Source organism: Tympanuchus pallidicinctus, unplaced genomic scaffold (assembly GCF_026119805.1).
Source record: "Tympanuchus pallidicinctus isolate F22 unplaced genomic scaffold, pur_lepc_1.0 scaffold13, whole genome shotgun sequence".
NCBI lineage: Eukaryota > Metazoa > Chordata > Aves > Galliformes > Phasianidae > Tympanuchus > Tympanuchus pallidicinctus.
The window spans coordinates 11275135-11347223 of NW_026294648.1; the positions used below are offsets into that span (position 1 = coordinate 11275135).

General features: G+C 34.6%; 1 long non-coding RNA gene across 2 annotated transcripts; it reads right to left on the minus strand.

Annotated features, from left to right (window-relative positions):
• Positions 1 to 28914: 28914 nt before the first annotated feature.
• LOC128076067 (uncharacterized) lies at positions 28915 to 36993 on the minus strand. Of its 2 annotated transcripts, none has more exons than XR_008204235.1 (3): positions 36934 to 36993; positions 32942 to 33036; positions 28915 to 29031 (listed from the first exon to the last, which is right to left on the minus strand). It is a non-coding gene; the product is annotated as an uncharacterized LOC128076067 (long non-coding RNA). The 2 variants fall into 2 exon arrangements; XR_008204234.1 differs by lacking the exon at positions 28915 to 29031 and adding an exon at positions 30553 to 30693.
• Between the last annotated feature and the right edge of the window lie 35096 nt (positions 36994 to 72089).

The window sequence follows — 72089 nt, forward strand, 5'->3', positions numbered from 1 at the left end:
ATGTACTTCTGGATTACGTTAAGTGTCATAAAAGGTTAACATGAGGGATCACTTCATCTTCCTTACATTGCTGTTACAGCTTTGACTTCAGTACAGTGATACCTGTCTCATATTATGCCAATGACATGGTTACTGAGGCTAGAATTTAATGCAATTAATGAAACTTGACAAGTTAAAAAAATTAAATGACAAAAAAAGTCCCTCTGATTTGATAACTGTGATCAGTTTGACACCAAGTTAGTAGTCTAAATTTCTAGCAAATGTAAGAATGTGAGAGTGGTAAATGCTGATAAGTCAGGAAGATGTCCAAATTTTTGAAAAACTAACAGTTTCATTCCAACATATTTCACTCATAAAACAACCAGTGAAAAGACACTGTTGGCAAAACTATTTCCCACTTGTGTCACAGTAGATTATTCATTTTATTACACTATCTAGTCCAAAGAATCTTATGTCAAATAAGATGAAGACATTCATGTGTATTTTCAATTACAACAGCTCAGTGAATGTTTTGTTTTCTTTAAGTCTTTTATTAATATATTTTCTCAACTAATGTAGAGATTCATTTTTAATTTCAGTTCAAATCATTGCTGAATAAAGCCTCTGACTAGAACTAGTAGCAGTTAACTACAAAAGTACTGTGCTGGGCTTTAACTAAATGTACAACTGTGAACTAAGTATTATAACCTCCCATCCTAGGCTGTAGCTGCCTTTGAGCAGAAGGGTTGATAAATACCACCAACTTGAGCTCAATCTAACAAAATATAGGGTTTCTCTTACCAAAGGACAAAGATGATTCCATCCCGCTAGCTGCTACTGCTGCTGCAAACATTTAACAACTTTCAGAAATACCCTTGTATACCTTCTTTCATAAAACATGCTTGTTCTGCAGAGCCCTGATTTCCTCAAGATCAGTTATCAAAGCATCCAATTCCATCTTTATATACTCCAGATCTTATGATGCAAGTAATTTCTTAGGACAGTTGTTTTTGTTTTTCTGGGGGAAACCATTAATTTCCCAGCATTCAGGTAAACAGTCATAGATCTAAAAAAAGATGATTGAACTTCTATGTCTTAAAAGACTTATCTGAAAGAAGAATACTGTTTTTCAATCTTCAGAACCAGACATAAACTTGTTTTCAAATGTTAAATTTTTATATAGTTCACAATTTATGCTTGTAAATGATATAGCTCCTTTCAAAAGGTGACAGAATTCCCTAATGTAAAACATGAGTTTCAGTTTAATGAACACTACTGTCTATCTAAGATTTATATAACATACAGATAAAAAAATCTTCATTTTATGTTACCATGTAAAAGTATGGAAATATATTAGAAATGAAATCAGAAGGTTAACTTTAACCACCTTTGAACCATCTAAAGATGCAGTATATTAAGAAAGCCAGAAATGTTAAATAAAAATAATAGAGAAGCATACAATACATAATTAAATCTTCATCAGTAAGATTTTACACTAAAGATTTTAAGGTTTCCATTTCTATTCAAAAATTCTTTCCAATACAAATTTGATTATTTTTTTCTCCATTTCTGATGATCAAAAATGTACACTTCCATTCATCTGGAAAGTTCTTTAAATAAAAAGCAACCAAATTGTTAGCAATATACAGCTACATATGCAACTACACAGAAATGAATTCAAAAGAAAATTGGAATATTATTAAATTATGAAAATATCATATGTCAGTAGCACAACTCATCTTTTTTTAAAGAATCGCGTGATAGTACTAAAGCGCAGCGTCACAGCAATAAGCATAAGACTGCGTCCAAAATGGAAGTTAGATTTAATCTCCTGTTTCTTGCAACTCGCAGTATTAGTCTGAAGGCAAGATCCTTACTCCTTTCCCTTCAAGATGAATAAACAGAAAAGGTATGGTTGTATCATTAGAAAATGATGCAGCTCTAAGATCACCCTCTGGTGTCTACTGGTCGTTAGTTTTTCTGAAAGCAGACTTCTGCTGTACACCATCACCACAATTCTCTTTGCAAAATAAATACCATAATACATAGTTTGGAACTGCTATTTCTCAGATTTCTCATAGAGAAGCTTGCTCAGTATTGCTATTACTGGCTGACCAGGGATTGAAAAAATATTTATTCCTTTATTTTCCATGAGACTATTCTTGTTCTGAAAAGCATCATGTTACTACACTGGAGAATGTGCAGTGTTCTCTTTTTTTCTTTCTTCCTTTTTACTTTTTATCATAATGCCAAAATGTTTTTATGTATAAAAGAGAATTTATACAGGAGAAATTTACACTAGACATAAAAAAAAAATCTTCCCACCACCACCCCAAGCCCTCACTCTGTCTCCCCCACAATTACAAATCTATTTTTAGAGATTTTTTTCTAGAGATTTAGAATATTAACAAATATGTTAAAGCAATTAACACTGTGATGAGATAAACTGAATCAAATGCTCCTAGATCCTATCTTCCTGTTCACCTTAATCTGACAACTCAGTTCATGCTGTCTGACCCTACCAAACTTCTAAGAACAGGAATGACCAGATTCACTGCAAAAGCAGAATCCTCATACAAAATACACCATCAATACAGATGTACTATTCCCTCCTCTCCTACTTTCTGCTCAGTGAGTAAATCAGAAGGTACTACAGTTCATAAAAGGAATCCTACCTGTAAGATCAGCTGTATACATCCTGAGTAAAAGCTTGCTCCAAATTAAATCCCAATAAATTTTTTATTTAGCAAGTTCAAAGCTGTGAGCTCTATTTCCAGTTTCACTTCCAATATTATTATTGTCTAACTCTCACTTTCATTTTCAAGATACGTACTTACATTCATATTTGCCGTGAGTTTAAATACGTAAGTGCTTATGTATTTCAAAGCTCATCAGCAGCGTACAGAAACCTCATTCTTCCAATTGGAAAACAGACATTTTGAATCAGATTTTCTTCATTCTTCTGTTTGTAATGGATTTACTGCATCACTAAATATATTCATGATTTGGAGGAATTGTCTACAGATGCAATTTGAACACTTCTATGATTGCAATACTAAATATCTTAATAACTGCAATTTCATATTTGTTTTTATTAGTCAAAATCTAGATTATACATAAGTAGCTTGCCAATGATGAGGATACAAACAGGGTTTGTTGAAAGCTCTTGCAAAAGCAGGTAGTATTTTAATACTTTAGTGGGCAACTCCTGTATAATTCTTCCTAACCTCATATACTTCTTTGTAAACTTTATGCTGACCTTCGAAAGTAAAGATGGATCAATACTGTTTTATAAAAGACTATAAGACTGTATGAAACCCCAAGTCAATACTGTATTTTTATCATGCTTGTAATGTAATGCAATTCTGTACAATACCAAACAGTACTGAAAATACCAGTGAAGTCTACAGATTTTGTTTAGAGACATTAATTCACCAAGCACTGGCCAACACTAAAGTCACTAGTTTCCTAAAGTTGTCATCAGTCCAAAGATACCCTACTGGCCTTATAAAACCTAAACTTCCAAAGCCCATATCAAAAGGTTAAGCTAATGCAAACTTAAATTGCCCAAATCAGAAAATTGAAGTTTAGGAGCCATGGATCTTGTATCTGTGCATGTATAATCTTGCAATTAATAAGAGAAGGGTTGGAGGACAAATTTTGTGCAGGGAAGCTCTTCACAAAATGTCCTTCTTATTAGTGTGAGCAGGATGAGGAGGTACTCTGAGGCTCTGATATTCTTAATTTTTCTAAAGGAAAAATACCATTTATTTCATAACCTATATATCATAAAAAAAACATTAACAGAGACATAGTTCCAGAGAATTAGAACAAGTTATCTTTCATATACCTTCAGTTCACACTCAAATCAAATAGCGTGGAAGAAAACACAAACTCGTGTAATAGAAAACATTGTTACAGCAAACTTTCATACAAATCTTTTTAAGTGTTATGATCACCTATTATTGTAGAATCTTAAACAAAGCAAGAACAATAAACTGTAGCCACGATTCATTTGGGGTCTTTGCTTTAATGCTTGTCTCTACCCTAACTGAAAGAATTTTCACATGAGTAGCTAGTACCTTAATTCTTAGTATTACATCTTTTACAAAACACATTTACTATAAATAGTGTTTGTTCTTGTATCACAGGCAATTTTTAGTTCTCAGAAGCTCATTTTATATACTATGTACATAAAATGTACACACATATAAACATAAAAAGTTACATAACTTGATAATATAACAGTGAATAGGCAGTCTGATCTAGTGGTTGGCAACTCTGTACATGGAGGGGGATTGAAACTAGATTATCTATGATTCCATTCTATGATTCCATGAAGCAGAGGAAATGAAAAATATCAAAATTAGATTATTTGCTTTACAGTGAAATGGAAAATACAAAGAATTGTGGTGAGGTGAATAGGTGTACTTAGCACTGCTAATTATTCTAATTATGCTAATTATTTCCGAAAAACTCTTCCATTTCAGGAGCAAGCACTAAAATGAAGACCTTTGGGTAAGAACATCTATGTGACCTTCAGGTCAGCAAGCTAACTACTACACAATTGGGTCAAGTCCTATCACCTCTCATAAGGAAAGGTCTCCATATTTATTGTAGACTGTTTCCTTGGGCTCAGGATCCAAGCCTCCCAGTTCAGAGTTCTTCCCCACATCATATAATGGATCAATAAAGAACACTTGCAAATCCAATCACCCCTCCCCTTGCTTTACAGGCAGGATAAGACACATAGGCTTACTCACAGGGCATCCGATCCAGAAACAGGGTAGCTTGGATGACATATCTTTAATATTTTCCTTTGGCAGACAAGACACTCATCTTTCCAATAATGAGCTGCTTACCATTTTCTTTCTTTCTTTCTTTCTTTTTTTTTAAGTAACACATACATAAACTTATCAACTTGTAGGTATAATACTCTGCATTGAGGGCAAAAATTCTTTATTGCCCTCAGCATAAGAAATCCGTATGCATGAAATGCATCCCTTGTAAGTGAAATCCCTACACTCCCTCTCTCTGAAAAGTATTTCTTCTGTTCAAACAAAACTGCAAAGGAAATCTCCAAACAAGCATTCTGTTGGATCGATAGCTAGAAATTGAATAGAACAATGTCTCATGCTGCTTTATAGAATTTTCAGAAGATTTGAACCACACAAACACAATTTTTCAAGTTCCACCACTGGGATTTACAGTCTTGTTTTCTGACTCTACAAGAACAACAACAAACATATTCAGAGACTAAAAATAAAAAAGAACTATATGGTCAAAATAATAACAAGGATCTAACGTAAAACCAGAAAAGCAAGGGCATTCAAAGTTAGGCTCAGGTTTTTTAGTTACACCATGGGGATCTTCTGAGCCGAAAAGAAGTTTCATATGCCTAGTGCAATAAATGTAGTCCAAATTTAATAAGATCTGATAACACATCCTTCAAGATGAAGATTAACATAGACATTTACATGAAAATAGTCTTTCCCTGATTTTTTTGAGTAACGTTGTTAATTTATTCGATGATTTCACTTTGCACTTGCATATAAAGGTACTATAATCTTTCTTGATAGATATGGTATCAAGTACTTAAATTTCTACAGCCCAAGAATAGAAAATATATCTTACGTATTAACTCCTGACTTGGAAGATGTACCTTAGTTCTGGCTTTACTATTTGTGGATAAAATTAAGTTTGCACAATTAAATGAAAAGGAACATTATGAAGAAAAAGATGTTCAAATTGTAATTTACAATTTTGATTTTTTTTTTTCCAGTGAAAAATTATTTCAGGCCTGAAATTTTTTATTATCATTTTTTTTTTTTAATTTGATTTGCTTTGGTTAAAAGTACTATTGCCATGTGATCTAGGAGAGTTATTCAATTTCTATGATGAGATGACAACAGAATTTGAAAGAGCAATTTCACACATACCCAGGAGTCCACAGTTCCTCCCAGGTCTGATTCCTTTTTGGTGTAATCTGTCTGGTTATGCAAAGTATCGTGCTGTTTTCCATAGCAAAACCAGATGTTCCAGAGAGTACATAATTCCCACAACATACCATTTCTGCTGGAAAATGATTTTCAGAAGAATAGGTTGAAATACGTGGTTAGCAGACTTGAATCCAACCACATATAGAACTGCATACCTGTCTAGCATTTTGCTACAAATGTCTCTTTCATCTTCCTATGCATTGTATTTTGACATCAACTGTTTTGACTCAGAAGAACTCTGACCCTAAATATTACTAGATTCAAAGAGAGAATATAAAGAATAGCAATTTCTAAAATAAATGGATATAAAGCATTTATGTATCTTAAGCTAATCTCATCAACATCAGACAACATCAGCCCTAAAGGGTGACAGAAATTTTACCTCCTTTGAAAGAATAGGGAAAGTTTTTCTAGCAGATGATGAGGAAAACAAATCAAAGACTTAATATTTTGAATAAATCTAAGACAAACTATGCAATTCAGATACCAAGTTGTCCACAGAATTATTCATCACGTAGATCAGGTTTGAGATCTCAGTATGTGGTACAAGAAGTGTACATACCAATCATGGCGTGGAAATTCTTGGTGAGAACAAATGGTTGTAATCCATTCCTTCACAACATTTCAGGTTTGGGGTTTTTTTTTTCTTTTTTTCTTTTTTTTTTTTTTTTTTTTTTCCATGTTGAAGCGAAAATGCAAACAGCAGATTATTTTGATGGCAGTAATATAGTAGGTTTAGAATTTCCTTTTTTGTTTGTTTGTTTTTTTCCCTGTTGGTTTAAGTTATGCTATGTTTGTAGAATATATCCCTGAGCAAAGATGCACAGAAAAACAACAATTTCTTGGCATCAATTCTGTCTTTAATGGCTCAAGGGAAATTCTAAGTTTTGTAGAATATATGAACAAATAAGTTATTGCAAACATATCAAAATTGAAAGTCTCTGACTCTAGCAGTAGAAATAAGTATAACCTGCCCTTGTCTCTTATAATTAGATCTCTTGATTCATATATGAAATGCAGTAAAACAAAACACAAGTAAACACAGATACAAAAGTAGTAAGGGAAAACAAAAATATTTTGAGTTAATTCAGTGATAGGTATCAGTTATTCTGAGATTTTTACCAACTTATCAAATATTTCTCAGTATAATAGATTTTTGTAACTTATGCAAGAAAAAAGTTACAAAGCTGTTCAGATGGTCATCACTATTTTGTTGTCAATGAGTTTTTAAAATTAAGTGCAACTTAACTGTTGATTTTGCAAAATACATTAGAAATGTTTGTAAGTTGAATGACAGATGGCTAGAATAGAATTGACTTCTACAACCAGAGTTCCCCTCCCTTGGTATGTACATATGAAAATGTAGTGCAATTATGAATGCCAAACTCTGCTTTCCACCAGAAGTAGAATTATTTTTTTCTGGAAGTAAAATCAATACTGCAAATCAATACCTTTGCAAAGTACGCAGCTGCGAGACTAAGGCATCAATGTCTTCAAGCTGCAATGCAATGACTTGAAAATATTTCTTAACCTTCCTTTCTAGACTAAAATACAATATAAAAAGGTTTTTTTTCCTACTGTTTTCAGAGTGGTAAGAGAGAATATACATAAGCCCTACTCCAAAACATCAAATCTAAGAGTACTTTTGGAGTACAACATACAAATTTTCATTCTCAAATTTCCATTTTTTCTACAAAAAAGTGTCTTACATTTTAGTCTGAAGATGTAGCACAGTATTTCATGCTTAATTCACTGATTTAGGACTGGAATTTTCCCTTTTTGTCTCATTCATACATCAGATTCTTTGAACACAGCCCCTAAGTAAATGTTCCACTGTGACAGACGCTGAAATTTTTCAGTTATTTCTGCTATAAGTTTCCAGTCACAGCAGCTGCCTAGAGCATATATTTCCTTATTTAATCAGTGGTGATACAACTAATGTTTAATTGTGTTAATGTGTAACTCATTATGAGTACAGGTTTAGTTATCTGGCTAAAGTCTCATGAATACATATAAAGAGCCTAAAAAAATATCTTGCAAGTTTCTAATGTAAATGTGTATGTGTGGAATTAGTTGGGATAATATGAAATAGGGCTTGCTCCCTTGAGAGGCACAGTTACTCTTTGATAAATTGTTTCAGAACTGTGTTTATTATCACTCTTTTGAGAAAGGTTGGATAATAGTTGGTTCTCTATCAAATCTCATCTAACATTCATTACAGTTGCACCTATCACCACCAGCAAAAACATACATATTTCTAAATGACACTGACAATCCAGGAGTTCACTACATAAAACTAGAACTCCTTATTTCAGCAAAGCAGGCGAGCTAAGTCTAAATCCCTCATCTTTTAATGTTCATAAAGCAGCTTCCATAGAATATACCAGAATCAAAATTTAACTCAATCTTGAAAATATTAATTTTATTACATTTAAAACTAAATGTATAAATAATTATTTATACTTTATAGTATGAATGGATTTTGTCTGGGAAGTGTGAGACCTGGCTGAAACATTAGGCTCAACCTAGAATGGAGTTTAGAGAATGAACTCATGGTAATTGATCAAGTGTATGAGCTCATGGACAACACAAGATAAACATGAGTAAAATAACCTTTGCCAAAATACAACCACCTAAGACTATAGTTGCCCTAAATAGATCAAAAGTGTATTAAGATTATCAGCATTTATTCTGTGCAGTTCAGTAAGAAAAAAAAAAAAGACAGGTTTTTCTTTTTTTTTTTTTTTTTTTTTTACACAGATACAGCAACACCAGGTTAAAAAATTAGACATACATAGTATTTTTTACTTTCATAGTGATGTACACTTTAACAGTAATGTTTCAAGACGTCTCAAGCTGGTAGAACTGCCCGCTGTTCAAATTACATATAAATTACTCCTTCCAAATATTTGACAGGAATATACCGTTGAAATGTTTCTGAAGCAAATGTTTCAACAACAATTTGAGGCACGACTATAGTTGAATGAAATTCTCTCACTGTTTTAAATGAGATTGGACAGCAAGTGACTTCTCTGGTCTCTTAGTCAATGTCTTCTCTTGGGATTCATGGGATTACACTTACATATATTTTCCCTAGAATGTGTGTGTGTGTGTGTGTGTGTGTGTGTGTGTGTGTGTGTGTGTGTGTGTGTGTGTGTGACAGCAATATAAATATGTATGTAAAAGATTAGAAGTGCTTTTCAAGGTTACTGCAGAAATTACGGCTTGTCAGAAGATGGTGCTGTTAGGCTATTTATATCTAAGAAAATTATGTGTAATTATAAAAAGTGAAAACTTCTCTTGCAAACAGAAAATTGTTGATAGTCCACTATTTTCTAAAATGCAGGTTCTTTCACATTCTGTTAAGACACAGTTAGGACCTTGAACTGCTTCCTTAAGTGTGTACTGATACTGATGCAATTTCTGTAATTTGCTCTCAGAATCATAAGACCAAGTTCTGTTTCTGACAAATGAAATAAAACTGACAGATGCAAAAGTATTCTGCTAAAATCCAAGGTAATTTGTATAGCTTCACACATTATATTTTCATTTCGCTTATTGAATATGTCATAGGCAGGCCCATTAACAATTGCATATTAGCAGAATATGTATAGTTTCAAGTGCTTGATTAGAAGAGGAAACATTTTCATTTACCTTGCTGAACTAAAGCACTATCTTTAACCTCAACCTCCCACAGACCAAGTAAAGTATCAATATTAGCTATTTGATATTTTATGGCAAGTGAAAGTTAGTAAAGATGAATTTAAAACCAAACGGGAGGAAAGATGTGTTTAAGAGACTCTTACCTTGGAGAGTGGGAAGTGAGCACTTAGGGAAGGGAGCATAAGAACAGAGCAAATAAAGTCTGTTCCTTCCCATGACTCCCTGAAGTCTGCAGTTTGCAGGCTAAACTGAACACTTGACTCACTTGTCCTTTTGGCTCAGCTGCTTTAAAAATTGTTCAGTATTGGAAGAAATAAAATGGCGATGGAGATGACTTATAGAAATAAGCAGTCTGCTCTCCTCCCCGTTAGGATAAGATGCCTTGAAAATTAGATTTAAGAAACTACAGCATATTAGCAAACAGCAAGGTAAATTCACAATATTCATAGATTTTTCTCTCAAAACTGTATTTTGTTCAGTGTCATTCTCATTTGTGCTTACCTCACTGGAATCTGATCTGAATGGAAATAAAGGCATATACATATGGAGCTATTTTAGGATTGGTCAGTAAGCCTTTCTGTGAAAGGCCCTTAGTTTTGAAAGAAAAGAAAAGGCAGCCAGAAAGTCCAATGCTAAATGACCAGGCAAAGAAAGAAGACTATGGGGACCACTGAATGTGTTACCTACCCTTCAACACAAAGAAGGACTGTGACATGATATAGAAAGCACAGACAGAGCTTCACTCATGTACTTCAGCAAAAAGCCTTACTATCAGCATCATCCTACAGCCTCTTTATACAAACTCTTAATCCATCTTCCTTCAAAAGAATGACATTTGTCAGTTACTTGTTTCACTTGTCCATTCTGAACTATTTAAATGGAAAACTTTCCTGGCTACTCATTTGCAGAATGCTTGAGAAAACTGCATTGACCTTGGCTGCTCCCAAGGAAATGCTGTGGAGTGTACAATTAATAATATCTCCTCCAGAGGTTTTCTTGACTTGGAAATCACACCAAGTTAAACCACAACCTTGAGAAGTCACTTAGGGGTGTTTTCTAATTGAATGTAATTGTCAAGTGAAACCAAATCCTATGAGAGATTTCAACATTAACAGAGAACCTCCAACTGCTTAGTCACTCTGACAAAGTGTTGATTTTCCTTCCCATGGCATTACAAGCCATGAAATATAACAGTATAACAGAACAGCGGGATATTATTTCTGCTTCTGTCATAAATTCATCACACATTATTGAGGAAAATAATGTGTATCTTCCTAACTATCTTCACTTGTTTTAAAGGAAATAATAACTGACTTACAACACAGTGGAGCTGAAGGACACAATTCAAGCTTTAAAAATATATATATATATCACTGAGATAAGAAAGGCTAGAGGAGCTCGAGTGTTCATTACAAGAGCTTGCAGCTAACACCAGTTTTTCAGAATTGCAAAAGTTCCTTATTGGTAGAAATGGCTGGTAGACATAAATGTTTTATATAAATTTGTTTTGTATATACGTAACACATTATCCATATTCTTTCTTGTCGAGTTATCAACCTAATAGTTAGTGTTCAGAGATTTTTAATTGCTTCATCTTCATGCGGAAAAATATTAAAGGCCCATCCTTTTGTATGACAGTATGAAAAAAAATGCAAAAAAAAAAAAAAAAAATCACATCTTGCAGTCTTTCTGGTCTGCTTGTGGTCCAACCCATGTTCTTGATCTACTGCAAGCAAATGGCTATTAGGACTTAATACTTCAACAGTCATGTAGGTGACCTGTGAGACTGAAAGGATGAATTCCATAATAAAAAAAAGTGGGAAGGGGAAATAGAAAAAGCTGATAACACACACAGCTTGTTATATTAACTTCGGTCAAATTAAAAAAATGAAAGTGAACTAAAGTAAAAATTAGTGGCCCAGGGCATAGGGAATTTAAGTAACTCGAAAGAAGGCAAGGCTCTCCACACTTAATGAAAAAGCCACTGACCTTGAAGAGTGATCCAAGGGACTTAATTTAGAACTACTAGAAAAACTGAGAGGTTATGAGGCAAATGACCTATTCCTTCCATAACAAGACTTCTGAATGATGGCCTAGCTGCATGTAGCCATTTGTAACATGAAAAAAAGCACACACACACACACATACACACACACACACACACACACACACAAAAAAAAAAAAAAAAAAAAAAAAAAAAGGGATGAAGAAAAGAAGGGAGAAAAGAATGGAAAGAAAAGGCAAGAAAAAAAGTGAAATAATCCTATGCTCTATGACTTCACATTTAGTTCCCTTTGTCTATTGAGTATGTTGACATTATCAGAGAACTGATCACTCTTAAAACTTCTCAAATTTATATCTATGCTAAAACAAGTCACTTCCCCCTCTGCAGCGTGATAGAAAGCACAGCAATGACAGCAGAGCAGCAACGTCCTAGGCTGCAGCAAGTGAGGATTTGCTCACATTCAACAACTGTGGGCACAGAAATAAAGGAAAGAAGCTGCGTACTTTCAGAAGACCTCAAGTACACAGGGATGAATCTGAAGCAAAATACCCTTACCTCCACTTTCAGCCCTTAAATGAGGTCTGGAAAGAGGTGGATACTACTTCCACTCCTTCCAGTCACTCAGGTATATTGCATGTACTTGAGCTCCCCTGGGTTGGCCTTGCCTTCCCCCAGGGTGCTCAGTCACTGGATCAAGCCATGAGCAAGCATTTCTACTACATCATCCCACTAACTAGATTACAGCTATCACGTGAGAAAATTATTATGTACTTGTACTTACAAAACTCAACAGATCAACAGAGATTAACAGAACTACACATGATAATACAAGTTAAAACTAGCATATCCTTTGTAGGTTTCATTATGTCTGTTTCAATATATTTAAATATTGAATTATTTAATATATATTTATTAGCGATCAAGAACACTTTGCTTTCACATATTACTGCAACCAAATCCATTTATTTAGTGTACACCTCCCCATGTTTGTGCCTTCATATGATGTTACATAGGTCAGCTGTATGTCAAAAAAATCAAAAATTCAGCTCAAATAGTACATAACATCTTCAAGATACTCCTTATGGTATGAGCAAAAAAAAAAATCATGCTTGTATATCAATAAGATTTCTGTTCTTGTTCCTTCTTTCCTTTCCCTTAAGCGTTTACCAACTCTATCTGTATATTAGCTCTCTGATATAAAGCAGAGAGTGAAATTAAAGTGCAACTGCAATAATGGAGAAAGGACACAAGCCAAGAATCACTTTTTTCTTTGTGGGAGGACCTTTTCATGACTGATAGGACAGATGAAGGAGGATGGCTCCTTTGCCTTCCTCTTTTCTTGCTGATTGTTTTTCATCGTTATTTCTGGTAATTATTGAAACTAATGAAGCACATTTCCCTGGCTGATAGGTTTGAAATGAACAGACTCCTGCATATCTATTGCAATCTGTGTTTAAATACAGTAACCTTAACTAACTGCTCCGGTAGGGAATGAAGAAAAAAAAAAATTCCTGTCCATGATACAGAAGAGAGCTCTGCTTTGGAGATGTCCTACCCCTGGGTGAATGGATTTCACCAAACTCCCCAGTTCTCTCAGCCAGGTCTGAATTGGATCAGTTGTAACCAACTAAGGGCTGGGAAGCTAAAGGAGACAACTGTCAACTGACAACAAATAATGCCTTTATTATACCCTACAGCTCTGAGGTATGTGGAAGTGCAGGAAGAAGAAATACTGAAATGAAAATCACTACACATTTTTCATTATAAGTCAACTGGCAGCTGCAAATTTCCAGGAATAAGTATGAGTGAATATGTACTGGCTATTCACTTTAATATCTCATATTTGCTCCTGAGTTTCATCTTAGCTGGAGCTTAATGTTTTTTGAGAAGCTTCTCTTTTGTGCTGAAAGTACTTTCTGGATCAGATAATTTACCAAGGTACGCAGAGTATCTTTATGTTAGCCTCAATCATAAGAATACTGATTTCATTTGGAACAGTGAAACTTCTTTAAAAATTAAAACCAGATCATTAAAAACTGTTTCATCTCTTCTTCAACCAAATTCCTTCCATTCAAAGAGCACACAGAAAAGCTCACACACTGTGAGTAAAAAGCACTGCTTTAATATGGCTGGCCTAAAAGCTCTATTTTAAATACAAATACATATTTCAAGAATAAGTAGAATGTTATGACACACTGCAATTAGGTATTTCTTTTTTCAGTGTGGTTCTTTCAACAAGTTTCTCCTTAGTTTTCTCATAAGAAAGAGCTAGGCTTTCAGAAGGAAAATACAGTGAATGATTTGGCCGTACCACCAGCCAAAGAACAAAAACCATCTCTAATCTGGGCAGGCAGAAGACTATGCCCCTCATTCTGAAGGACAAGCTTCCAGGTCTTGCAAACTTTATAGATATATGTGTATGCGTATGCCTGGCAACAAAATCCTGTGGGGAAAAAAAAACACAAAACACATTCTCAGCCTGAACTCTCTGATCTAATAACTAAACAATTTAGGCTGAGAGTGTGTTTTAGGAAGGGATGCTTCAGATGAGACTAGTCCACTGCACAAACATTAGTTGACTTCATCTGAAAATGCCACTGGTGCCGGCTTTGAACTTCATGACTTTTCAAATCTCCATTGTTGTGAGTCAAAAACCATGATGTAACCTGAACAGCTGGGCTATTCGCACCAAAACACACTGCTATGTGAACCACATTGCCAAATTTTTGCCAAAAGTTTTGCCAAATTTTAGAAGACATTCATGTATTCAAATCCATCAGACATCATATATGCTTAAAATGACATAAATAATTCTTTCAATATGAATAAAAAAATAGCAAATAAAAAATACCAAATACAACGTCATACAAGATCATACATGCCACAGTTTTGATGGCATAACATACTATTTACTTGAGAAACATTTCTATTTTGCCTTTCAAGCAACTGTCATGAAATACTCATGGCAAAACTGTTAGGTTTTTTGCTGTTTAGAGATACGTGGAGTTTTAAAATTGGTGAAGTACAGTCTTACATTATCACATAGCAGACCTGTTGCTTAAGTCAGTGAGACACATCAGTGGGGTAGAAAAGCACCTAACATGTCTCCCAGCTGGTAAGAATCAAGTTAAGGAGAAAGGTATTCAGAGAATGGGGAATGGGGTAGCTCAGGTTCAAGCATACGTTAATTATTGCCAGGAAAGAAAAAAATCACATTTCACATTTACTAAGACAGGAATCCCCATACTATGCAAATTTGGTTGCAGTTCAATAGACAAGGCCAAAGACCATGATGAACCTACATAGATAAAGATGGAAAACTTTTATCCCCCCCAAAAAACATTTATCTTTCCAAGCATGTCAAGTAGGCCATAATATAAAATTTGACTTTGCTTGTGCTATAGTATTTCTTCCCATTACAAGGAAGTCACCTCTTTCTTGATAATACATAGTATATTGAGTGCCAATGCATTCTACTCTTTCTGAGCAAAAGTATCCCAAAAAATTGATACATTGCTTACAAACAGATTGTCAAGAAAATAACTTGCAAAAAAAAAATCTATAATACAACAAGAAAAAGAAAATCTGAATAGCATGACCTTCATACATTTTTTTGAGCAGTGGCTGATACCTGTACTATGTACAAAATGATCAGATGGAACATCTGATTACTTCTTTTCATATGTACTTCTGTATGTTATTTCTGCTATTGTTTTATATGTATGTATGTTATTTATGCCATTTTGCTGTTTGGTTTTTTTTTTCCCTCAGCATAATTAATTCATAAAAAAAAAACCACATGGACAACCATCCTTCAGTAGTATTTGGGACACTGGAGGAGTATGATAATTCTGATGAAAATTAATTGAAGTTGAAGCTATTAGCACACATTTGGATTGACTTTTCTTATCTTAGACCACAGCTTCTTGAGCACATTAATTACATAGTTGATTTTTCTGAGTACAGGAGGGAACACTGTTGTTTATTCTACACTATATACCTTGTACGCTGTCCATTCAGGAATCATCAAAAGTTAATTATCAAGAAAGGAAAAGCCAACTATGCTCAAGTGAGGTCATACTTTCAAATGCAATATATGTTCCATTTATTCAACCGAGAGAAATTACTTCAGAAATACGAAGGCAACCAAATGCAAGACTGACAAGGATTAGGAAACATAACAATTAATAATTGAGTTACACTGCAACAACAAATTCTTCTATAAAATATAGAATCAATTACAACACACACAAATCATTAGTAGACTAGATTTATGAGGGAAACTGCATCTCAATGGGAAAAAGCATGCAAGCCGCACAATAACCTAAAAAGCAGGTTCCCAAATGTTGTTTAGAGAGTTTGAGAACACTGACTGAAAAAAAAAACAATCACAAATCTTGGAAATCCTAGTGGAAGTAATCTCTTTGATTTCAGCTGTTTATGTGTGACCAACACACGTTTCATGGCTGTACAGTAGAACTTAAAAATTACCTTGTTGGAAAAAACAACAAACAACAACTAACCATAAAAGAGTGGCCTGGCAAAACAGGCTAACATTAAAGAATATCAGTATAGAAGTAGAACATAATACTGATAAAAGTATTAAGTATAAAATATGACAAAGTATCTACTTTTTAAAAACAGAATATCATTACTTACACTTCTATTTGATTACTCTTACTAGAAAATAGGAAGTAACAGTCAATCTTACTAAAATTGCTGTCAGTGTCTCCAAATTATTGATTTCATATTTCTCCCTGATTGCCCTAAAGTGCTTTTAAATGTTTGTGTTGTAGATGCATTTCTCCGGTACATCTAGAGATACTTCTCACCTACTTCCTAAAATCCAGTTTAATTGATACTCATGATAAAACATTCCACAGACAGTAACGCATAAAGCAAAGCAATAAAATAAATGTATTTGTGTTCTGTTAATCAAAGTGGGTAGGAATCCTAAAAATTCTATCAATTCATGTTATTGTCTCCCACTGTATTTAGATTATGTTGAAACATTTTAGAGATTTCATTTATTGTCTTTTATCTTTGTTACACGTTACTACTTTTATGTAATCTACAATTAGTTGTAAGTTGTTATGTTTACTGATATTCCTTTTTAATTTCATTCATACTAGAATTACAGATAAATAGGAATGTAGATTCAAAGAAGGAACCTAACACAGAAACAGCTCTCTTCAGCTTTCGAATTAAGAAATATATCCCAAGAGAAGAAAAGTAATGATTTTTACTACATTTTCCATCAAGAGCACTTGTTTTACACACATTAAACACAGTGTAACTACCAAGCCCTTTATCCTTTAAAACATAAAACAGAAAATGTTACATTTATCAACTCCCTATTCCTTGTTGTTCTTCAGTCTACTTTGAGTATCTCCAAATGAGAAAGCATCTTTTAAGGTATAAGGTAAATTGAATAGAAGAGGTTTACGCGAGTCTGAACTTAGTACAAATAGTTTATATAACTGAAGAAACTATTTTCTGCTCCTGAAACCCACTTTTTCATCTGAAAGAGAATACAATGAATTTTTCTTTCAAACATCATGTTTCCAGAGGTTTCTTAGAAGATAGAATGGTTTAATTAAAGATCCTGGCCAGCAGCAAGTGACCTCGCACTGCTAGGATCATCATTGGTGTGACATTATGCTCAGTTCAATTCCCACAAGCTACTCATGAATCTAAACATCCCAGGGATGGTAGCAAACATCTATCATACATGTGGTCATTTTTTCTCTACAGAAAAATGCTCTGAAAGCATTTGCCACCTAAATTACATGAAAATAATAATTGAAAAAAGAACTAAACAGTTGATTTTCAGTTAGGTTTAAAACCAATTTTAAAACCAATTTACTATATATCAACCTCTGAATGGGGGCTGTCACATGCTACTAAAGCATAGCTTCTTGCCTCCATTTTATTTCCAGCATAGTAAACCTTTTTGTGTGTGTGTGTGTGTGTGTGTGTGTGTGTGTGTGATATTGCAGGGAACTCTGGGCCACACATTCAGGTCCATTCATCAGCTTTCTTTTTGTAAGTTTAATGTGCTGTAAAAAGAGAAATGTAGCAAGCTTCTAAAGCACACAGGCCAACTGATTATTTACCACAGAGAACAAATGCATTGCAGTAGCTCTCCACTGTATTAAGAGGACTATTTAATCAGAAATACTAACAGAAACATAGAGCAAGAAGAATGAGGATAAAATCCTACCCAAGTAAATTCTTGATTAACTGCAGCTGTTAAATAAATAGTCAAAATTAGGAATACAGGGGAAAAAAGCCTTCTTGGCAAATGAATGATTACCAAAATTCTTTTGTGTGCAGGTTAACTTGTTTTAAAAAAGTGCATAAATAACATTAGTAACTAATATGGGCTGTATGGCTTCACTGAAACTGAAATGTTAAGAAGTTCTGCCATAACAGCTATACAGACAGGTGAATACAAAGAAAAAAAAAAAAACAACAACAACAACAAAAAAGTCGTTTAGAATAGTTTAGAACATTCCAGTATTATGTTCTTAAAATAGAAGTCCAAAACATAATGGTATCAAATGCAATACAGCACTCTCCTGGAAAGGCACAGGTGTATCTTGAAGTAATTAACTGCTGGAGAAAACTGGATACTGAACATAAAAATGCCTTAGGAAGCAATGGACTTGGTAAAAGATAAAACCAAAAAGCGTACCAACAACAAAAGGAAATTCTGAAAGTCTGATCTTCACAGCTAGATAACTAGAAGTCCAGAAAAATAACACAAACACGAGAAATCTTTGTGGAAGCCCTTAAAAAAAAATGCTTTCCCAGCACTTCTGAATGTGAAGCAGCACAGTCCTGAGATTACATACAAAAAATACTGTAACAAAGCACAAGAATAAAGCAAGGTATGCTTTTACTGTGCAAAGAGTTGCTAATGATTGCATGGAAACAAGGAGAAGTGGCAGAAATGCACCATGAAAAATAAGCAGGGAGAGCATTTTTGTGATACTGTGCTGTACATTTAATGCCAAAAAATATCAATTACCAAAATATAATACCTGAAAAATAGCTACATTCAAATTAATCTAAGCTTTTCAATCCCATACATGATTTCAGGAAAGAAGAGATTAGGCTAGATTACTAAAGAAGGAAATGAATAATATGAAGCATGGTTTGATTATTATCAAAGGACTTGCTAATTAATAACATGAAGAAGCCCTTGGAAGCAGCTGGTGGCACACCAGAACCTCCCCTTGAGCAGGGACACTTCTCAAGGTGTGCAGAGATTCACCTGGGACATGGCGATGCCTTGCCAACAGACCCTCAATAAGGGATTTATTGTTTCTAAGCTATACTAGCTTCATTAAGATTTGATCTTAGAGTCATTATGCACCCTCTATATAGCAAATAGTCAAGGATTTCTAGCCATTTCAAAACTTGTTAAGCCACAATGTTCAAATTACCGATTTCTGTTTCTTTGTATCCATAAATATATCTTTCTGTCTTCCCCTTATGAAGGAAGTGTACAATGCTTTATTCTCCTTCTGTAACACTAAAGCAGCAGACTGAGACTTGGATGATTATGATTCAAATCTTGGCTCTGGCAACAACCATTTCTCTAACTGAATCATTTAACTGGTATTCCTCTCTCTGAACAAAACTGTATAGACAATATAATCCTATTTACTTCCAGTTGTGCTTTACAAGTAGGGTTGGATAATGTGGGTACCAGAAATAATCTAGTGCTGCATAAAGTTCTTTGGAATCTAAGTTCACTGTGCACAAAGAGTAAAAGATATTACCAAAGCTGCCTGAGCTTTTGTAGACTTCTAGAGATGCTCATGCTTATAGTCTGCTAAGGTGACTGTCATAAAAGGATGGCTGGAAGCTTCAGTGTTATGAGCACTCATGTTAAAAACCTCACTAAATATGTATTAACAGTTTTGTAGGAGGAAGTTGTGAACCTTTCTTCCAAGGTATATTCTATAAAAACAGGGCTATATTAGGACTTCTTGACAGTATATGGGTATCTCGACTGTAAGATGGATTTGACATAACAAGTTTCCAAGACGTACTGTGCAAACACGATACCTTAGAAAAATATCCAAGAGGCCAGATCAAATATCAGGGTTGTCCAAAAGGACACAAGGAGATCAACTGCAGCAGAAGAGAGCCAAGTCTTCTGTCAAGGAAGCAGTTCAGAGAAAACTGCATGAAACGAAACAGAAACACTGTGAAGAAAATGTAAGTTTATGACCATTGTCACATTTTGCCTATTTTTGTTTTCTTCTGGCTCTCATAATTGCTCTTTCTCATAGCAACATCTACAAGAGAAATATCTCCTTCCCCGCTCACCATTCTGAAAACCAGTGGTCATTGTGATATACAGCTTGACTCCAAAAGGGAAACCAGTGTCATCTTTTAGACCCTAGAATATGTCAAGACACAGAACAAGAAGGAGCAATTATATTCATACCAAGAATGTAATCATTTAGGTTGATTTCATCATATGAAGAAAAGATACTTTCACCAGAATAATTCCCCCCAAGAACTTTTAGAACTGGCAACTCATTCATGAAGTCCAAAGTTTTTTTACATTTTCTGAATGTAAGGCATTTATGGATACTTTTACCTTGCACTATTTACAAAAGTTGAGTCTGAGTTTCACTGTACAAGACAGGCATTAGGGTTTTAAAGGCTTGCTTCACTACTTACTATAATCTGACTCCTGAATGAAGTGGTTCATAAAACTTAGGATGCTGGCAGAACCCCCATAAAGGAATTAAATAGCATTATGGTAAATTCAGCTGCCTCTTGTTCCACTATTTGTCTAAGGATACTATACTGCTGTCCCAAAACCCTGTTCCTTTGTTAGCGTTGCTATGCTGCACTTCAGCATCCTAATCCCCTGTAGTCGTGTTATAAACTGGGTCACATAAAGATCAAAAGATCTCCCTTCTTTCAGGAGAGGTGAGGTCCTGCGCCTGGCTTGGAGCAATCCCAAACACAGATACAAGTTGGGCAAAGAATGGCTTGAGAGCAGATGGAAGGCCAGCTGTATCCTGGGATACATCAAGAGAAGCATGACCAGCAGGTTGAGGGAGGTGATTCTGCCCCTGTACTCTGCTTTTGTGAGACCCCACCTGGACTACCTTGTCCAGTTCTATGACCTCCAACACAAGAAGAACACAAGAAGACCTTCCACTACCTGAAGGGGGTCTACAGGAAAGTCTGGGAAGGACAATTATAAGGGCAGGTAGTGACAGGACAAGGGGAAATAGCTTTAAACTGGAAGAGGGTAAATTTAGACTAAATATTATGAAGGCACTGGAACAGGTTGTGCAGAGAGATGGTGGATTCCACCACCCCACCACCCTTGAACCATTCAAAGCCAGGCTGGATGGGGGTTGGGACTAGATGATCTTAAAGGCCCCTTCCAATCCAAACCGTTCTACGATTTTATATTTTCTTCTTTGTTTTTGAATCTCCATTATTTTGGTGTTCTAATTTCATGATGCCCAACTAGCAGCCACCCTGATAAAGATGGTGGGGCAGCAAGCAGAAGTGTATTGCTGATAAGTGCTCAGGCTGGTTCCTTTGTTGATACCAGTATTTATCACAGCTTTTCAGAGTTATCTGAAGCCACTTGGACAGAGACAATTTCATAAATCAGAAGCCACAATCTAATCCACAGGCAGAAATTTCACTCTATGGAAACCATACAGCATTTTCTGGAAAGGCAACTTCTACTCACAGACCGCATCTCAAGAAGATAAAGCTCAGACAAGGCCCATACAATGGCAGCATGTCAAGAAGTCTCTGCTTGCCTCTCTTTAAGCCAACAGCAAGTAACAAATCTCTTTTGTCAGCCTTGGGTTGTCTCACTGCAAATTAGCTCTCATGAAGAGAGAAGCAAGAGAAAACATCCACGGAGGGATGGGGTGGATTTGTTTGTACAATGGCTTTTATTTCACACAGCAATATGGAAATGCAAGATAAGGGTGTCTATTACCCAGAGGCTATAGAATTTGTACTCCGAGCACAGGCACAAGTCACATTAATGCAAACAGGTGCTGAGTACTCTCAGTCAGAGGAGATCACAGTTGCTGCATTTTCAGCGTGGCGCATGTAGGCAGTAGGCACTTGCTATCTACTTAACTTTTGACAACTTCAGGGCAGTCTATCGCTGCATACACTTGTAGAAAACCAAATGGATCAGAAACAAATGAGTTAATTAGCTGAAGCTACTCAGAACACCATTCAACAATTCCTAATGTGTATCAGTATTAATGCAATGCCTCAGTTGGACCACCTGGACACAGCAAGCTGACTATATGGAGGTGATGACATTTTTGGTTAAATCTCTGTAAAACATTATTTTCAAAAGAGAACAGCAGAGAAAGAAGCAATTTAATTTGCACCAGTGATACTGCTCAAGGGAGTGGGAAAGTGGCTGAGAAGAATCAGACACATCTACTGGGACACAAGACGAGCATTAGTACCAAAGGATAATAAACATAAGACATACCTAAGATACTAGGAAGGGTTGGAATAATTTCAACTTGGTTAAGAGATTCATGTGACATTTACAGCAGCTCTGCCTGTCCCATGCAGTACCTGAATGGATGACATTGGGAAGACATAGCTTCAGCCCCCAGGATCTCATGTATATTTTCATGACAGCTTCTATATGCCAGAATAAAAGTTTGCTAAATGCACCCAGAATTAAACCCAAACACATCACACACACACACACACACAGAAAAAAAAAAAAAAAAAAAAAGCCAAAGTCACAAGGACTGACTCTTCTCAGAGACAGACTGTAGACTCTTAGACTTCTTTCAGAGGTGTGAATATGGACTCTGTTGCCCTGACAAAGCCCACACTGCATCAAGCTCTCGTGAGAACTGCCCATTATTGTAGGGTTTCTCCCTTTCTCAATGTTTCCCTGGCAAAGGAAAGCCCCTTACACCTTGGGATCGATTGCTCTGCTGCTGGCTGGGCCAGCTCCAAAGCAGCTGCTCTCGACAACTGCTAGTACTAGTTCTACATGCTAGTATTTGTCACTGTTTCTAACAAACTCTCCTCTGGGATGTCCGTGTTTCACAAAATATTTCTTTAGGGCTGAAGCTAGATCACAGCTATTTGGTGTTTCTATTTATTAGCTTACTCTAACTCACATTTTGCCAAATCCTGTATTTTCTGATTAGAACATAAATGTCCTGTTCTTAAGGACTATATCCTTTCTAGATCAGTTTCTAGATGCTAGCTTAAAATATATTTTTTTAATATACATGTCCCAATTTCCTCCATTACTGGCTATTGCATTGATTAATACAGATTTGTGATTCAAACTCCTGTTCAGCCTTGCAGCAGTGAGCCAAGCCTGGATGTGAAAAAGCTTTATACCTGTTCACTATTGAGATTAAAGATAAATAAAAAATAGCAGAACTCTCATTTTTTAAGGGATCCAGAAGTTACATTGCGCCATTTACTATATATATATATATATATATATATATATCAACAACAGACAGGTTCATTTATCCCAGCCTTGTTTTGCTTGTTCTCTTGCAGGATCAACTATACAAATTCTTAAAAACTTTAACAACATCACTACTTCTCTCCAGTGTGAGAGTTGCTAAAAAGTAATTTCTAAATAGTTATTTTGTATATGTCTAAAGTAGAAATCACGCAGTATTTTTATTGTTGAAACATACACAAGACACGATTTACTGCCTTGTGAAGTCTGAAATAAAATTCAAATAAGCAAGGTGAAGATATTTCCTGTATATCATACAGTCCACTGTCTAGTTCGTACATAGGTTAGCAAGAGAATTAGGTTTTAAGGAGGGACTAAATACAGACAAAAGCAATTATTATTGTTGAAATATGGCCTTTAAGTGTTTCTATTTACCAAAAGTTGCAATTTCAGTTAAGTCATTTCTATATCCCTATGTACTGTCAATATAGTTTTCATGCCTTAGAAAAATATCTCACAATAATAAGGAGACCTTTTCACAGATCCTGCAAAGTTAATTGAAGCGAGCTAAGTACTAAAGTTAATTGAAGCAAAGAAAGCTCAGTACCAAGGTGAAGTCATCTTCACTTAGGGTTCATATTTAGTGGGCAGTCAACCTAACAACGCTACTAAAGGGAATAAAATTTGGTGTGTCAGATTTAATGATTCAGAAAGTAGAGAGATAGTATTAAAATGCAGTACAGGTACATAGCCTGAGAGAGTTTATGAGCCTTACGTTTTATTGCTCACATTCGCCTATATGATTGGTTGCTGTATATTATAATGCAATATTCAGATGTTCAGAGCAAGGTTGTGACACTGCTGTATAAACCTTGTAATGCAAAAGGATTTAGCCTCCACAAGGTAAGTCTTCATACACAGTTTCATGCTTTTAAAGATTTTATGAAACATAACCTTACATGCTGAGCGAAGGCTCAAGAAAAAAGATCATGATCACCTTTACAAACTGGTTTGGCTTTATTCTTTTAATTCTTTACATTCATCTGAAAATCTAAATCTGGCATAGTTAACTCTTTCTGTAGCCCTCCCCTACATTACAAATCTACTGTTTTCTGTTCCTAATTGTAATCATGTATTTCTCTTCCTTCATTGATTCTAGTATGGCACATTTGGTCCTTCTTTCTCCTTGCCCTAATTCAGATTAAGCTTTATTAATATGTTTGATTTCTATAGATTCTTACCACCTTTTTTCAAACCAAATCTCTGCACTTCTTTAGGCTTAACATACTGCATTTAATTAAAGGATAATTATTGTGGACCATCTTGAAATTGCTGCTTTTTCAGAGTCTATTAAAAGCCCTTAATTTATTCTAGTGTTAATATCTTCAGATACTTGATTAAATAGTAAAGAAAGAAATGTCTGCTCTCATATAGTGAAATGATAGACTGCGGATTAATAAAAGCAAAGAACGCCAAGTTTCATCTTCATTATAGCATGGTGTTTAGGACTGTGCATTTTCTCTCTAGCAATGATTTAATCTCTTCATTACTACAATTTTTGAATTTTGCAGAAGACTAAACATCATAAAGGACAGATGATACAGCCCCAAAGAAATGACTAAATAAATATATAACAGTGCATAAACTATATGAACTATAACAGATTAACGAGCAAGATCTCAATAACAAACGATGAAAAAAAAGCAAACTGGTGGAAAGAGGATTTTTAACTATTCTTTGTAGAGGAAAAATTATTAAGAAATTAATAAGGTTTTTTTCGTCCCCTTATTTTCTCACCCTTATTTTCTCACATTAAGAACCTAGTGCTCTTCCCCCACTCTCTAACACTCTAAAATGATGTCTAGGTAATTTGGCTGTGTCAGGATATGTGCTACATATGCACATATGTACAATGCAAATGGGTTTGCTTTCCTTCTACCTTGTGCAGAACAACCACTTCCGCCTTCTCTATTTACCTATCTCAGAAAACAATTAAGTTTATGTTTTATGATAGTATCTTTTCTCATACCTTGACAGCAAAAATATTGGATCATTGCTAAGAATCTCATTTCCCGATGATGGAAATTGAGTCATTATATAACACAAAAGGCCATAACCTAATTAGTCCTAAGCTCAAAAATTTCCCAAGTGAAGCATGTTACAGGTGTCAGCCAATTAATCATCACATGGGTTTGGCCTTCACAATTGTTGAAGAGCAAAGCAGTGAGACCTTTGGTGAACATTACACAACTTGATAGATTCATCTTTATCGTGCATGTATTTGGCAATATGTATTTGTATCACTGCAAAAAACAATTGCCCATGCCTTGAAGTATTGAAATATGCCTCTAACTGTTCTACTGCAATAGTGCTGTACTTGTTTCAGTTATGTCAATAAAGAAAAGACCATCACAGCTCTTAAAACAAATTTTAACAATTTTTTTTTTTTTTTTTTTTCTTTTAAGAGTAAATTAAAGAAACATTTAAGCATGTCTTCATGAAGGGCAGTTTTGGAACAGAAACAAGTTAAAAAGCCAGCTTCTTCTCCTGGCTGGATTACTTCCAACAATTATTGTTATAGCAGTATTTGAAACAATACCACATTCTTAGATAGCAGAAAAGATTTTTAAATGTCAAGCACAATGGCTTCAAATTCTACACTTATTTTTTAAAGCAAAAGTGCTTTTTCACTGGTTTGGTGATTCACACTGCAATTCCTCCACTGCTTTACATATATTATTCTTGGAACTACACAGATACACAAGTATTCCTAAACAACAACAGGCTTTTCAGCATTATTAAGTTTCTCATATATTTTAGACCAAATGCTTAGATTTTTTATCACGTGCAGTTATGTTAATAGATATCCAACAAAAATATGCATATTGTTCAATTTTTATTTTATTTTTGTAAAGTAAACCAGATTGTTTTACTTCAAACTGAATGAAATTTGTATCTGGTAGAAAAATGTTTTTCTGAGTTCTGAACATTAAAATGTTCTTTCCATGCCCTGAAAGACAGTGTTCAAGAAACCCCCAGCAATGAAATTCTGAAGCAGTATTATTTCATGATTTTACAACTTGAGAAGCACTCAAAATATATGGCATTGGGAGCTGTGAGAAGACTGAGGCACTATACAGAAACAGACATCAGCAATCACTGTATCCCAAAGCGATTACAGGAATGGAAACTGCACTTCAAGGTAAAAGTAATGGAAACTATTCTTCAAGGTAACAGTAAACTCACTCTCACAAAGCAACTTTTACTTTGGAGATTATTTTAATGTACACATCTGAACAGTGGAATAAGATAACTAATCCTATTCTGAAACTACATCTTTTTTCAGACATCTCTTGAGGTAAATGATCATTGAAACAGTATAAAAACCCTCTGATTTCTCAGAAAGAAAGAAGAAATAAATTTTAAAAATATCTACACTATGATCAATATTCATTCCCATGTTTGGATTTAACCATCTAAATAATTTAGCAATTAGATATAGTATATACTGTATCAAAACCTAGCTACTGTGTAAAATTATTAGATTATATACCTAACGGTTATGAATTATTAACTACGAATTGGATTGTATGAAAGTTTAACATTTTTACTGATCAACAGCGTCATAATTTTTCTTCGGAATTTATCAGAATTCATGTGCAACTTCAGTATCTTGATACATACTTATGCTAAATAAATACTGATAAAATACGACCTAGTTAATTAGCTGTTATTCACTGATTATTAAAACATCATTCTTTAAATTCCAGCAAAGAAACAGAGCTGAGTAGCTGCTTACTAAAACCCAGATACTCAAGTGATGCTTTCTTCTTTTTTCATATATGCCCTACTTCTATGAAGATGCAGTAAACCTCAATATATTCAAAATACCCTCCCTTCCCTTTCTACTTTCCTGTTCTGTCATCCATGTATAAATCTCAGAGGAAAAATCAGTTGATGATCTGTATCTCCAAGCTAGCATTCAATTACTTTCTTCCCTCTAGATTACTTGTCAGGAGAAGCATTCCTGCAGTGTGTATCTGAAAAAGTTCTTCAAACACTGATCAAAACACACAGTTTACAGGCAGCTGCTTACAGTCCCACTTGTGTGATCTAAAACTATGATATAGGTGCACATAGGTTTACCCATAATGTTCATTCCTCACTATTACAGCACTTTTTCCCCAGTTCTTAAAATGATCACTCAGTTTCATTCCCTTCACAGGTAAAGTGGTTTTACTTTATGGTAAAATATAGCATCCTGCTTTTAACAGTTACTTTTTATGAGGAAGACTGACCTTATTAAAAAAAAAAATACAGAAGACTCTAAGGCTGCTGAAATGGAAGTAGTTTCTCAGAAACAATGGCAAAATTTATATACTGCATTTCTGATATTTCTGTTTAGAAACCAGCTCCACTTGCCTGGCTGAGATATCAGGTTTAAGAACTCAAGGAACAGCAAGGAGAAACAAACAAACAAACATGGGGGAAAAAAAAAAGATATAATGGGTAAGAAAAATATGCGAGTGAAATAGTTTGAAGACAGAGGAAGCTCTCAGCAATGAAAGAGCAGGTAAGATTAAGTGTAATGTGAGATATTTACAAAGGGAAGTGCTGTTGATCTGCCCACCTGCCCTCAACAAACCCTGTGCTGTGACAGTTGGTGCAAACCTGTTGCAAAGCTACATCTACTTCAGAACCCTGTGTAGCCAAAAACATGGCTATATATACTGGTGTGATTACAAGCATATCTCTGAAAAAAAGGAGTCTGGGATCAAGGATCAGGGCTTTTTTCACCTGCGATTGGCCTAAGAACAACACAAGGCACAAAGGAGTTCCTTACAACTGAACTATTCTAATCACCAGCAGATAGAAAACTGGCTATTGCTTGATCATCTAAATGAGTAATGATCACCAAGCATGCAGTTCTGCTTCTGATTTTTTTTTGTTTCTTTTAAATTTTTTTACACCAGTAAAAGAGGTTGCAACAAAAAAGAAGTCTTTCAAATATTGTTAACTCTGTACCAGACAGTGTTTGGTAGCAGCAGAAGGCTTCTTCTTCTAATAGCTTTTGTGGCATACACCAAAACAAAAAGAAAACTGAGAAAAACAAATTGGCAGATCTGGCAGAATTATTCATAATGAATTATAAATATAACACAGCCTAATGTCTTCCCCTTATCTACAGATTCTTAGGGCTAAATAATTACTATCATTATATTCTTTCTCATGTATTCTAATAAGAATAAGGACATGTCAGGAATGCCATGTGATACCGGTTTGAAGCCTACTGAAGCCAAGTAGCCAAGCTCAAAATTATTTCTTTTAAAATTGCTACTATTTGTTAGAATTCCCCCTGCTTAATGAAAATTACATTACCTGGGAAACAGAAGGAGGACACTGAGCCACTAACGTAAAGAAGGTATATTTATCAGAAGAGAGACTTAAAAAAAGTTTGGATTAAGATATCACTCAGAGTAGATTGAAAATGTCTGTTCTTCCACATACTATGTTCTTCTCAGTTGTAACAAATAAAAAGGAGAACAAATAATGACTGTTATATGTTTCATTATCAAATCAAACGTTTTACGTTAAACACTGGCAAGCTCAGGTTAAGAACAGACCCTGCAGGTATTATTTATTTCCTTTATGATCACTGAGAAATTTAAGGGCACAGCATAGTTTTAGATTAACATAATGTATAGTAAACAAAAACTAAATTCCTTAAGGTTTGTGACTCAAATATTGCTTTCCCAAGTATATAACATTCCAAAGGGAAGTAAAGGATTACCTGGGAGCATCAGGATGCGTAATCTCTGGCCAGGGCAGTTTAGTATTTCATCTACTTTAGGGCTGACTTCACCAGATGCAGACAGAAGTACTTCTCCATTTTAACAAGCATTCCCAGGGAGCATCTGTCAGAACGGAAAAACAAGTGGGTTATTCACTAAGATTTATAGTTAGTAGCCATGTAATACCCAATAGGAAATAATTACTTATGCAGCACAACAGCTGAGCAAGGAATTTTAAAAGGGTCTGCATAATTGACCAATAGCAGTATCTGAAATAACACTGCTTAGGAAAAGATTAATTTAGTCTCATGCAACAGGGCATAATTCAGCCCTACGGGCATCAGGAAGGCACGTTATCTTACGTCTAGCATTGCAGATTGGACTTAGTGCTATTAGGGGATATTTCTGGTGTTTTTTTTTTTTTTTTTTTTTTTCCTCTGAAGCACATAGTATTAGCCATTGCCAGAGGCAGAATATCAAACATTTATCTGCACCTGTTTCCTCCATAATGAAGGACTAATTCAATTTTATAACAATAGGAAAGTCTAGCAATGAGTTTGGGATCAACTAGAAAACAGCTTACTGTAGGCTTCTGCATGTTACTCTAATAAATGCAGTAGCTTGCCTTGGCTTACTCCTTCACTGGGATTAGAGTTTTGACATCTACCAATGCAGCAGCCTTGGCAGACCGTGAATGATGCCTTACATATTTATTTAAATATAAACTTCAAGTTCCGTGCTCCCTTTCAAATGGCTAAGAAGGTTGACTTAGTGACAGTGCAGGGTATAAAAGTATTGTTTGCTATATTCTATATGAATCTCAACATATGACTAGTTTAGATAAGCAAAGTTTGTTCTCTCTTTTGAAAGCGATAACAGAATTACAGAACCCTGAAAGTTAAGCTAGAAAATGGTTTGCCTCCTATTTTAACGCGGGACTGCTGCAAGATTGTATTATTTGAAAATGATGAAACTAGACTAGGAGGACAAATTTCAGCTTCTGAAATAAATTAAGGGGCACCTAAGCCTCAGTGAATTAAAACAAACAAAAAAAAAGGGGTAGTGGTGAGGGGGAACCAAACAGAAGCATTTGGCACATTTCCTCTTGAAAATTAAAAACCTTATGATTTTAAAATGTGAACTACTTTTCTAACAAAGAAATCTTTCCAGCTTGTATGTTAACTTTGGGAGCGAGTTTGTGCCTTCATCATCTATGACCCCCTAGGCTGTTACCTGACATCATATTCACCAGAATCAATAAATATAAAAGATTGTACATGCAGTGAAGCTAAACATGAAAGAGGCAGAAAGAAATTTGCATTTTTTAAGGATGTCTACTTAATATTTTATAGGTTTTTAGGCAACATTGAATTATTCCAGAATTCCTATTGTGTTCTTTCATTTTAATTTTATAGCACATACTTTTAAATTTCATTTATTTCAACTTTTTATAACAAAAATAATCACTGTACTTATGAGTGTAAAGAAAGTTATTAAGGCATTTAAAATTTAATCAAAACATGCAATTGTTCAGTTCTATTTATGTTTAAACAAACATTATTAAGAACAGAAAACTTCTCAAGCACTACATCTGAAACTTTAGAAGAGTGCATTTTGAAGAAAGTATGCATTCTGCATCAGAATTCTGCTCTCCATCAATCACATCAGTTTCTACTTTCAATTCACAGAATGACAGAATCACAGAATGACAGAGGTTGGAAGGAATCCTGGGTTGGGTCATCTGCTCCAAACCCCCTGCTGAGTCAGAGCGGTTCAGCAATCCCTCTTGAGAATCAAGAAAAAAAACAAGAATTTACTTTAAAATGAGGAAGAAATTATATTAGCGATGTTGTATTCTTTAGCCATTTTTGATCTCCACTGATCTCCAGTCTCATCATGTTTAACTCATGTTGAATTATGCATTGTACTAGACACTGTTATAGAGTGTAGTGCTGTATATGGCTTCCATAATTCAAATATATGTTTCATAAAGACATTCTAAATATGACCCTCTAGTTCTTTATCTGATGTTTGTCTTTTGTCTGACATTCTCAGCTCTATTTATTAATTTGCTACAGAGGTACAAATTCTGTCCATATTTATTAAGGAAAATGGAAGGAAAATCTCAGAAAGATTACAGTTCAAGATTGAAAAAAAAAACCCAATCCACTTTGTTTAGGTATTCTTAAGGAAAATTTCTTGCTACTTTACAGGGCTTGAAAAGTAACAGCCTCTGCATTGAGGCTCAAAACCCTGAGATCCATTCTACTTTTGCTGCTTATTCTTTCTGTAGATGTATGTGATTTTAGGCTGCCATAATTCAACAAGCAAATTCTCCCAGTCAGAAGCAGCTAAGTAGCTATAATACCCCCCGCACTTCAATCTGTAGGCAAAAGTGGCAGGAGATTTCCTTGCTTATTTTCTGATGTTCCTCTCACAGTCAGACATACTCAAAATGAGAAAAGAACAGCTGATTTACTCCTTACAGTTACAGTGTTCCTGAGTATTTTTCATACTGTAAGTTGTATGGCTTGCTGGCTCCTATAAGTACAGCAAGCTTTTTGAAGATTCATCTATTGGTATGACATATTTTCACATTCATACAAAAAGATTTAAGCATATTTGTCTGCCACAGTAGAAGGTTTATAACTGCACAGTCAGAAACCCAGAAGAGTCACCCTGGGTTTCTGAGATTTCCAGAAACGCCCTGGGGTTTTCTTAAATCCTCAGTAGGAAGTGAATGGAAAAAAACCTTATGAAATGCCATCAGCATTTCATAATCTCTTATGCCATTCCAAAAACATTAAATACTTGAGTATCTTATAGAAGATTATCTTTTTCTCATCTATCAAGATGGTATCAGTTTATTTGATAATTTGAAAGACAATTCAAGAGCTTCTCCTGAATCCTAATATTACAAAAAAAAAAAAAAAAAAAAAAATACACAGCATACATTTGTGGATGATTGTAGAAATCATAGAATTGCAGGGGTTGGAAGGGACTTCAATAGACCATCAAGTCCAAAATCCCTGCTAAAGCAGTTTCCCTACAATAAGTCACGCAGCCAGACAGGTCTTGAATATCTCCATAGAAGGACACTCCACAGCCATTCTGGGCAAACAGTTCCTGTGCTCTGTCACCCTTACTGTAAAGAAGTTCTTCTGCATGTTGTGCTTCCAGAGTTCAAGTGAAGAGCCTTCCCTACTCCTTTCTGAAAATGTCTACTATTTGTGACTGAGTTCTCTGAAATCCTGATAGTATATATTTAGGCTATAACAAACTTTTATACATGAACATCCAAAATTGAATACACAAAGCCCAAACCAGAAACTGAATGCCTTTGTAAACTATTGTAAAATAATGCATAATTGATGAGAATAATTTATGTTACTGCATGACCAAATGTTGACATAGGTATGGAATTTGTATCAAGTACAAGTAATATGAGTATATGAAATATGGCAAAGTTTAGACTTCAAATAGAACTACTCTTCCAAATTCTTATTTGCTTACTCATCTGAATTTTCAATATCCATAATCTTGGTTTTTAAATACATCACTGGTTTATTTTACAACACAGCATTTGTTACATTTCCGCATTTGAAAATTTCTGTTTTTCAGCATCTGCACGTAAAAGAAAAGAGCTGGCAAAAGTCCACAGGAGCACCTTTCAGCAAAGAACTATTTTTGTTTCTGAATGTGTTTTGTATCTTTGCACATTAATGGATATTCTAAAAGTTATCTGGATTAAGTGTCATCAAAGTTAACGGCCTCTTTTTATAAGACTTTATCTTTTTCATTTTAAGATGTTATTAGAATAATAAAATTGGTGCCTGGTGGGCTGAAAGCAGACTGCTATTTAACATATTTAATGACCATCTGGAGATCATTTTGTTCAAAATTTTATTTTGTACTTTCTCTTAAGCACTTTGTACTTCTTAAGAAGACATCATTTTTCTTTTCTAGTTTGGAAACATGACTGTCCACAAACTCAGGCAATATTTGGCAAATCAAAGGAAAAGACAGGATTTACAGTGCTTGTGGAGAGTTCTGACATGCTCAGGCCCTCCTCACTGATGCTGCCTTCCTGGCCCCTGCTTGGCATTCTGTCAAGGCTGAGCCAGTAGCCTGTGGACAAGAAACCACCTTGAAGATTTATGTTGGGTGCTCACAGTGAGGCTTTGGCAGCAGTGTGACTGCAGAGTTCTGTGAGGTGAGGCCAGGGCTGCCCTGTGCCGCACACAGCTGCTTTAAGGCACAGCTGGGTCCAGCAGCAGGGCAGTGCGCTTGAGGGCAAAACACTGCCCAGCACTGAGGAGCAAGGGTAAGAGTGTGAGGAACAGCCCCAGAAACAACCAGGTCAGAGAAGGAGGAGGAGACACACTGGTGCAGGCACTGGAGCAGGGCTTTCCCTGCAGTTGTGTGGGACCAGCAGGGAGCTGATTATAGCTGGCCATCTCCACACTCCTTGTCCCTACGCTGCATGAGGGACCAGGCAGAGGAGTTAGGAATGAATAACTGAAGTTGATGTTAGAGAAGAAAATGGGGAAAACAAGAAGTATTTTAATACTTGTCTTTGTTTCTCACTACCTAAGTCTATTTTACTTGGCAATAAATTAAATTAATCTTCCCCAGGTTGAGCCCATTTTGTCAGTGACAGAAATTAAGCTCCACATCTTCATCTCACCCCATGAGCTTTCTGATTGTGGTCACTGTTGTGCAATACAGGACCCTTCCCAGTCCTGGGAATTAGAGAATGGCTGAATGGGTGCCTGACTATAATCCAAGATCAAATCACCATGAAACTTACTATTTTCACAGAAATTTACATTATCTTCTACGTTTTTCATGATCAATCTACACTACATCATCCCCTTAGCTATCATCAAATTCTTTTATGAAATCTGTAATCCTAGACCTTAAGCACCAAAGACTGCCTTTATTTGAAGTATGACATATTTAAAACTTTTGTCTGAAGACACATAACTTTCCAGATGAATTGAACCAACATTATGTATTTTTTATCATTATCATGTAGGAATACAAGAAAGTATATTTAGAGCAGAAACTGTGGAGCAAGATAAACGGCAAGAGAAATCAATGCTGAGAACCAAGGGCACAAGCACACCTCCAGAAGAGAAAAACAAAGTCAATTAAGCTGTGTGATAAAGATCCTGATTGCAGGAAGCGTACATGGTGAGGAACTACTCATGACTCTGATAAGTGCCCACACACACGGTTATGGAGTGTTTGTGGAATGTTTTGTTGACATGTAAAGGCAGGTGAAAAAGATAAAAGAAAAATTCTGAATGTATATAACATACATTAGAACCAGTACTACACAATTTGGATCGTTCACATCTGAGTCCATGCCTCAGACTCTGCATGATCATTTCATCTTTCATTCCTAACATGTACAGATTGTCTAGAAAGAAAATTAAACTATTATTTGCACATAGACAATGGCAAATATATTAAATATGCCAAATCATATATATCATATGATCATATCATATGATATCATATGATATAATATATATATTAAATATGCTGAATCATATTTATCATATGATCATTTATGATATTTATCATATCATAATCATAACAGAAGAATTTTTTTTCATAATATGCATGATGGATTTGGCTATTTTTATTCTAAAATTCTAAATTGCTAAGTTGTATTTAATAACCTTATTAATTGCAGATAAATTTAGGTTAATTTATTTTTTCCCCTATGTGTTTCAAATTTCTTCTATTTATGGAAGTTGCCTTTTACTGCCTGACTTTGAGCATCTCTTTTAGGAGATAGTCTGCATTACAAGTATTAGTTGTTAATAATACGATTATTTTCTTCTGAAAAGAAATACAGAAAGGAATGCCAACTTGGTCATCACATAGTGTTTATACTGGATCACTGGCAGCATTGTCATAAAACATTTCTCTTTCCCTGCCTTGCAGGTTTTAACATTGCATTCATTAGTAAAATAATTAAGTAGTAATGTTAAGTTTTTTATTTGGAAATAAATTGCTAATATGCTTAAATAATTAGTGTTAATTTATTGTTATCCCTTCAGGATTTTGTGCTCTGAAATTTTAAACTGCTAATTGACCCGCCTGTTATCAATTAAAAGTAGAAAACGCAAGACAAATATATATTGTTATGTATTTGCAAAACAAACAAAAAACACACAAACTATGAAACAAAATAAAAAAGTGAAATAAGTGAAAATAGAACTATGTTGTCGGCAACTGCAAGAACCCCCACAGGATGTGACGCGATAGGCCCTCTCCCTGCTCTATGATTGATGTGTGACACGTGCCCTTAGGGGCGTAGACGAAGCACATAGGTTATATAAGCTAGAGTTCACATGTAATAAAGGCCATTTTGCTGTTCATCATATTTGTGTGTGCGTGCAGTCATTTGGTTCTGGCCTGGTTTTAGGTCAGAACCATAGGAGGCAATGCAACAGAACTAGAAGCAAGTTTGGCATGCTCTCTATGTCTTCGCATTTTGATCACTGTTTATCTTGTCTAGTCTTTTTGTTTTGTTTTCCAAATAATGAATTCCTAACAGTGCTTTGTGTTGTTCTCACCAAAACATTTGCTTGCTGCTTAGGTTATTAGGTAGCAGACAACTTTCTGAGAAGATGTCTAAAGAAGCAATGTAGAATTTTGCTAAATACACACCCATTAATATACACAACTTATAAACTAAATAATTTATTTCACATGAGTAATAAAGAGGGAGATAGAAACATCTTTTCAGGCCAACTATTGGGAAAAAAAAAAAGAGAAAAGAACACATTCAGAGTTGTAAGAGATTATTCTTTTGCACCATTGTCTCAATGTTTGCTGAGGAACCACTGATGGACACATCCTGGGCAAGGGTTGAGAAATCCTTTGTCTGAGGGACACAGATGGACAAGGCCAGGCAAGTCCTGGTCAAAGTTGGTGAAATGTTTTGTCTGAAGATTTGCAGGCCGGGGGCAATGAGAGATAGAGAGATAAGCCACAGATCAACAGCTGGGAAGAAGTCTTTTGTGTGGGCTTATCTCGAGGGAGATAGCTATCTCAGGGGGTATGCACATGACTCTTACCCAAGTGCCCAGGAATGCCATGTTGGCAAAAGAAGAAGGATTAATAAAAATGGGACTAACAACCATAAGGAAAGTAGCCTGACATCAGATGCCTCACGACATGATGCGTGACTGCTGATAGACTCCTCCTTGGCCTGCTACTCAAAACCTGCCCCTTCATCCTGGACTTAGTCTGTTGCTCTACTTGCTTGCTGTACAAAGCCAGCCATGCTGCTGCTGCTCTCTCCCCTGCGCTCTTGCCTTGGACCATCCGAACGGCGTGCAACAGGATGCTGCTGGATCTCAATGGTGACTATCCCTGCTTTATGTATTTCTTGTTTCTTTCCTATCTTTTCTATTGCCCGCTTTCCCTTCCCCATCACCCTAATTTGTAATAGTTGCTGGCCTCCCCCATCTCCCTAATTAAGATTTGTAATAATCTAATCAGACCAACATTTGAACTGTTGTTTTTTAATCTCACATTGGGTATATATTCATTAGAGAACCTCCTTTCCCTCTGATAAATTGGAGCAAGACAAGAGTTATCCAGGGCTAAATTAGTCACATAAGCGACAAATAAAGCAACAAATAAACTGTCCTAAACAATTTCATAGGAATCTGAAAGAGAGCTGAGATACGACTGACAACCAGCCACTATGTGAACTAAAGATTAAATGGATACATTCAATTGTTCGTGTGATGAGAAATGAAACATTCCCTTGGAAGTGATAAAGTGTTTCTTGAGTTATTCTTGGCAATATTATAAAGTTAGCTCAACCTGGAAGGGTGTTCCTATAATTTATCCAAGCTGTCATATTCTTTAATCACCTTTAATTCTGATAGCCATAATGCATAATCAGTGAATATACAGATTTTATAATTAAGAAATATACAGGAAAGTTAGGCTAAACAGGTTATCACACTAAAGAAGAACGAATAGAAAGCTTACCCTTGTCCTGGGCTTACTCAGAAGACTCCAAGAGGAGCCACCTCCAAAAGAGATCTGTCCTCACTCGTAGTCAGCTCTTAAATAGGGTCTAGGAGAGGTGGAGGCAGGCTCCAGCCTTCCAGTAGCACAGGAGAATTGTCTTCACCTGTGCTCCCAGGGCTGACTCATTGCGCCTCAGGTGGTCAATCAGAGGTTCAGGCCGTGATTCAGCAGTTCTCATACACGATAACAAACCTCTTGGATTTACTAAATAAAGTATGTGTTGCATTCATTGTTATTGTTATCGTTCATGTACACATAAATACATTCCAGGACACACTATAGTTCACATTTCAAATCTGAAATGCAAGTAGAAATGAATCAGGTTCTTAAACATGAATGAAAGTATTGTTTGGTATTATTCACAGGTAGAGTTTCTCACTCTCCTTGCACTGTGACATCAGTACTAAGCTCTTCTGAATGTGATGACACCTTACCTATTTCTACTCATAATTTAATGTTATCTATTGCTTTTAGTACAAATACTTAGAATATTACAAACTGAAAGGAAAGAATCCAAATATAGTTTCTTTTTTCAGAGCATATGGATATTTAGAAGGGAAAGTCAGAAACATTGAGAAGCCCCTGAAAAAGTTGTCTAGCTATTACAGGATTACTGCAGTAATTCTTCATCATCATAAAATATAGACAACACCTAGACAGTAGAATTTCAGTAGAAAGTTTGGACTATGAGACTACATCTGCCTTAATTTGCTTCGCTGAACTTTAAATAATATTATTACGTAATACCACAATTTTTTTTTTGTCTGTGATTTGACTGTGTCATTTGGTACCAAATTTTCTTGCTAGTGTGAAAGAAAATGTATTTAATATTATTAGAAATAACTTTATTTCAGCTGATCCTCTTAATTCAGTTGAATCATAATTGAAAAAGAATAACATATGTAACATCTTCATTTTTCTGCTAAAGAATAAGAATAGTATCTTTATAAAATATTTCCATTATGGTAAACGACTGGAAAACTACATAAATGGTAGTTGTTGAATATTTAAAAGTAAATAGCTGTCAGAATCTGAATATGTAAAACAGTTATGATAACTAAGGCCAAATTTCAGAGTAAAAAATGAAATTTCAGTGTCATCACAAGTTGGAAACAAAGTTAACTGTGACCTGGCCTCCTGCACTGAAAAAATGTTGGCTGATCAGTGATAGTGCTGTGGCCAGTGAAGTAAATGCATGCAGCTTCAACCACATGAAGATTTTGTGCACAGTGCATGCTGCTTTAGAGAACTGCAAAGTGAGGTTGACTTCCACACCAGTTGGAAGTCGGTTGCACTCAGGGAGGCACTTGGCTGCAAGGAGATCAAAGCTGAGTGTCCTCAAAAGCAAGTCCTGGATTCTAGTGTTTATAATTGTGGTTGGCATGGGGACTAAAGGCAGTCTCTGAAAGGAGAAATAAGTTTCAATTAATGCAATTTATTTCACATTTTCATATTTCTGAGTTTTCAGCTTTCATCTCCAGGTTGCTAATTTTTTAAAAAAATTCTTGTCATCCCCAAAGATAAATGCAAACTGTATTTCAAACAGATCTTTCTTTTCTCAAGATGTCTGCTCTTCCAAAATTGTATTCCTTGTTTGCTGAACTCACAGCTGCAACAACAAATACTTTATATTCCTTTTCAATCATGAATGTACCTTTCATAATTTGGTCTTTCCCTTTTTCATTTTATTCCCACTTTTAGTCTGTCATACTCAGCTGTGTAATGCCTTCCAACACTCTGTTATACTCCTCAGCTACTTCTAGGAAGTGTAATCTTTAACTGCCTCTTTCCTTTTGCCGAAATTGTGATTAACTAACAAAGTATATATCCTATTTCCCAAATCTAAAAATTATTTTAAAGGAAATGATATAATGTATGTTATGTTATTTACAAATCCATTATAAAAATGGGACTCAAACTCCCCTGCAGTTCAAGTGTGCAAAACACACTGCAGAAAACAGTATCAGAAATTACAGATCTTGAACTGAAATATACATTCAGTACTTCAGTTTACCCAAAGAACTTACTGTAAGAACAAATTCAGTGATTGATATTTTTACCAACTGCCTCTTCAGTTTAAATTTTAAACCAGAGGTGGAGAAGATGCTTGAAGAGCAAGGTGAAAGCAAAGACACAACTGACAGGCCAACATGCAATCAAACGCCGTCATTTCATAAAACAGCCTCGTTACAATCACAAGACATGATTGTCAAAAATTTACCAGGGTCATAACCATTAATCATTTTATTTAGCTGATAAGCAGGCAGCTTGCTGACTTAATTATATGTAACAGCACCCTTAAAATTCCTGTACTTGCATATATGTTGACAACACTACAAATTTGTATTTGGGCATTCTTGTTACTCAAGTGACTTCAGAGTCTAAACGTTGATTACAATTACATAATTACTGTGCTGACAATTAATCTGAAATTCTGTACTGAACACAGAATGTTTACTTTTTTATCCAAATTGACATATTTGGTTTATTCCCTCAGTCACAGATGTACAGCCACCCCTTCGTCAATCTGGACTAACTGCATTATGTTAATTAGAAAAGAAAGTTTAATTTCTTTCTCCCGTGTACCCAAAGGAATCAAGAGGACATGGTTGCTAAGACACATTCCTGTAAAAGAGATGTAGTCATAACCGGCAAGTGCTGATTATGTGCTGAAAAGAAACTTCTGTTAACAGAAAGCAATGAACTAAATTTTAATGATTAAAAATTACTGTGCAAAACTGGAAGAACCTTAATAAGACAAAATTTAATTTGTGATTAAAAAGAGTATGCTTGGCCATTAAGCTTGGCAGCTGAAGTTGAAATGTGTACTGCAGTAAAAGAAGCTCAGCACAAATACTCAAAATTGGTTATTATTTTCCTAATTATTTTCACAACCTTCTGCTATTTTTTATAAGTAATAAAACCCTATAAAACGTAGAGACCTTAATTGTTCTATTCCAAAGCATATAGTGCACACATGAGACAATTTCTTTAAGTAAATATTTCCTCCCTGTTGTCTGTAAATTGTTTAAATTTTGATGAATCTTTTATGCTTAATTCCATTTTCTTACATTTCATAGTAAATAACTTATGAAGCTTTCTTTAAAATACAGTTGCAAATTGAAAATATTTCTCATATCCAACCTCTGTTAATTACACAGTTACTAGTTCCTCAAGCTGGAAATACTGTTGAACTGTTTGCTACAAAATATTATACAACTGGTTATGAGCTCAAAGATAGTTTTAGATTAAGTTCGCACAAATTCAAGAGGATGCAAAATGTGTTTATGTCATCTGTGGAAACCGAGATGAAAATTCATATCTAGGAAAACCTCACCAAAGGCAGCCAGTACTTCAGCATAGAAAATTTTCAGGCTTTTTTTCTGTTACTGCTGTGTGAGATGCACTGGAACTAGTAACTCTACGTTAAACTTGCCAATTTAAGTAGTTTGCCTAAAGCTTGCTCTAATAATAGAAAAAATCTGAAAGTTCCTCTCCTTTGTAGGACTAGATGTTAAGGTAAGAAATATCGCAAGGACCATTTCCCAGAGCATTTGAGAGATGAGAAAAGCTGGGGTCTTGATTATGGAACCTCTCTTCCACAGGCATCTAATTGTTCATAGCCAGGAGTTTTGGGGAATAACGACTTTGCAAAGCATGTTACTGAACAAACTGAACTCTGACAATTCTCCCATACAGAGCGCACAAATATTTAGCTCAGTAGCTCATTAGTAGCTCAGCACCTTAGTGACTACATATGCATTAGCCAATGAAGTACTACTTTATGTTTTTAAGTGATGTATATTTTGCTCACAGTTTCTTTGTAAGTGCTTAATAAGCCTTGATCCAAGATGGTCTGGATGCCATCTTCTCCAAGGGGTACTTTGTGTGGCTGGTCATGTGAATGCCTCCTATACTGCATCTGCAGTCAAGTAAGCCACAGACTCAGGCCTCAGTGTGAATTTCAAAACTTCTCCTTTTCTTTCTATTTTTTTTACCATGTAGTTCATCATCTCTATGCATAAGTATGCATAGTATCCAGCAATACCTATTAAAATCCTGTATAAAATACATCCTCAACAAATGAGCAATATAAAAGCACATTATGTTCAAAATTATATAAACTTTTAGGTGTTAGATTAATTATATTGGTAACTTAGAGAACATATGGCACTTGGCAAAAATGATCAGAATAATCATAGCCCACAAATGTTATCTAGTATTTCAGAATTAATGCTTTATTAATTAAATCCTCAGTAAATAGATCATCTTTGATCATCTTCACGTCTTTATAAACAGATTTCTTAACTTTACATAATTTGAAAACATATGTGTTTTGATGGGATATTGTCTCCCAACTTCCTATGCCTTTTCTGACAGTCTCAATTGAAAAGTATTTTGAATAAATTTATTTCTGTTCCCCGTATTGAATACTAATACAATGACAACAATGGTAATAACAACACTTAAGTACATTTGTCCAAAAAAGTTTATTTCATATAGCAGAATAACTCAGAATACTTTGTGCCAGAGCAACAGAACTAACTCCTGAAAATCCTTCATAATTCTTGCAGTTTCAGATCATGAAAGACTATATTATCCCTTCACATCATATCAGTGTGCATTCGTGCTATATTGGTTAAAAGGGATACCACTTCACAGTTTATGCCCTGTCAAATTCAAATACACCCACACTATTTGACAAGACTAAATTGTACATTGACTTGTCATTTCAATGCTGTTGATGTTTGAAAATATTATGGCTCTGAGCAGCAAACACTAATCACATTCTTTTGTTATTAAATTCCACTCATGCATTGACCTAAAGAATTCCAAATTCCTTCCTAAAAAATAAAAATAAAAAAAGCTAAGTGCATTTCTTAAGAAAGATTAAAATATTAGAATAGAAATACAATTAGATCTTCAGTTACACTATTTCCTAGATCAAGCATATGGACAAATGAATGGTATTAACATTGAGCTTTTTATCCAGAAAAAATCTCAAAGATGTATTATGGCATCTGAATAGCCTCCTCAGAAGTGTAAGACAGTAACCCTTTTGAACCAATAAACTTTGTAAACAGGACATAAAGAAGTTTTGTATGTAAAATGTCCAGAAGAGTTCAGATTAATCAGAAGGCATTGTGTTTCAAACTCATCAAGAAACAATGCAATATACAGTAAACTCCATCACAAAGTCCTCAGGTATTTCCATAGCCATTATTTCTATGTTGTTCTTCATACTTTTGCTTTTTAGATCTGTGAGCAATGGCTTTGAACACAGAAACTAACAAAGAGTAAGAGATATCAAATCTGAATATACAGTAAATGCATTATAAATATGCTTGAATATAAAATATGCCCTAAAAATTGCTGTTTAATTTGAAGAATCCAGGCCATTACTGATATGAAATTACCACTTTAATCTTAGCAGTTTTGATTCCTTTCATACTATTGCACTGAACTTGCAAAATGAGTGATCTGCACATTTTGAAAGGTTTTTTTACCGTCATATGTTCTCGTGCCTTGAGAAATGTCATAAATTTGTTAGCTACTTACCAATTATTTGCATTTATCAGTTTTTCACACTGTTTTAACTTAGTTGAACCTATTTGAAACTACCAAATCTGATCATATCAAAAACTGGTATATCCAGTATATTCATACAACAGCAGTCCATCTAAAGGCATGCTAACTGCCACACAATGTAGTTACCATATTTATGAGTACTAAACTGAGATCCCAATTTATCTAATTCTTTATCTGGAGATACGCAGGAAAAGAGAGTGAACTTAATGACTTGATGTAGAATTTTAAATTAGAACAAGGAATCCTGAAGAAAAAAAATTACTTCAAAATAAGCTGTGAATAAGTTCTCCAGACAAAAACAACCTCTACCTCTCAACAGTACTGAGAATAAATGAGAAAAGAACTCAGCAGAAAAGTACAAGCAGTTCAGGGAAGCAATATCAGTGACAATTACTAGTACAAATGGGTGAGCAAAGCTCTTTAAGGACATAACCTTCTGGGATAACCAGAAGAGTATGATAGTGATGCACACGCTTATCTTAAGTACCACCGGTAAAAATTTAGTAATGACAATTTTATCTAGGGACAATATATTTTATTTCAAAGGAAAAATAAGAATAAATAATATTCTAATGTACCAAATCTAATGCTTCTAGATTTTAAGAAATTATTTTATCAAAAAAATTACAGAATTTCTTACTAAAAACCATTAAAAAGTGAATAAATTTATTAACATTCTTGATGGCTTTGAGGCGAAATTAAGACTGAGAAGGGCCATTCTGAACAGTTCAATTTACTTATTGATTTATTTTGTAATGAAGTCTGCTTTGAATACCATCTTTTTTAACTCTTCTACTGTAAGGCTACCAAGACTGAAGGATATTGAGACAAACAGGCACAATGGCAAACCTTCTGCTCTTGGCAAACCTCAGAAAACTGTCGGTGGTGACATAGGGGACACTGACAAGCTGACACTGTAGATTAACTTACAATTAATTTCTGATATCTTGATCATTAAGTCAGTCCATCTGCAATGAGCTTTTTGTCCTTTAGGCTCAGGGAGAAATATTACCTCACTAAATTCAGAGGCTGCCTCTACTTCAGAAACAGAACTATCAAAAAGCTATCAAAAGAGTAACATCATCAGACCTCTTTCTATTTGATTGTGTTGGCTATTTTCTTTTTATAGTTGTTCACTTTTATTTTATTCATCTGAAGTGCATCCACTCTCTATGAAAAGCTGAACCTGTGGCTGCTTTGAAAATTGGCTGCAGCTATGAGCAAACATCATTTTTGACTTGTTCGGAAAAGCTACTGTTTTTAAGCAATGGCTAGCAAATAAATAGGACCACAGGACAGGACAAATACTCTGATTTGAAACATGGCTTTCCTGGAGCTTGATGAAAATCTATTCAATTAAAGGCTTTTGCAGACATTAAATAGAACACTGAAATAATTGGTCAAAAATGCTCAGAGTGGTTTTGTTAGGCGTGTTCTCTCTCAGTGACTACACCAGAGTAATGGAGCTCAGCACACGTTGCAGTACTGTAGTTTTAAAAAATAGTTCCCTTCAAACTTGCAAACTGCTTTTGAGTATAAAATCTGTGAAAACAAATATGATCATTGCTTGAACAAACTATATTGTATGATTATTTCTGTTTCTCATGCCTCAATTTATCCCAGTTTTGATGTCATATGAGTGCATACATTTTACTGTTTTCAGTAAATCAGAAAATGATGCTGAAAAGTTTGCAAGATGTGATGTCATCTATAAAAGAGCTGCGAGTTAGTGTATCTACAAATAGTGGAGATGAAAAGGGAAATACCAAAGCTGGGGTTTTTAGTACTCTCAGGCTAAGAAAGTATAAATTTATTTATGAGTAAATTGTCAAAACAAAACACTTAACATGTTGACTTATACTGCAAGTCACTGATGCCCTTGGGCTAATCGGATTTATAACTCTATTGATTTTCTTCCTTTTTCTGACTCATTGCATATTTAATATAATGTATTCTTGGCTGCTTAGGCTGTTTTTCTGAGTTGTTCATTTTCTAGGATAAATACTGAAGGCAACATTTCACTTTCCCATAATGTAAATAAACGGGTTTAGCACTCTGAATTTCAGAGTCAATTAACAGTGAATAAATCTGTGAAAATTATAATGAGCTTCACCATGACAGCTCCATAGAAGGCAAGCAGATACAGGCGTGGGTAATGTACCTGACTTGTGACTCACTGAAAGAAAACTTTTGAAGGATAGAGATGTGAATGATATTCTACAACAGCAAAATACAGAGTGAGATAACATGACATACAAAAAAAAGGTGGGTCTCCATAGATACTGAAACAGATCTCAAATCATGCCTTTAACTAACTACTTCTACTAAATGAAATTGAATGAATATATATATATAATATATATATACAAAACAAAAAAGGACATATTATTTTATCAGATTGACCATCCCAATATTTGTCTGAGGCTGAACGTTTTAAGTAATGATGCCTTCACAGGGGTCTGAACTTATTTGGTAATGTAATCTGGTGAATTTCTAAAAAGAAGCAGAAATATAATCTACAGATCTCTTTGAACAAAGGAAGAAGCTTTCGCTTTTTTTGCACCCTGTGAAACTACAGTAAGAAATTCTTCAAGAAAAAAGTGACAGATCACAGCTTTTTTGTGGAAGAAATTATCAAATTTAGGACAACAGTCCTAAAAGAAGTTTTTGTGTTTTACAATGAGTAGCATGCTAAGAAGTTAAACTCATGTTTTGTTGTTGTTGTTAATATTATTTGCATTCAAACTTTTTCACACTTTTTTTTTTTTTTTTTTCCTGTTTGCCTTCTAAGGTAACACAACTATTTTCCCCTTTTAGCTGTAGCACGTTATATGTACTTCCTTCTATCCACACTGTAAAAATTGTTAGCCGTAACAAACGGCAGTTTAAAAGATTAATAAAATAAATCCTTAAATCGTACTTAAAGGATTCTCAGTAATCAATTTTATCTTCCTCTTATTCATCCTTTTTTGCTTTGCTCAGAAAATCTGAACACTTAAAAACTTGTACCATTATGAGTGTCTTAGTGTGCAAGATCCTAAAAAGGATCTTCTGTGAGCAGAGAATATAGGAGTAATTTACTCAAGAATATCTTTTCTTTTTTCCCCTGTGGGACATATAGACCTAGTGGTTATTGCATGATATGTAACTTCCTATATTCTACATGGAATTATTGGCAAATCAACAATCTTAAGGTTTTCTGATTCTCTTATTTATTATTTTAAGAAACAAATGGATATTTTTATTTGTATTCTTGACAACTGGGAAAACAAAAAAGTCCAGATATAAAAAGCACACAATTCTAATCTGAGCTTTCATATACTAGATTTATCTAAGTACTTGGCTCATGGTGCACTGTTCCCCTATTTTTTTTTTTTTTTTTTTGCAAATATATTTAGAAAGATTTAAGGTCATTTTCATTTCAAATTTTATTTCAAGTTATACCTCTGAAACTTTTTATTGAGTCTAAACTTTCATAATTTTCCCAGACTTTTCTACTGCACATCTTCCAAGATTGTAAATTTAGTAGATATTATGGTAACAACTTCCTATTTATTAGTATTCATGTTCAGATTTTATTCAATTTATTTAAACTCATTTTCATACCTCTGTCAAATCTGATCTAGTTAATGATTCCTCTTTCCCATTTCTTTTGCCTTTCATGAAAGAAACTTTACTATTGCCTAGGGAAAAAGAAATTTCTCGAAATTCCTTTCCAAGTCTGAGATTTACTCCATTGCTTGATTCTGCTACAATACAGTTTTTGAACTAATTTCAGTTTTTTAGATCAAAGGAGTGGAGAACAGGAGTCCCATTGTGGCTACATGTTACAAACTTTAGGTCAAGATTTTCACTGTACTGCATGTGCAACAAGACAGAAGGCCAAATTCAAACATCAAAAGCAAAGCTATCCTCCTTTCCTGAAGGTGAATTTTTTTTCACAGATTCTTTCTCCATGCAGAGCTGGGTTTGTAAGCTTGATGACAAAGACAAAGCCCTGGGAGCTACCAGAAGGTCAGAGTAAAATATACACTGAAACACGGGAAGTGTTATTTTTTGTAATTATATGTGTAATTATATAATTCAAACAATTGGGTTTATGTCAGCATCTATATCTACTTCAAAAGAAACTTATAAATTATCCCAAGAAAATGTAGATACCACCCCTTCCTATGCAAAGGGATAGAAAATGAGAGCTTATATTCTTGAGAAAACCTGCATTTTAAAAATCATTCCATCACATTTTGAAGATAAAGAAGAGAAGAAAAAAATCTGCCAGTTAATGATAGTGCGTAGAAACAAATCTGCCCATATTTCTACAAATAAATGAGCAATAAAAAGGTATTCACATAAAAAATCAGTTTTGCCAATCAAATTCTTTATATTGTTTCAGACATAAGTCTGGTCTCAGAATGCAAAGAGAAGTGGAAGTCTGCCTTGAGCCACAGTCTTTACATTCAGCTGTGTTGCCTTCTACCAATGCTACAGGGTCACAACTGACAGCTGTGGCCGGATATGCCATGTAAATAGAACAAGAATAGGAGTAGGATGAGCAGTCAAAAGAAGAATTTAAGGAGAAAATCATTATACAAACATACATATTTATACTACCTTACAAATTGTGATGACTACTGAATTAATGTACAGCAGCTCTCTTTAAAAGGCATTCAGAGAAGTCAGTCTGAATACAGTGCAACATCCGAAATTGTTCTGAGCTGGAAATACCAAGCTTTTTGAGCACAAGTTACCAATCTCATCTCTAATTAAACATATTTAAATACACCTTTTTCTGGCAGAATATTTGATTAGAACTGTCGACTGAAAATATTACAACTGGTACAAAATACCTCTATTAACTCTTCATTAACATTACTAAAACAGTCCCAAAGGCTTATAAAACTTCTGCTTTATTATTATTGTGATGAGACTGAAGGGTGTTAGTTTTTTATTTAATGGTGGGATAGAATTTCTGAAAAATATTGTCACTAACTTTTGCTGGCTTAAATACTATATTTGCACTTTTTTTTCTATGTATATATTTTTTCACCATAAACAATTTCACCTGATATTTTTAATGGTTGACAACAGTTCTTGTTATTCCTTATAAAAGATATTGTAATTCTTTAGTGTGTCAAACACAAAGGCTCTCTGACCCAGAAGAGCCCTATTAGATGATTTAACTTGCAAAGAATAAGAAAGCATAAAGCAGTAAAATTCTAGGTGAAACCCACTCAGTATTTCTTCTGGAGAAGTATATAGCATGCAATTCTGACAGTATCACCATTGCTGGCACCCAAAATTATTATATGAATTAATCCCTACTAGCTAAACAGTACATATTTTCTCAAACCATTTCAAATTTAAGACAGCTCCCACCAGTAGTAGCTGGACATCCTTGTCTTGCAGGCATTTTAACATGAATCTCACCCCAAATAACAGTCAATGGGAAAAGGCGTCCTGTATGCAGATATGTAAGTTCTTCATGGCAAACTAAAACTAATGATTGACTCATCCGAACTTTCAAGGTCATGAAAACTGATTCATATTTTAAAATACTTAGCAGTCTCAAGACAGTGACATATCTGACTGATTTTACACGATGCCTTTAGGCCTTTTAATAATTTCTGATTATCTAGTTCTTTAATATTTGTTTCACACATCTAATGAAGAAAGCTTAGGATGTGTCCTGAATTACAGAAGAGATTTTCCAACAGTTTTAAGCATTTGCTCTTAGATTCAATATTCTGCCTAAATATCAAGCCAATAATACATTTGTATTAATCACAGGTATAACTTTTGAAAATGAAATATTTCTGCAAATGAGATATTTCATCTTCACTAGAAGTACATACAGATCAACTGGCAACACTGATATATTGCATAAATGCAAGTGAAAAGGTGTTTGAAATTCTAAATTCAAATACAACACTAATGTTATAAACTTTCTTTTGTACTTAGAAGTATATTGTGTAAGAGTGAAAGTGCTGGGCATTATCTATTTAAAAGTCATTTTTTTCAGTGAAAATGTGTCATAACTGTAGAATTTTACATCTAAGAATTTGTTAATATTATAAAATAGATGAATACACAGTATCTTGCTTTCAAAGTTTACATAATCCTTACTATTGATAGATATGTTGGAGAAGGACCAAATACTGAATCTCTTCTTAATTCATAACACTTAAATTTGTAAAACTGAAGCATATTATCAATCCATTAAAATTACTGTGTCATCATCATCACTGGTGTTTCAATCACCAACCTATATAAATAATTTCATATTTTTCTTACACTACAAATTATCTTTAAAAAGACATGTGAAGTAGGAATGAATAATCTTTCCTAGTGCTAGTGAATATCAGGATAAGTACTATGTAGTAAAAGGATTCATTCAGGAGAGAGGCAAAGAGATCTTTATGATTTAAAATAGTCAAAGATAATTTTCATTTTCATCAGACAACACACACAAAAAATAAATTATAAGTAAACCTAAGTCTGTGATTATTGAATGGGATATCATCTGCCCTGGTATCTCTAATTCTCATTCTCAAATCACCCTCTCCCTCTACCTAAAGAGAAGAACAATGCTCTCAACGTCTTAGTAAATGTTAGAAAAGAATAAAGAAAGAAGACATGCTGTTCTGTATCTCAACTCATTAGCAGCTAATGAAGCAGAGAATAACAGAAGTCCAGAAGGAAATAGTATATGAAGGGCAGAAAATGAAGACAGATAATGGGTGTAATGAGCCGACAGAGAAATTTTCAGGTTGTGCCTTTGGATTCACAGACAACTCCAGATGTTTTTTCCCATTTCCTAATGAAATGAAAGAGATGGGGAAAAAATAATTTATGTGTTTATTTATTTATTTTACAGCTGATGTTTTCTCATTCCTATGGAAAGACAACTGCATTACATCTAACTACAATTATTCTTTGTCATGATAAATCTTCAGAATTGCTCTGGACAAGAATGAATGAATATCACTTGCACTTAAAGTAATAGTTTTCACAGATAATGAGCTAATAGATCTACATTCTTTTCTATGGACGTTAATAGGAAGCATGTGTGATGATAGTATTTGGGCAACAGACCATACAGAATAACTGGCAAAACTTTTTAAAGTATACAATTTATATCAATAAAATTACTTCACTGAAACATTTACCAATACCAGCATTAGAGTTGCAATATGAAATTCAGAAATGTATTTTCATTTTAAATCTTTTGAAGGATTAAATGTTCTCAAGATATAACTTCTTGGCTACATGGAAAAGGATTTGAGAGATCTAAATAAGTTTTAGGATGGCTAGACATTGTATACGTGCTAAATTTCATTTTGGCTTAAAACAGATTTAGTTGGGGCCTCTCTGTTGAATTAAGCCACGATACTTATTCAAAGGAACACGGTTTCCTCTTTACAATCTCATTTCTATATAAGAACACTTCTATTTTCACACCCTAATGCTCATAACCATATTCAGACTTTAAAAAAATTATTCTAGTATTAGCTCTAGAAGTTTTTGGACTGGCCATAGATATGTTTGGATGTTTCTGGCATTATTTACATCATCAATTGCATCGCCTCTCTGAAGTCTTTGGTAGCTGAAATACTAACAGTGGTGTGATATTTAATTAGTCCACAGGAAACATTCTAGTTTCAAGTCCAGGCCTGGGGTCCTCAATTCAAGAAAGTCATGGAGCTGTTGTAGTGGGTCCAGAGGAGGGCCATAAGGACTATCAGAGGGTGGGAGAAAGGTTGAGGGAGCTGGGCTTGTTTACCTTTAAGAAGACTCCAGGTAGACATCATTGTGGCCTTCCAGTACTGAGCATATTAACAGTAGGGAGAGTGACTTTTAACATGGTCTGATAGAGATGGAACAAGTGAGAATGGCTTTAAATTAAAAGTGGGGGAGATTTAGGTTGGATGTTGGGTGGATATTCTCAGAGAGTGGTGAGGCACTGGCAAAAGCTGCCCAGAGAAGCTGTTGCTGCCCCATACAGGTGGGATGAGACCCTGGGCAGATTGATCTGGTTGGTTGCAAGCAGCCTACAGCAGAGAGGTTAGAACTAGATGGCCTTTAAAGTCTCTACCAACTTTCTATGAATATTTCTGTATTTGAGCCACACATGCTATATATGACATGTTACAGCTGGCAAGAGATAGGATTTCCAGATTAAAAAACTGTCCATCTGCTTGCTACTTTAAACATAACTCTTAGACAAAATTAATTATATGATTTTCTCCCTTTACATCTCAACTTTTCTCTAACATTTGTAGGTAGTAGCCTCAAGAACATTCTCATGTAAAATTGTGTGTTCAATTGCAAGTGTAATATAAACCTTAAGGGCAGCAATATAATTATTGCCATAAGCTCATCTTAATGTCAGCCTAGCATTTGCCAGGAAACAACTTAAGAGTTATTTTTAGTCATTTAAACAGGGGCACATCTGGCATGGGTATTCATTAATGAAGTGCGTTAGAACTGGTAAGACATTGCTGATGTCAACAGAAGAAAACATTGGGAATCTGGACCATTTGGACTGGTATTTTTATGTGTTTCTTTGAATGTTGTTAATGATGAATCAAAATCTGGCAAAATGTTCTCTTTGTAATATCAACATTACAATCTTTCAAGGTGTCAACACAATTTTCTGTCTTCAAACTAAGTAATTTTGGGCATTTGGACAAGCTTCTAGAATATTATCCCATGCATAAATCTTATTCAGTATCAGGTAGGGTCACAGAGATAAACTGCAAATACCTCATTGCTAAACAATCTGTTTTTAAAATCAGAGACTGCTGATCATATAATATATACTTTCTATAAGGTATATAATATATACTTTCTATAAGGGCTGCTCCAACAGTAATGCCTTTTCCGATGTTGGCCCATAACATCAGAGGTGGATGTTGGTGGGATGGCAGTAGAGGTTGAACCTCATTGTACTCATGTAATGAACACCCCATTACATTTTGTTGCTGTGGTGCCAGATAGCAGCAAAGCAACTGTCTGACAGGATGATGCCTGACAAGGAAATGCATATGAAGCAAAGGGGTATAACTGAATTCACTGTGCAGAAAAGATGTAACCACTGACATTCATTAATGCTTGCTGAACATTCATGGATACTGAACAGTGGATGTGAACACACTGAGGTAGAGGGTGGTTCATTTCAGCAGTGGTGACAGCAATGTGAAAGACAAGCAATGTTCCATGAGACTCTCCAGATTTTTACAAGTGTGACATGGAAGGATCTTTTTCATCACAATACATTGCTAACAGTAGTGGTGATGTTGAAAAAAAGGTGCTTTCTAGCTAAGAATTTGCTCTATCAAATAGTTTTGCTGTGCTCTTTGAATCTGTTGTAGTATCCATGGAAATAAATAGGAGGCATTACTTTCAGAGTGACATACATATACTAACAGCTTTTTAAAACATTCAGAATATTGTATATGGCTTCAACAAGTATCCTTTAAGTTTACTTGGAATAATCTTCTGTACGTGGTAATTTTGACTCTGGAAGAGGTCTTGTTTATAATACATTTCCAGAGGAAGTCTTCAAATACTTGTTTCTGACAAAGCCTAATTCTTTCTGCAACATTTCAAATCTAAGTAGCCATTCTGTCCTTATGTTAGATTCACTGCAAACTCTCACACTTCTTTGTTTGTTCAAAATAATCCATATTCACTGGGACTTCAAAATAATCATATTGCACTTCATTAAATTTGGACAATAATCCAGTTGAATGTACCCCAGTCTATACTTTGTAAGTAAATTTGTTTTCCTGCTGTGTCCATTTCTTTTTGTAGTAATGGCAAGTATTTTTGTATAAGAAGTTAGATAAAAAGATAATATTCCAAAGAAATGCAATAAATAAATTTTAAAAAATCAGCTGTACTAAGCAGAATGAGGTACTTCTGGGAAAACAAATGTAAGCTGAACGATTAGATATTGGGAAAGCAAATGAGGCTTTTTGAAAATATGCTGCTAATTTACTTCTTACTGTTGCCTCTTCCATATTCCTTGTCTATGATGAATAACATGGAAGTGACCACAAAATGTTTTCCTCTCTGTTCACTGGACTAAAAAGGAGAGTTTCCTCCATAACTCTTAGGCTGAGGCTCATTCGTATAGGAGCATGCTGTTGAGACCCACGTTTTCCAGTCATAAGCAAAAAAACATATCAAATCCTATAATAGAAAGTGGATTAAATTAAATAGTGAGTATGCTTTAGGATTTAGGAAAAAGATTATATGACTATTTAGACATCTGAATACTCAGCATCATCCAGAAAACAGAACATAAAAGGCTGAAGTCTAGCATTCTAGACCAAGTTGGGACAAATAATACCTATAAACTTCTTGACAGACAGAGGAGTTAAAGGACTTCATGTTACTGAAGATATTTGAAAACTGGTTAGACATCTATTTATTACCTTATGTTTTCCACCACAATAGGAAAGTGGATATCAATTTCAGGTATGGTACAAATATTCTATCTGTACATGAACTAAAGAAATATGGAAAGCCCTACTTAGCTGTTTGCACTTGAAGAGATAAGAAGAAAAAGAAAATTGAGCTCTGTAGTAGCTACAGCTAAGACTAGAAATTTCCTCTGGATATATACTTACTCTAAAAATAATGCTGGAAACAATTTATTCACAATCTTCCACTTCCACTCAGAGAAGTTAGACAAAGATGAAGGTCTCAAAATAATATATTCACAGCAAACAGTAGCAGCAGTACTATGATTCAAAGCATGAAATAATTCAACATAGATAACAAAGCATTTAACAGCATTTACAGGGGTAAATAGCAGCAATCTTGGTGCCTTTTGCAGAAGTGGTGCACTCAAGCATAATGCCAGGCAATAGTTATACAAAACATGTCTGGTCAGCAATGTTCATTGCTTGTATGAGATTAAATCACCACTTATTTAATGTTAAACATATATGCTAACATTATTCTCCAGAGATAATTTCTTCAATTCTACCAAAAGTAGTGAGGTTTTTTTTTTTAAGTTAAAATCATGACAAACATTTGCATACTATGAGGAAGAAAGGTAAGTGGTGGATATATATTGAGAATAAGGTTTGAGACACCAGAACAGCAGAAATAATCTTTTTAATTTGTTAAGGTTCACTAGAGGATGTTGACTTAAAGTCCTTAGTAACAGAAGGAAGTTATTTCAGGTCTTTGGAGAAAACTGCTTAATTCATTTATATGACATTTAGTGTCTAATTCGTCCTGCAGAATGCATAGTTAGTTGGAAGGGAATCAGTCATTAAAGATGTAATATAATTTTCAACTTTCAGAGTTTTTGTATAGAGAGAACTCTAAATTCTGCTAATATTCAAGCAAATAACATATTAAGAACTGTTTTGGCTAATGACAGGAAAGATAGTGGCTGTGTCTAAAACTTCTGAAGTTTTCCGACTAGAGTTTATACTGACATGCATGGCCATAGTGCTCTCCACAAATTCTGGAAAAGAGCAGTAAGGTTTAATGCCAATAGCACTAGAGGATCACATCGATGGAGACTGCACTTCAGAGCAAAGTCCAGATTCCTCATTAATAAAGTCTAGAAGGATCAGTATAATCATGTGGTCAACAGTGGTCCAGGCACGGAATCAAGGGCGGGTCTGAATACTGCTAACCACAGGATCAAGGCACTTGCAAAAGTAGTTTGCAGCATGTGCTAGAATAACGTTTAAAATTGTTTGCAGTGTCTGTGGTTCATAGCAGTTTAGTTTTCACTGCTGCATAAACACAAGATCAAAATGGCTATGCTTGAAGCATTAAAAATGAAAGAATTAATTCTTTTTTAACAGTATTCTATTCTGAAAAGCCTCTTCTGAGGTATTTTTGAGGTATTTTCTAGTACGTATTTCTGAAGTGATTCTGAACTGCTGAGTACCTTGTCCTTTTGAAAACTTAGCCACAGTTCCTTAACAGAAGAGGAGTACTGCTTCAGGAATGAGTCAGATACTTTAATGAACTTTGAAAACCTAACTGCAAGTTTTGCTGCAGTGCAGTCTGTAACACTGAGACATCTTGTTCAGAATACTTTGATGGCTTGATGAGTCAAGTCAGCCTATCCAATGATTACCTACTACTAAGATGGGACGTTCTGCCCTGTTTTTGAATTCTCTTTCCTTGCCGTGGAACTATAAACTGATGGACTCTGAAGTTAACTGCTTAAAGATGGTAAACTGCTATTTCATTAAAAGATGTTGTGCATGATGTCTGAACACACAGCTTTATCAGAATAAGACCTATTAAATCCTACAAAAAATATGCATCCAGTATAGAATTTGCAACCAATAGCAAAGAGAAGACATCTTGTTCTTCTGAGATACTTATGAACTTGCTGTTATGAAAGCCAGAGAAACTAACCAGAGTTTTCAGGAAAATAACAAAGCCCTACAGCTGTGACAAGTAAATTGATACTGTTGTGAGTTCAAATGCTACTAATAGAAACTTGTTCACATTTCTTTAGTACAGGACCGAATCTACTGTCTGAAAACTATATAGTTTGAAAAACAAACCAACCAACCAAACAAACAACCCAAACAACAGAGTTTTCTGGCTTTTTTCTGGCTGCACGCCAGAATGATTTTTAGTTACTTCACTTTCTGCACTAGAAGACAAAACAAATGTCAGAAATAACTACCTGATAATGCCAGGGCAGAAACCTATTCTCATTTTATGAAACTTCTTTACCTCAAAAAATCTAAAAAAAAAAGGTTTGTGTCAGTGTATACCTGAGACAAGCCTTTATCAGAAGCATTTTTCTACCTATGGAAAAGGCTTTGTTTTTCAAACAAGCACCAACCATTAGCACTATCCTCAGAAACCTTTCATTTTCTTTCGAACACTCTGGCTGCAGCTGATTTTGTGTGCACAATCTTACGAAAACAATGATGGAAACAGTTATATAATTCAAACAATTAAACAGTTGCAAAGGCGGGAGCAGAATGTCTCTGTGTGTTAAATCATACTTGCAGTTTGGGTACTGTCCTGCATAATATATTTGAATGGTGCACTGTTTTGTCTGCCATAAATAGCAGATTTTACTTTCTTTGCAATTCTACTATATCAGCCATGCAGTAGGATAAACAACACACCATAAAAGAGCAGAAGGCACAGTTAAGATAGAATCATTATGCAAATAGGTTATGGCATGCTTTATATGAGAACAGCTTCCCTAAAGAGACCTAATGGGATGACTGACCTATAAAGCATTTAATTTGTTGTTAGCATTTCATTTAATTGTCTTTCTGTTCCTCTAGGAATAAAACTTTTAATTGTAAAAACTTCGAAGTGACGTAATGGTTGATTTCTCTTTCTGTAACTAACAGGTTCCTCTCATAGTAGAAATAACTTGCTGTAATTCCAAACTGTACTTTTAAAATCTAGAATAATTCTGAAGAAAAAGTCTCAGACTTCAGCCGACAAAACTCTATAAAAGAATGCTATTCTAGAAGTGTAATGAGAGGAGCACTGAAGAAAGACTATATATCTTGATATACAGGTACACAACAGATGATCAATTTTTCTTACTTTTGACCTTTGAGTGGTAGACTCAGGATCCATAGTCCTAGCAGAATTGATTATTGTTTGAAGGTTACATACAATACAGTGTAAATGTAATATATAAATAAATCTTCATTTTCTTTGACCAGAGATCTAAAATTTCTACAAAAACACTGTCTGTACCTACTATCAATAAACAAATCTAAGCAGAAGAAACTATACATAATAAACATGGTGAAATTATTGGTTATTTCAATAAAAGCCTTGAGATGTGTTTATAAAGATGAATATACGTTCTTCCTAAAAAGCACAATTTTATTTTTCCGAAGGCAGGCTGGAGGTACATCTTGTGATGTGATGAAGAATCTCACTAATGTTGGAATTCTGGAGTATTTGTGGATAACAGTGGGATGACTGACATCATTTGAGTTTAAATTGCTATGTTTTTCTAACTGAAAGAAAGAAAAAACAGCCAAATTAAAAGTTTCCAACTCTCAAAAGAGAAAAAAAATCACAAGGTCTACTAAAGTATTTTAATAAAATTGAAAGACAAAATTTAGAGGGGATAGAAATACACATGATCCTTCCACAAAGAAAGCTTTTAGTATTCTGCTGGCATTCTTTTCCAGGAAACTGAAGAACTCATGCATTTTCATTCAGATTCTTCCATCTTAACCTTTCTTCATGTCATTGCACCCTTAAGCAAAAGTGTATAATGTATATTACTTATCTATTAATCTCCCATTTCTCCTGTTGCAACACCTCAAAGTGATCCAATGGATATTCTGACATATTTTGTCCAGCTTACTGCTTAAGTCCAACATATTGCTTTCTTGACAAGCAATTCAAAGGAATTAAAAAATGAAAAAGCTTAAAACTCAGAAATACCTGCTACATATTTTTCTCATCCCAACATTTTCAAAATATAGAGACGAATAAATAAATAATAAATATACAATATCTATCCACTTGCTGGAATTAACATACATCTTTGGCAGCAAGATAACAACACGTACATGCTGTTGCTAAACTAGCTTATACTAGTTTAAGAAAGATCAATTAATCCAAATTAAAAGGAAGCAGAAGAGAATTAATAATATTAGGCAAGATATTGTTCCCAACAGGGAGTGAAAAGGATAGTAAAGTCACTCGGAGATGATACCAAAAGTATCAGGCCTCAAACTACATCAGATGCAATTGTTAATTCTTGTGACTGGATTCAACATGCTGAAAACAGATTTCTCTAATCTAGTTCTTAATAAAGAAATTATTTGGAGAAAAATGCATTGCCACTTTCTCATAGTAGATTCAAAACTTTACAATATGTACAATTTTACTTAGAATTACAGTTTTATTGCATTTTTACAAAAAATAATGTTTAGGAAGTTGAATTTAGAAATTTTGTTTAATTACAAACCAAATTTCACCCTTGGCACTACAAAACAGTCCAGTATTGAAGGGTAACCATTACTGATGCCATTCATTACGTTTAAATGAAATACATCTATTTTTTTTTCCATTCACAGTGAAAAACACACAGAGAAAAGATTGGCTAGACAAAATATGGATGAAGTTGAAGAGATGTTTACAAAAATGAAGTTGTATGAATGCACTGAAATCCATACACCAATTTAGTGCTAGCAAAGACGGTTTGCTCCCTAAACTGTTTATAGTACAAAACCTTCAGTAATTAACAGTGGGATGAGTGGGAAATCATACTAGTTTAGCTTCTCTAATTCAGAAGTTTTTCTTCAGAAAATAATAAACTCAGCTCTGCATAGCTTAATGTTCTCAAGCTGATTTATATTCTACTCCCTCAGTGAAACATCTGCTAATTTTCTTCAAATCATGAGTGTTAGGCAGAGAGTCTTACGGTTTCTAACTATAATAAATCCAAAGTTGATTTTCCAGACCTATTTCTACTAAGGCACTTCTTCATTTCATACCAATTTCCTCTTAGATTTATGTCCTTTAAAATGTATTTGCCCTCTACTAATCAAGGATGTTTGGAAATCTCTGTGATTACTTTCCCCATGATCATTATCACTCCTGTCCCCTTAGTTAACACTGCTTATTCCAACTGTCTCAGATATCCATAATGTTATAGAAGTAGTACATCCAATTTAAAAAAAAAAACAAAAAACAAAAAACTTAAGCACAATCCTTATTTCACTTTCAATTTTAAATAAGGTTTAGTTTTCAACTCAATAATTAAATTCTCTTTTCTTTTCCCGAGAAATGGAAAGCACAGCTTTCCTTACTCAACACTCGTGAGGCTACACCTGGAGCACTGTGTCCAGTTCTGGGCTGTGTAGTACAAGAAAGAGTACATCAAGGGGCCACAAAGATTATCTAGGGACTGGAAAATCTTTCCTATGAGGGAAGGTCAAGACAGCTGAGAGTCTAGAAAAGAGAAGGCACCAGGGGGAACTTGTTAATGTATATAAATATCTGAAGAGAGGGTGCAAAGTAGATAATTTTTTACATCCTCCTGTAAGCAGTGCTGTCACAAACAACTTGGAAACCTGCCATACATCTGTGATCTTTTTCAGTACAACTACAGAAGTTGTTTCAGTCTGTCAACAGTTTATGGGGCTGGTTCGGTCCAGTTCTGTGACTACTGGGGTGGAGGGAGTTGCAGATCTCCACCTTGGAAAGGGATAAGGGAAAAAGGGTAGAGAGATGGGCCACAAAACAAAACAGCAGCAACGATCTGAGGAGAAACAAACTAATTTACTAAATAAGATACTGGAATGCAAGATAATACACTATAATACAATACAATACAATTAGAATTGCAGCTAATAAATCAAAGATAATGACATCCAAAAAAAAAACAACAACCTTGCAAGTGGTTATAACTCCTCTCTGAACACAAAGCCTTCTAGGGAATGTAGTTCTTCTCTTCTGGGACAGATACGTGGAACTGGAGCATTAACTCTTTAACTCCCAGTGCACTCCATGATTCTATAATGTGGAATACCGATAACCAAAAATCATAAAACCATAACACTGTCGTAATCTAGAAGCATAAGGAAAGCAGGACTATGCAATGGGAAATACATGCTGCATCAGTCGTGAAGATGCTTTTTACATTTGAAAGCTTGAGCAGAAGTTTAGGCTGTAGCCTTGCAAAGACATATCACTAGTGCCTGACAAGAGAGTCATTATGTGATGAGGCAAAGACTTCTTCAGACATGATGTGTGTAGAGCTATCACAGCAAAACCTACAAAATGCTTATCATGAAGGGCTGTGATTACTACAATAATTTATTCTTTCTGTATTGTTATTATTCTTGCTTTTATTCCTTTGTGAAGTAAATGGATAGACATTCTCCATAGTCTGAATATTCCCCTTGCAAGAGGATGCAGACGTTGTGAAGACATGTCTGTATCATATTTAAATCATGCAGGAGATAGATAAAGACTATGTTAACGGAAAACAAAAAGTTTAGATTAACACGATTAGGAAAACAGCTTAGTGAAAATATAAAAAACTTTGTAGGATTTTATATTTAATTTTACTTAAGGCATCATATGGAAGTAAGATGAAACGCAGGCCTTTTGATGAATATTAGTGCAATCTGATTACAATGGGTTAAATTCTAAGCTTAAACTTCTGAGATTGTAAGGAAAATTCATCTTTGCTCGAAACTGTAGCCAAAACATGTAACACTATAAAGGGACCATAAAGCGAATCACAAAGTTCATTTTTTTTTATTAAAAGGATGTTAAATGAAACATTAACTTTCAGACTTTTTTATATATAAACTCAGTAAATGGAAGAACAATCAAAAAGCAAGTAAATGGAAGAACAATCAAAAAGCATATAAGAACAGGAACTTTGTTGCCATATTTTGCTTCTAAGGTGAAATAATAGAAGGAAAAATGTTCAAAAACAAACGCTAATTCAATAGTCTGAAGATGTCACACTGTATTAAAAGATAAACATTTCGAAATCCAATTGTCTGAGTTGTAAATGAATTCATAAGAGTAACTTTTGGGTTCCATGTTTAAGAATCTCCGTATTTCAATGAGGAAAATAGCACTCCCTCTTAGCTTGTTTTTCAACATCTGTGTTTATAATTATGGTATTTTTTGCATACATTACTCTACAGAAAGGTTACTGTTTTGGCCTGTTGGCATCTATATGTCTTGGCGCTTCAATTACTTGATGTGATGCTTTGATGCTTTCTTTTATGTTTGTGCTATAATGCAGCAGGTTCACATCGTCCCTTAGTTGTATAAAAATGTTGATTTGAATAGTGCTCACTGTGTAGATTAATCACATTCCATCAATGCATTGTTACATCTAACTTCTTGACATATTCACACTTGCAAGGGAATGCAGCAAAACTTTTCAAGATTGACAGCTATTGTGCCCCTCATTCAGTATGTAATTTGTTTCTGAGTTCACACTGAAGCTCTTTTAAATTGTTGCTGCTGATGACTACTCTGCAGTAGGAGGTAAACTCTGATCATATTTACGTAGCTTAATCAGAAGTCACCAACTGATTGCAGTAACCTGTAAGACACATGGACAACATGCAAATGTTGCATGTGTTCACCACCTCCAGGAATCAGCGCTTCTTGTCTCAGTTACACAGAGCTTAATATGGTAATAAATAATACGACAAAGCTACACTGAAAAACAGAAAGATACTTGACAGGTACAAAGAAAACGAGGAAATATGTTAGAAGTTAAATAAAGCTTCTAAATGTGACCTCTTCCACTCTTTATGTGGGATTGGACATTCGGATTACTTATATGCCATTTGAAAATACAAATGAGATGAGGCTAAAAAGGTGAAACATTAACTGAAAAAATGACAGTGTTCTTTATTGGTGATTTATTTGAGCTTCAGTTAACGTGTTTTCTTAAGCTTTTGTATAGTGACATCTTTATTCTAAATTGCAAAGTTTCAGACATGCAGCTATATTATTAAAAATTTCTTTCAATAGAATTAGACTATCATTACCAGGTAACAAGGAGAACATTACTGACTTTGTGAGGAATTATGTCTTCCAGGATTTTAATCTGAATTAAACTCTGGTCTGATTTAAAAGAATAAATTGTCTGTGAAGTCTACCGTTTCCTTGGTGATATCTTTTATTCTTGTGTCGTAATGCAAGTAGAAGAAACATGGATAACATTTGAAACTTTCATAAGATTACTTTCCAATGGTGCAATATATTAAGATCACACAAAAATTGAATGATGCTAAATGAATGGAGTAGAGAGCATGCATTTATGACTAAAGTGGGATTAAATAAGTAAAGGTTAAGTGCAAGGATGACATGAGAGAGCAGGGGGAAAAAAGGAAAGGAAAAAATTCACTGTATTTCTTTTCATAACTCATGTACATAGGTTCTATAAGTCAGATCTACTTTTTTTTTAAAATAAAGATATATATATGTATAAGCTTTGTGCAATATAATGCTATAAAGTTGCGCAAAGAATCAACTGTGTGTGTTATCAATGGTAAAAATTACTAATAAGTAATCACATATGGATGAAACCTAGAAATACTGTGGTAAATGAGAAGTTGCAGTATATTTGCTTGAGAAAATAATACTCCAGCTTCAGTGGGGTCCAGGCACCTCTCAGGGATTGGTATTCTCTTTCTCACATGTGTATTTGGTTATCTATAAAGACACACACATATATACATACACCTGAGGAAATGCAAATGGAAATATTCTAGACAAAGTTGAGGAATCTGACACAAACATGCACAGGTTTGACTTTTTTTCCTTCAAAGACAACTGCTTTCAGTAATTGGAATTTGTAAGAGAATTAAAGTCCAGTTGCTACATTGTACAAAATCCAAAAGGCAACTAATTAGATGAAGAACAGAACAAATTCTTGCATGGTAACAAATGTAATCCTATAGCTTCTTCCTATACCTTGCACCTGTTAAAAATGAATTTAAAAGGTGCAAATCTAAAAATATAGCAGATAGTAATAAGGGAAAGTGAAATCATGAATTTTGATCAGGACATATTATGTCCTGTCCGCATAAAAAACTGATGTGAGAGGAGCAATAGAGAGCTTTGAAAGAAGTCTCATCTAAAAACCAGCAGTATGTTTAAATAAAGTCCTCATTTCAATATTCATACCGACTAATAACAGTGAAAGAAAACTCTCTTTGAAAAGAAGCTCTTGGGTTTTGAGACCTCTCACCACTTTTTGTACTCACCTCCTTTGTATCCTGAGAAATTTCCAGACAAGGAACTATCAAAAGCCCTTTTATATTCTAAGGCAGCGTATAGCTGGTTTTGTTTGTTTTAAGACAGTTTGCCAGGTTAGCGTCACTCTTTTGTAACTGAAGAGTAATTATGATCAGAGCCAACTCTTTAAGTGTCCATGTGTAGAATCACTCTTCATGAGACAGATGATTTTCTCTCATGCTGACATTATTTTATGATGATGTGTTACAATTTCAATCAGAAAAGGTCAGAGCTGGCATTAAAAGAGCAGTGATTTATTATTCAGAGAAAGATTGCTTTGCAACCCATAAAGCATTCTGTACTACCATTAAGACAAAAGCTACTGTCAGAAAATAGTAATACTACACTCCAAGGGTATTTAAGCGCTGCCCCAGCATGAGGTATAGTAATCATCCCACTTATTTAGCAATTTAAAAGATGCAGTTCTTTCACTATTTCTTCTATCGTAATTAAAGACATATCAAAATTACTTCATTAATTACTGTCATAACCGGTGTCCCATTTTGAACTTTTTTCCTATACCTACTAGTAATTTCAATGTTAAAAATATTTCTTTTTTACAGAAAAATACAGCCAGAGACAAATAGATAAATATATATGCCCATTACTCTGCAAATATGATCAAGCACATCCCTATTCTTCAAAAAATTTAATATGGATGCTATAAAAATCAAAGTAGATAAACCCTGATAAATCAATCTCTTACAGAAGAATAGCTCAATCAAAATTCTAAGAAACACTGACAGTCTTGAAACATATACAGTTAATCAAGTCTCTAATTTTAGATCAAATCCCGTTAAGCTGTGTAGATATCCACAAAGTTGGGATGGTCAAGAACTGAAGTTCAGTCACAGTGACTAAAACAGCACTAAGAGATGAGGTACCTCATCACTCTCTAACAAGGAAAGAGCATTTGGAGACAGTGCAGTGTTGGCATGTGTAAGAACTTGAGGTCATTACCTACACAGAACATTAATTGCTTTTGGAAGAGTTCTTACATTATGAAGTGAAATGGGAAGAATAAAAAGTTCTTAATTGTTAGAACTTACACCTAATTTGTCCACAGCTGAACATTTACTTGGACTGTGCATTCATTACAGCGTGGAAAATGTTTGCTAACACTAAAGCAGCTGAAAACAGGCACGTTGCCTTGATTCTTACATAGAGCTACAAAATACTCTTTTCAAATATAAGCTAGAAGAATAATATGAAATGGTAGTAACATAAAATACTGCTAGCATAAAGTCATTTGATTATCTTCGTCTCATCCGCCCATAGCACCTCCTAAAATATAAAGGATAGATCGCTAATGTTCATCATATTCTACCAATGTAATAAATGTTTCATTGAAGTGGTATTTTACTGAATAATTATTGTTCAGTTGCAAAAAGTAGTTTCCCACTCAAAAAGCGTATCATAAAAATAACTTTTATTCCTATATATAAACTATTTAAAAAACATTTTACTGTATTAAAAACATGAAAATGATCATAGGTCAAGGCACAACAAGGTATGTATAAAATAAGCATCTTTTTTCAGTCAGAAAGTACATGTGGAGCAAAATCAGGAACAGAATAGTTACATGCCAATCTAAACTGTAAGATCACTGTCTTCTCTTTCTGGATAAATTTATTCTTAAAAAAAATACAATCAACCACTGTTGTCTCCTTTCTTTAAAAGGAATAAAAACTTCTGATGAACACTGAACTCTGAGGAGAAACAATCAAATTCAGGAAATTGTAATGCAAGGAGGATTTTGCTCAATCTGCAAGCTGAAGCTATACTATTAGGGAAACCAACAGTAGTGTAAGGAAAGGTATGAATACAATAAATTTAAGTGCTTCAAATAATGTGTGACCTAATATGCTGCTTTAAAATATTAACATTTAGAATCATGATGATTACTCTTACACTCAAAATATGAGAACATTTCATCAAATTCCACTGTAATGATACCTGCTTCAGGATTGCTGATCCTGACAACTTTACTCAATTGGCTGTAAATCTGGAGAAAACATGCCCCAAAAAACAGCTGGTAACATAGTGGAAAATCTACAAAATTGTTGAAAGATACTAAAATAAACGCTAAAAGCTTCCTTTTATGATTAAGATATGTATGCCAAAATATGTATTACTTGTTATATGTTGTAAAGAGAAGGTAAGTAGGTTATGAATTCACATATTACATCACAACACAGTATTTATAGTTAAGCTGACTTATTTCTTGCATGATAATTTCAAAATCCTTCCAGTTTTATAGATATGCCCAAAGCAGAAAGATCAGAGAAAACATCTTCCAGATTTAGGAAATAAAAGTATCTAAAAGTTGTACTTGCTAAATTATGTGTATTCACATCCAAAGGTATTTATAAATGTTGGAGTGATAAAGACAAAATAGTCACCTAATCATCACAATGTACGAAGCACAACACAAACCTTTTCAACAGCTGTTCTTTTACTGCAGATGTAATCAGTTAAAATATTTGAGTTTGTTTCCCTTAACTACCTGCAAGTTCTTTTGCTTTGATTTGATTTTTACCATTACAGCTATGTTTATCAAAAAGTAGAAAGAGATTTAACAGGCTGTTTCTGAGGCCAAGAAGATCTGGGCATCTAGAATTGTTATTAACCTACCTGTTCTCATTGTTCCAATTGAAATTAGGTTCAAACCAAAATGGACTTGAGGGATGTATTTGGAAAATCTTATTTATGAGAACTTAAGCCTGCTTCATCAAACTGAGCTCATTTCTTCTCTTGTGCTCTCTATGACTAACACACACTGGCCAAAATATCTATAAGGCATTATTTGGCATGACTTTAGGGCACCACTGTAATCTATACACCTATCTCCAAGAAGGAATTATTTAAAAAATAATTCCATCATACCTTTTTGATGTCTGCTACCTTCTAGATAATCAGTTTTTAAACAAATATTGAAGAAATATTTCAACTTGCTGTTCCTTGTTTGCATTGAAGTTTTTGATAGGTTCTGAAATATTGATTTCAGATTCCAGAACTACTGCACATTAAGTCCCTTGGCACTTCAATTTTGCTAACTAATTAGTTTTTGTAATTTCTCAGTCTGTTGTGGAATCAGAAACTTAGTAACCAAGCTGTTTTTGTCTACCCTATTAATTACCTGAGAATGTATCAATTCATGGTTATTTATTCCAAGGTTATCTTCTTTGACCTGCCAATAGCATATCCTCTGATTGGATCAGTGATGGAATCTAATGACTATTGTATAAGAAAGTAAAAAATTTCCATCATTATTGGCAGCATTTGCTTCAGTTGACATTTGCAAATTTAGTGTCTACTGTAATGAAACAGATCTTAGTAGAATACCTGTCTCTATAACACTAACAATCACTGCATCTATTTAAATCTGTATATGGAATTCAGAGGAGAACAAAACACTGACTTCAGGATCGAAGAAAACACTGCCTTAAGGATTGTTTTTTTCACAATCTTTCCCAAAACACTTTTCTCATTCTGACTTCTATTATAGTTTCTTCTAAAATTTCCACATTGGAGTGCCATTGCCTCTCTTCATTCTTAGTTCATCTTTTTAAAAAGCAAACGTTCTTTGATCTCTCTTTTCAAGTCACTATGCATCTTAAACACTATTGTAACCACTTCTCAAATGATTTTTTTTAAAACTTAAGGTGAACTGACGCAAAAGAAAACCAATAAAACCAAAAAAACCTGTTTGAGACAGATATTCCAGATATTTCTGCAAACAAATATGAACACATTCTGGAATCTCATTCAGTGACACTTGAACACAGACTATAATATCTAGAAGATTATTCATACTATGTTGTTGCATAAGTCTTTGCAATTGTTACAGTATTGCCAAAAAGATTTACGTTGGAAACCCCACTGGAAGGAAATGCATAAAATGTCATGCCATCATACAAGTAGGGAAAATGCATGGAGTAAGAGATCTCTCTGTGTGTCATACCATATCATTTTCAGATGTTCAATAAATACATTTTAGATACCCTCATAAATATAAAGGAAATCTGAAAGAATACAATTTGAATGCAATTATCTCTTTTTTTTGTTTTGTTTTGTTTTTTGTTTTAATGGTTTGTTAACAAAAAGGAAAGCCAATCTCCCAAAATGCCAAACTTCAGGATACTTTTTTAAAGCCCCATTTTAACTGGAATATTAATTATCTGTTTCAAAACATAGCTTTGCTTTAAATGTTTCTTAAAGACTCTTTGAAAAGCAGAAATCCTTCTCTTCAGTCTAGTGTTCTGCTTCTGTCTATACAACAATACATCTTCGTTATTTCTCAAACCATTTGTCTTTGCATTTGTATTCAACATACACTAAGGCTATTTTTCTTGTTTTTTTTTGTTTTTGGTTTTTTATTTTTTTGATTGAACAACACATTCATTCTTCCTGCTACACAGTCCCGAGTATCATATTTGAACTTACTAAGCAAGGCCTTCACAGGAAACATACAAAATTCACTCTATCTGAATAAGGCTGTGACAGTGAACTGTGTTCAAATCCTAAAGAGATCCGATGTCTTGCAGAGCAATTTTTATGTGTTTGGTTTTTTGTTGTTGTTGTTGCAGTTGCTTTAGTTTTGTGTATGAAATGGCACAGAATAGATGACAAGGTTACTAAAATTTATGCAGTTCACTTCCATATGTTGCTCAATTTCAAGACTGTCAGAATAATCAAACTAGCTACCTTCAATCTCAAAAATACTTAGAGGAGTATAGGCTTTACCTGAAAAGCTTTACCTGAAAAAAACAATCATTTTGAAGACAAATTTTATTTTGCTCTTAAGATATGCAACAGCAGCATGTTCTCTTTTACTACTTTTGTTTCAGAATTCCAGCACATTAAAACTAGAGCTCCATGACTGCTGTCTGCACATATTTTCACCTGAAAACATCACTCTCCAGAATAGGAGCATGAACTGTCCCCACAGTCATTCCCAGTAATGTGAAAACAAAGCTTATTCCATACACCTGATAAAACATCTGTACAGTGGGATCTTTCTGTTTTCCATCATATTCTCAAACTTCCTGCCTGCTGACCCTGCTTTGCATTTTCTTCTTTGACCCTTTACCTTAAGAACTTTTCAGCTAAGTTGTTTTCACTAACACAATCCCAGTTTTAAAATTATAAAAAAACAAATTTCTATGTGACAGAAAAAAACAGAGATAAATTTAGAGTTTGAGAAAACCAGTTTGTTGATATGTTTGATGTAACAAACTTAAAAGCCTTGAGCATTCTGTAACATGCTTGCACACAGCCTCTATGAAGAAATTGAAAATAGGATAGATACATTCATAGAACATTTATAACAGAAAACAAGTATAAAGACATAGAGCCTTTGCTAGAAGCAAAAACCTGATGTGGATTACCTTTGACTTTTCTTCCACTTCAATGGCAATACATGATAAAATACAGTTCTGACAGGAAAATAGAAGGAATTAACAAAGCAGTAACTGAAGACATGTTCCAACTTTAGATATCCCCAATTATAGCCCAGATTGCTTAAAGCTAGGAAATGTGCAAACATCTACCACAAATGAAGATGTGAAATCTAATGAGAAAGACAATATGACATGAGAAAACCAGAAGAGCAGAAGCAGCTAATTAAACCTATACTTCTACAACTGTAATACGGAAGAATTATTAAGAGAAGCAAAAGTTAGTGATAAACTTGTGGCTCTCCTACACTAGTAGAATATCTAAAATTAGACAGCCTGCAAAACACAAGTAACATGTAGGGTTGTGGGTGTTAAGCAGATAGCAGTTGTAAACAACTACACTATCCAGAAATCACCATGGGCAAGTTTGTCTTTTTGCAACAGAGTTTTGATAAGAAGTTGAGTGGTGCATTGTAAGGGCAAAAAAAAAAATCAGCTTAAAAATTAACAGAGCACATAAGAAATGGTATATTTGCATGTTTTTTTCTTTCATGTTGTTTTCTAAAAATGAACCATCATTATTAATAACAATCAAGTAAACAAACAATTACAATGGCAGTGTCTTAAAGAAATCTTTTGAAAATATATATTGTGGTGGACTAAAGAGATGAAGAAAGATTGAGTTGAATTGTCATAACTTGAGAGAGGAAGAAGTTCTAATGCTAATAGCCTAGGTATAAAGGGAATGTACCATGGAGTCAAGAGTTATAGATAGGATACCGTGTCCAGAGAAACATATTGAAAATAGCAATTAATTGCTTAGAATAGTTTGAAAGAGTTGCAAACATCCAAACATCCAAGCTTTCCTACCAAATAAATAAACAAACAAACAAACAAACAAATAAACTGAAAAGAGAATATTTTATCCTTTTAAATTTGTCAATTCCCTTCTAAGTGTGTTTTTTACTTATTTCTACAAATACAATCTCTTGAACTCAAAGTATAATTAAAATTGTACAATAGAGAAAAAGTAAACATACAAGAGAGAGATACTGTGAGAGAATGCCATCAGGTGTCAGGGGCAAAACAAAAAGAGAAAAGGCTGAAATGATAAAGTCATGAAACACATGCAATGAAGTAAATTTACAGAAGAAATCAAGGGAAGTGGTCATTTTAAAAATTATTATCATTTTGAAAAGTCATTACTCAGTAATCTCCCACAAGTGCATTTAACAGGCAGCATTCAATTCAATAACTACAAAGGCTCATTTCAGAATGACAAGAATCTCCACAACCTCCTACTTGTAAATAAAAAATCCACTACTGACCTACAGTTTTTGAATAATGACGCCTGTACAGCACAATGAGCTTTGCAGAACCTTTGCTGGACGAAAGGAGCAGCTCTCACTTCTGTATGCCCTACTGGCATACTGTTAGTTACTGTAACCCAGGAACAGATAGTCAATGGCTGAATTAAGATCTGGCCATGTCACCCCAGATATTTTAGGAGTCCCAAGTAACCTGAAACCCTACTTTTTCCATGTGTGATTTCTGTTGTGTGCATTTACCTGCTACTGCTCCACATTTTTGTAAATCTGGATGCAAAGAAAATTTTCTAGATGCATGATGCAGACTTCCTGTTAACTGTTTCAAAATTTACCATGAAATGAAAGAAAAGTTATATAAAAAAAAAAAAGAAAGAAGAAAAAAATATCCCTAAGCTTAGAGATGTTGTACTAGTAATTGATCTCTTGGAAGGAGTTCTTTAAATACAAGATTTTCTGCAAGTTGCTGAGGCACTTTTAAATAAGTCTATAATATGCTCTCCTTTTCACCATTTTCTCTACTGTAATTTAAACAAGCTGACAGTGTAATCATATTAATAATTACACAACTCTACAGAAATCAGATTTTCTTAGCAGAATAGCTTTGTGTATTCAATAAAACTGATAAACCCCTATAATCTAAGCTCTTCTATTTTCTGTATACCTGCTTTCCTACAATTACAGACAAGTATTTTTTTCTGAAGAAATTTCACTGTAACAAGATATTTTTCAGCTGGAATTAAAATCCATACTTGAATTCCAGGCTTCACTGACTAGGCAGATACGACCTTCTTATTTTCTTTCTTCCAAATTAAGTATTTCTCTATTTGGTGAAACACAAGACTGAACAGAATAGGAAAATCACCTCCTCTGTTATTCACTGTTTAGCAACTCACTGAACTTTAAAAAACATCATCATGTATTAACACCGCCTCTGTCCCTCCTCCTCCCTGAGCCCCAGACCATAACCTGTTCACATTTACGATGTAGATTTTGCTCCTAAAATATCATTAAGTCTTCTGCAAATCTTTGCTTCAAAAACTAATTTCCTCCAGTAGAGATTTAGAGTTTGCACTGAAAAATGCTACAAGAAAGCTGAGAATAGCTTGAAACACTATTTTTTTATATCTATAATACAATTGGCTACAGCATATATGTACTTTAAAAGACAATTTTGAAGAACAGAACATTTATTAATATCAGACCCTACAATTAGTGAACCATTTACTGCCTAAGTTATTAATTTTCTGAAATAAAGTAAATCCCAGTCTCACTTTGCTATATGAAACATAAGAACCCCTAAGAAAAAATCATAGAATCACAGAATACCCTCAGTTGAAAGGGCAGATAAGGATAATTGAATCCAACTCCTAGCTCCACACAGGAGCACTCTAAAATCATGCCGTATGTCTGATAGCATTGTTCAGACACTTCTTGAGCTACATCAGACTTGGAGCCATGACCACTTGGGTCACCTGGGGAGATTGTTCCAGTACCCTATCACCTTCTCAGTGAAAAACCTTTATCCGATATCCAATCTGAACGTCCTTGGCTACAGCTTTATGCCATTTCCTTCGATCCTATCACTGGTCACCAAGAGAGAGATCTGGTTTCTCTTCCCATCATGGGGAAGCTGTAGGCCACAATTAGGTCTCTTCTCATTCTCCTCTTCTCTAGGCTGAACAAACAGCCAAGAAGGTCAGTAGCATCCTGGGGTGCACTAAAAAGAGCATGGCCAGCAGGTCGAGGGAGGTTATCCTTCTCCTCTACTCAGCACTGGTGAGCCCACATTAAGACTACCGTGTTTAGTACTGGGCATCCCAGTTCAAAAAATAGAGGGATCTCCTAGGAGGAGCCCAGCGGAGAGCCAGAAAGATGATCAAGGGCCTGGAGAATCTCCCATATGAGGAACGGGTCTGTTCAGCCTGGTGAAAAGAAGACCAAGAGGGGATCTGATAAATGTTTCTAAATAACTAAAGGGAGGTAGGAGGCAGATGGAAGAGGCCAGGCTCTTCTCGGTGGTGTGTAGCAATACGACAAAGAGTAGTGATCTAAAACTTGTGCACAGGAAGTTCCATACTAATATACAGAAGAACTGTATGTGTTTGATGCCACAGGATACAGTCACCCTTCATGGCTGCCTTAGCAGATTGCTGACTCATGTTCAACTTGCTGTCAATCAAAACTCCCAAATCTCTTTCAGTGGTGCTGCTCTCCAGCCTATCATCCCCAGTCTGTACGTATAGCCAGAGTTGCCCCTTCCCAGGTGCACAATCTGGCACTTGCACTTGTTAAACTTCATACTATTGGTCATTACCCAGCTTTCTAATTTGTCTAGATCTCTCTGCAAGGCTTCTCCATCCTTGACAGAGCCAATTTAGTATCGTCCCAATTTAGTATCATCAACAAACTTGCTCAAAACACCTAGTCCTACATCAAAATAATTTAAGAACACATTAAAGAGAATTGGCCCCAAAATGGAGCCCTGAGGAATCCCAATAGCCTGATGTAACCCCATTTAGTACAACCCTTTGGACACAATCCACCTGCCGGTTGCTCACAGATAGCATCTTTTTTATCTATCACATGTTTTTGTCTAGCCACATACTGGAAATTTGCTCAGAAAGATACTATGAAAAACAGTATTAAAAACATTACTGAAATCCAAAATTAACAGCACACAAAACAAAGCAAGTTATTGACTTTTAATACAGAGAAAAATAAATACAAAACTTAAAAAAAATCACACAACGGGAAATCTATAAAAACATTCAAAACTAATAGTCATTTTACAATATGTTACTAATTTATAAGCAGTATGTTTCCGCACTGGCATAAAAGAAAAAAAAAATCACACAAACAAACAAGTAAACAAAAAGATTTTGAACTAATAATTTAGACATTTCAAGACATTGTCTAACAAATATAAGTTTAATGATTTAAATTGCTTATCTTTTCTTGAAAACTTTCTCCAAGTCTTTTGACAACGAATTGCTATCAACATCAGTGTCAAAATTCCTACAGAGAAAGT